Here is a 72,089-nt window from a genome sequence, read left to right as displayed (position 1 = left end):
AATTTTTTTTCAAAATCATTTAGTTTATATACAATGCTACAAAAATAACAATAAAACTAAATTATTGTACTTAAAATTTTTCTGTATAACATCTAAAATTAAAATAAATTCACTTTTTTGTCGGACAAAATAAAGTGTAAATTTTATATATCATTATTTAAATTTCTTGTATATCAAAATTTTTTATCTATTTTAGTTCTGATTTTAATATATGTATCTACTTAAGCCATTTTGGTAATTTTGTTCTCCATTATTATTCGCAATCGCCTTCCCTTCCCCTTGCTTTCCCCATATGATAATTTTCAAAAGAAATCCGTTTTTGGTCACTATTTCATCGGAATTTTTTGATCAATTGTGGTCCAAAATTAATCTATTGGATTTAGGGCGGTGCTCTGAGCAACTTATTTAAATTTTTCAGCGATTTTTCCTACAGTAATGTTATTTTTTAACTTTATCAAGTGCTTAAGCTTATTATCTTGCCGAAATATAAAGTTGCCCAAGTCCATTTCGAAGGCACTGATCTTAAGATTTGACTGTAATATGCTCACATAGTGTTCATTGGAGCTTTTTGAATAAATTTCACCTAGGTTCCCCACACCTAACGTTAAAAATTGGACACATACGAAGAGTCAACTGACCCATACCTTCAATCTTTCACCAACATATTTAAAAGCATGAACATTTTTTTCGATTTTAATATTTAATTTCGTATTTTTTAGCTCAAATTTGCGTAGTTGGTCAGATGAGTCCCAATTTCTACCGAAAATTTTAAAATGTCGACAATGAGTGTGATTTAAGCCCTTCAATATACAAAATTTTAAAAACAATACCCCAAGTTTTAAACATTATGGTGGAGGGTTATCGGTATCGTTACATTATTCAACTTTAAAAGCGGGAATCTTAGTGAAAATGGAGTAAGCAATAATAAATGAGCAATTCACGAGCGTATTTAATAAAAATTTTGAATTAAATGCCGTAAAAATGGGTTTTGGAGACTTAATGCCTCAAACGATTCATGACTTCAGACACACTACTAAAGTTAAAAACAATATTGTAAGAAAAAAAACACTGAAAATTTTGAATGACCTACTCAGAGCATCGCCCTTAATCTAATAGATCAATATTTGACCACAATTGATCAAAAAATTCCGCTGAAATAGCGAACAAAAACGGATTTCTTTTGAAAATAATAGTATGGGGCAAAGCAAGGGAAAGTGAAAGCGATTGCGAATAATAATGGTAAAAAAATACAAAAATGGCTTGAGTAGATCCAGATATTCAAGTCAGAACTAAAATAGATAAAAAATTTTGATATACATAAAATTAAAATAATGATATATAGAAAATTTACACTTTATTTTGTCCGACAAAAAAGTGAATTTACTTTAATTTTAAATGTTATACAGAAAAATTTTAGGTGGAATAAATTTGTTTTATTGTTATTTTTGTAGCATTGTATATAAACTAAATGAATTTAAAAAAAAATCATATTTAATAATCATTTAACAGATTTTTCGATTAAATAATGTAGCATGAGCACTTTTGCACTTTATTTTGTCCGATAGTGTAAATAACACTGTCATTTTTCGCCATGATCGGAAATAGAAAGTAGCCTATTGCCACACATACAGGAATGTGCTGTGAAAATTTGAAGAAAATCGGTTTAGCCGTTTAGTAGTCTATAACGTTCAAACATATAAACCCACAAACAAAAAAAAAAAACAAACACACATTCATTTTTATATATGTATATAGATAATTCCCAATAACACATTTTATAAGGATCGGCTCAATTTCTGCCTTAGCCCCCATACATCCGGACCTTCCGATTTCGGCCGTTTATCTTTAAACTACGTCTAATATACTACTATCTATCCAAAAGTAGGCACAATGTGGTGATGTTTGTAACACTCAAAAATATTTGTCCTTATTAAGCTATGTCCGTCTTTGTGACCGTATAAACCTTGTGTGCACGCAACAGATCGCAATTTTGAATATAATTTGTTAAAATGGGTCACATACTATTTTCTGGATCCACTGACGATGGCTGTTGAAAATGATTGAAATCGGTCTTTTATTTCTCCTATTCAGCATACAATCGAACATGAACAGACATTATTTGGAACCTATATAAGATTAACAGAAATGCTTTATTATTGAAATTAATCACATTTAATATTCGCAATTGGTGTAGGGTATCATATGGTCGGCCACGCCCGACTATAATTTCTTACTTGTTTTCTTTGTGTACAATAAACAAACAATTGATTCCGTACTGAATGTGCTGTCAGTATCGCTCTTTGCTTAAACAAATAAAATTTGACGAAACTTAACGAAACTCTCTTAAGTGCATTATAGTTTGTCACATACGTTTTATATGTGTTCGCAAAGTTGCTTAAGCTAACTTCAGTTTATGTAAGCATATTATAGTTAGGCCTTAATTTGTGTTTTTATTTTTCTTACCCCGATATTTTCGAGAAATATTTCAAGGAAACAAAAAGTAAAGGCCTTGACTCAGTACTTCTCTGGAAGTGGAAGTATCTGGAACGCGATATAATAACCGGATATTTAGTAGTTATCCGAAATGAGCAAATGACACCCACTTTTTGGAAAATGGGAAGAGCGGACATATGTACCGAAAACGGGTTATAAAGCGACCAATAACCAAACTGGTCGTTTTGGCCAGTGAATCTTTTTAAAAATATTTGTTAACCTTTATTGTTTCCTAGCATTATGGATCGCGTTATGATCTTGTCCGAAGCTGCTCTCCTTGAGGAGTATGATGTGACAATGAAGGTCGACAATGAAGGTCGACACAGCAGCATCCAAATATCCTGTAAGGAAATAATACTGTATACAAATAATTTTAATCCAAAGATTTTTAAATGATTAGGAATATTTTCAAAAATCTTTAGTTTTATTTAGGAATAATCGAAGAATTAATTACTTCTGAAACTAATTTAGCTCAAATTGATCATATGTATGCATTTGTGTTCATGTTCTGATACTAGTTAAAAATAACATTTAAAAAATTACTTATAAATGCACTATGACAACCAGTGCCTGTGTTCTGTAACTTTCGAATCGATTCTAATATTTCAATGTTTTTTATCTCGACTCGAAAGTTACAGAACACGGGCATTAAAACACCGATACAAACAGTTCCGGGCTCGGTTGAAGTCCATTTTGGGGGACTGCAATCGGCAGACCCTAGTTTAAGTGTCTCTGGCAAAGTCGCGCTCTTCATTGGTCGGGAAATTGCCTCACAAATTTTGAGAGGCAGAATATATTCGAATCCGGGACTTCCAATGGCTCAATACACCATTTTTGGTTGGGTTATTTCTGGCCAAGACTCTCTTTAAGAGGCCCAGTTTATGGTCTGATTTAAAACCATTCTCCCTTGTTCTATGGAAACCTTTTTACTAGCTGGTCTGGTTTTTGTTCCTATGACCAATTTATTTTTTTGAAAAAAATTTAATAACAACACAAGTTTACTAATTACTATTTTTTGTTTGCTCATGGAATGAAACATATATGCTGAGGAACTGAACACTTATTTTGCCACTGTCCTGGAATACAGAATCTCAGGTTTAAATAGTTGGGAACCTTCTTATTATTGCCACTGTCCTAGAATACAGAATCTCAGATTTAAATAGTTGGGAACCTTCTTAACCTAAACCTAATGTTCATACATATACAATTATTTTTTCAATTATGTATTGTAGAAATATTTATACAATGATCATCAGGGAAGCCAAAACATACAAATGCATGTTTTTATGCATATTTTACCCATAAGGGTATAATTTGATTTTAATAGCATATGATGAGCATACATAAATACGGAATATCCGTTGAGTCCAAAGAATTAGTAATTTTTGAATAAAACCAAATAAAACAAATCGAGCATAAATATATACATCTAATAATAAAATTATTTTTTATTACATAATGGTATTTATGTAAGTAATAACAAAAAAGGGGAAAATAATATTATATATAGTAAATGTGTTAAGAAAGTACTGTTTAGGAACAGTTTTAAAGGAATATGAGACTACAAATATTCTAACCGTTATCTATATGATTATTATTAATTGTTTTTTTTTTTTTTCTTTTATTTCAAAAGTTAAGTTTTATATGATTATACATTTTGAATTGTGTAAGTTATATGTTTTATGTTTAATGTAAATAAGTGGACGTACACATTGATATTCCTCGTGCCGAAGAATAATTTAAAAAATACAATAGAACAAATAATATTTTAACAAATCTCGTTTTGAAAATATTCAAATATTCTCGCATTTCATAATTATAGTTTGTATTTAGGTGTTTGAAAATATAAATATAAACAAAGTCAATAAATAAGCAAATACATGTTCACGTTTTGAAAACTGCTAGTTTAAATCTGCATGTACGTATATTATGTGTATTAAATAGTAATCTGCTCGTTTTGCACATTATATTTGCGGATCGCGCCATTAATGTTGAGATGTTAGCTAGTTTTATTTTAATACAGTCCATCCAATGCGTATTGTTATTTATCAATATTCAGATTAGTATCGACGATTGTTGAATTGAGAATTTACAGCGGTATTAACGGCGGAAGATGCAGCTTGCTGAACGTGTTGATTGCGCATAAATTCGGTTGCAAATTCTGCCTGAGCTTTTGCCATACTAGCTCCAGAACTACGATATATCGAATGTATCTGAAAAATATATCCAAAAATTAAATAATAATGTATAGATAACATTTTTTAAGCAAATCATTTGTAGAAAATTTTAAAATAATCGGGTTTAGAATAATCGGTAATAAATAGGCAAAGGAATTTAAGCACTTGTCAGTAGTTGTATATTTTAACAATAAAAATTTATCAAAGTTATATCAGTGGTTCGCGTTTATTTATTTTTTTTTTAATTTAAGCTAATATTATTTTCTCAATCATATCAACCTTTGAGAGAAAAATCACTTTACGCGTCCTCGTCCAATATATATTTAAGTATTTAAATCTCACCTTTGTTATCATCATTATGTTAGCAGCTGCCGTAATAGCGAAACAGAATGCAATACAAAGCAACAGCAAGCCTACGATGATGCCTGCGGCCGATGTATCAAACTCGGATATGGCAACTATGAAACCACAATAACCAGTACCAGGAAATCCTATTGCTTGGAAAACCGAGAAAATTGTTTGAAAGAAGTAAACAAAAAAGAATACCATAAAATTAAAACTTGAATCATTGCGAAAAGCTTTGTAGGCTGGTCTGAACCTGTAAAAATGAAACAAATAGATAATTAATTAATATTATTAGTTTTAATTACATATTAAATTCGTATAAAAGTTTCTCACGCACCAGCAAATATACGAAGCAGGCGTAAATAGCAATGTATAAAAAATCGCAAGGCCAAAATTCGTAAACTCTTTACTATGCAATAAAATTATTAGTCCACCAATGATATTGACGCACATAGTTAGTGTATAAACTGCAAAATTATGACATTGATTTTTTTTTACTTATTTAAAATACTAATAAAAAATATTAAAATTACAATCGTAACTTACACATCCATGTATAATATAAATGTTTAACAAGTCTCTGAAACTCAGGAGGTATTTCCAAGTTAAAATCTTGATAAAAACAAGGCTTTACGCAAAAATTATCTGGTAATGGTGGCCAATTGTTTAGCTGGGGTATATTTCCCTGCAATTGCTGTTCACGTCTGTCCAATTCAGCTGCTTTGCGATCAAGTTCCTCTTGGCGTCTCTAAAATTGGACAAAAATTATTCTAAATTCACCCTGATGTTCATATTAATACCGATTATAAAATTCAACATAATAAATCTAATAAAAGACAAAAACAAAAGCATCGATTCATAAGTATAAATAAAGTATATATGATAGGTTTCGTGTTATATGATTTGATGGTGGGTATATACGATTCGGCATAGCCGAATATAAAAATCTTACTTGTTCTTTAAAAATATTCAGCAATAAATAAAAACATCAACAATTTAAAGGTAAACGCAAAATTTCTAGTATCAAACGAAATATTTTTTAATTAAACCCTTTTTCTAATTTTACGATAATTTTCAATACAAAAATCATAAAGAAACAAAAAAAAAAAACCTTCAAATTTGAAAAGTAGGATTAAAACTTGCTTAAAGTTTTAATAAATTTATTAACTATCGATCGGAACGAAATTCTGTGACTAAAATAATTCGTACGTATTACTAAAAATTTTGTGCCAAACTACGAAGCATTTAGTACTGAAAATAATAACTTTTAGGAGATATACATTTATCAAAACCAATATATTTCCCTTTTAACAGCCTATTATTTTGTACATCGTATAATAGTATTTATTTGAAAAAAGCTTGTCTGATAGAATCTCTGATCTCGCAAATGTTTGGGGTCTTCTGATAACTGATTTCAACTTACATAGGGACAGATAGACGGACATTTGAAAACGAACAACTAAAAAATGGGTCCGATTACGCAGACCGACTTCGATACTTATAAAGATTTACAATTAGGGAAAAATAGAAAGTTCATGTTCATAATTTTATTTTTTTATGTTGAAAGAAACAAACAATCAATATTTAAAAATTTGTATGAAAAACATTAAAAAACTGAGTTTCCATTTTAAAAATTTGTGCATGAATCTATGGTTTGGCTAAAACATTGAATGTAACAACGCATCTACTACCAAACAAAGATTTAGAAGCGTTTGCAATATGGAAGTGCTATTTAAATAAATAATACAACTTTTTAACTTAAAATACGATTTTATATGACTTCACTTTACAAGTTTTAGTGTTTTTATTGAGAGTATTTATTTGTATAGGTACGAAACTATTCCTTAACATTTTGCGATTTATTGTAATCAGAGATGGGGGTAGTGCACTAAATTATTAGTTAAATCAATATTTAACTAGCACTAAATATTATTTCAAAAAATATATTTTTCACTAATTTTTAGGAGCTTAGTGGTAGTGAAGCTTATATTTTTAGCACTAATATTTTTTAGTGATAATGTTATTTTTTTAACTATAACTCAATTGAGTGGTAGTGTAGAAAAAAGCACTACACTCAAATAGTTAAAAATTTGAACAGTCACTAACAAAAGGCTTCACAAATTTTCTTTGCACTATTTTTTTATGAAAATGAAAGAATTTGTAAGACAATAAATGATTAAATTTTTTAAAAGATACATCTATTAAAATGGAAAATACAGATTTTGTTAGCGATGGCACTATGACAGACCCTACATAAGCAGTTACCCCAACAAAATCTCATGCTTTAAAAATAAACACCTAAATTCCAAAACTTTTGCCTTCTTCTGCTCAAGTATAACGATTTTTTTCTTTAGCGGAGTGGTAAACTCTCCTCGGAGAATTAAATTAATTGGTTAATTTTGTACCTCGATTGCCACGTCATCTGCTTTGCCAGTTGCCAAAATGATGTTGTTGCTGGATGTTTTTTAGGCAATAGCTTGGAACCTTTGTAAATAATGAACGTTTTACTCATTAATAATATTCGTGGTTGACTTAAACCATTTCTAGACTGTCCTATTAACTTAAACTTTCAAATGAGTGAAACATTTCTCTGTTGAATTAAAATAGTGCAGGAATATTTTTTGAACTAATAATTTAGTGTAGAAAAAATTATTTCACTAGGCGGTAAAAACAAATATTTTAACTATTTTTAAAATATTTTTAGTTAAAAATTTTAAATATCACTATCACTATTATTGAATGAGGCTTATATTTTTCAATTCATCACTAAACATAAATAAAAGTAGTGAATAATTTTGAACTACCACTAATAATTAGTGATAGTTAAAAATTAGTGCACTACCCCCATCTCTGATTGTAATAAATAAACAAATTGTTTAATAGTGAAACCTATCTTTTGTTATGATAGCTAACAATGGCGTATATAAAAATGGATAAATTGAACTTTTTACCTTTAATATTTAAATGTTTTCGTAGATAGGGCATATTGTTTTTTTGTTAATAAAATCGATAATTATGGTCGGAAGAGTCCAATTTTTGGTTTGGACATTTGTTTTGATCCAATACATTAGAATCAATAATGAAATCGATTTTGAATTTTTGGTTAGTTAGAACCGTTTGCGTTTCAGGTGACGATATGTACATCGATTTTAAAACTAATTTCGATGTTCATATCAACTTAATATGTAAAATATTTCCGAAATTCGCATACAATAAAATCAATTACAAAGCTATTAGACAGCAAACAAGAATTAAATGTTTTGTACTGCAAGCGTACAAATATTTGTCAATAATATTGAAATACATTATTTGTTTTCCACAATGATAATAACATACATTCATATGTATGTTATTATCATCTTCAAACATCAAACAAAAAGCCTTATAATATTAGATTGTTGAAACAAATTTCGATTTAGAGATCACATTACCTTCAATTCCTCTGTGGTTATTTGCACACTGGTACTAGGTGTGGCTGTGGTTGCAACGCGCTGTTGAGTAGGCGGAATGTTTTGTGATAGAGGCTGAACCACTGCTGCATTGTTTGTTGAATTTATTTGAAGCTGTGGTTTACTTTGTTCTTGCTCAAACGGATTATAATCCTCTAAAGAATTCTGTACATTTGTCGTTGTACGCGTCGCTTGTTGAATGGCTGGATCCTAGACAAAATATAATATAGGAAACAAAAATTATATATTATTCTTTATACTCAACACAATACAATATGTCTCCAAATTAAGATAAGGAATGTGAGTCAATATGAAAAAATACATTATTTCTTTTACTAATTTTCTCTTTTTGTTTTCTATTTGAAACGTTAGCTAAATAATATGGTAATTACATTTCTTACCGCAAACGGATTATCTACAGTTGGTTCGCCAAATGGATTGTCATCAAAACCCGACATATTTGTTTAATCAATAAATTATGAATCAATAGATTTTATATGTATTTATTTTCACAGAAGTATTATAGTTTTTTTTTTTTTTCTTTTTGATAATTTTGTAAAAGCTGTGTCACTATTATTGAAAAGTAATGATAACTTAGCGATTATTTCCCTTTATTGGAAAAAAGTGTTTTAACGTTTTTTCCCACATCATCGACTGCACTGTCAAGTTGGTGCTTATAGCACTGTTTTTAGTGCTTTTAAACATTTTGATTTGAAAAATTATTGAGCCAATACACAGCAACTTTTAGAATTAGCATAAAATTTCTTTCTTCACAAGTTCAAAATTTGCCTTGTCAATACTGGGACTCAGTATATTATAAAATGATTGCATCAGAGAGCCATCAGTAAAATATGATATTTTTAAAATGGAGTTTAAGAGTCAAGCGAGGTAGTCGAAATATGTATTTTCATAAAAAAATTGTTTTAAAACATTTAATAAATAATTATTTGGTTATGAACAGAGTCTTAAAAATACTTTTTTATTGTAACATGGCAATACTCAAGTAAAATACGCGTTTTTATATTAAGTTTAGTGCTTTTTTAAGTTAAAAAGTTGACAATAATGTAGCATTGCTGGGTTGCCATATTTGGTTCTAAAGTTGAAATCGACATTGTAATTCATGGAAAGTCGACTTTTTGACTAGCGATTTTTAAAATTTCGACTTTTTCTGATTTTCAGACAAATTAACTGTTTTATATATAATATATAGACTGATTTTATTATTATGAATGTTAGTAACAATAATATAATTATTGTCGTCGTAGAAGACAACGATTATATGGATGTTCCAATTAAGTCCGTCAGTAACAAAATAAAATAAATAAGTAAAAAATAGTTTTTTATAGATTTTTTCGACTTATATATGCAAAATCGATTGTTCTTGTCGAAGATAGTCGACTTTTCGAAGAGAGAAAGTACAAACATGCGTCATTTCGATTTTACACTGTGTCTATATTTGACAAATATTTATCACAGCACCTAACAAAACGTCGGCAGAACAAATGCCAATTTTGTTGCTATCAATGCATAGGGGAAACAAATTGCTGCTTTTGTCACGACAAACCACAGATAATTTTACTGAAATAGTGCTTTATTTTATAAAAATTAAATGTACATTTTGCAACTAAACACTAATTTAACTAAAACTTATTTAAAAACTAAGTTTAATTGCACAAAAACAAAATTCTATAAACATTTTATAATTAAATGACGCTTGTTAGCAAGATAAAGTTATCTAAGCAATTGTTTTGACAACTTTGTCTTAACAATGCTAGAACGCTAATATTATCATAAGCTGATAAGTTTTTATCTGGACAACAATTTGACGTTTAGCATAATAAAAATATATCTAATATAGACGGAGGTAATACCGTTACCAATGAGCAAATCTAGTGGAAGCATGGTAGAAAAATATTAGAAGGTAGTTTCGATTTGATATTTTTTACGAGAATGGAGATTTTTGAAGTTAATTTTATTTGTAAATATTTAAAGAAAGCATTGCCACATTTAGGAAAAGTGTAAAATATTTCAAGAAATTTTTAAACAAACATGTGTAATTTAAAATTCTAATTTTTCTAAAGCCACTAATTATGCATTTCCAAAGCAACTTCAAACAAGTACTATATGTACATATGTACTTGAATTGAAGACCAAAACTAAACAATTTGTTGTTTCTTTTTCTATAATACTTTTTAATCATTTTAAGTACAAGCATCAATTAAGCCGAATCATACACATATAGCCACAATCAAAACATGTGTTATAATTAAGAGAAGAAGGTACATATATTATCCGGGGATTATCTAAATTTCGTTCATATAATAGACCAATCACATTAATTTTGAGTAGGCTTGCCAGATTTGAAATCAACGAAAAACGTACATTTAAAAAAGCAGTACAATTAAATAAAAAAAAGTACAATTGTTTATTTTCAAAAAAATTAAATTAAATTGTTCTAAAAACGCTATATTGACATTGGTTGCTATGATTTTTCACAAAAAAATTTATATAAAACTAATTTATGACAATAAAATTAATCCAATTACAAATCATTTTTTTAATATTAGTGTGCTATTAATTTATATATTTTCTTTAAAAAATTGTTTCTGTAAAATTCCGTAAATTTTAAAGAAAAAATTTCCAGTAAAATATAAAAATTCTTTATCTCTAACTGTTACAAAAACGTTACAACTTTTACTCTGTTATTTAAATTTGTCATTCTTCAAACATCCTCAGATACCTAATTTTCGAAAAATTAGCCACCCTGCTACGAAAAATAAGAATGGCAGTATAGTTTTTTAAAAATCGTTCCACAGCGGAACTGGATAAAGCTATCGAATAGGTACCTACACGACGGAGCATTATGCATTACATTTTAACATTCAAACATGTCCTTCACATTTGCAGTCTTTTTTTATGCCGAAAATTCATTAAAAAATTTCATTACAGTGATATCTTAATCAAAATTTGACAACTTTAAAGTATTTTGAATAAACGCTCTATTTTATGCATGACAAATGCATCGAAACCTCTTATAGTTGAATTTGCCTTTCTGAGCTTAGTAAATCCACTTTCAAACTATGTATCTCTGAAGTCCTTAAATAGCGATTCTATAGAATATTTGTATATGGTCATGATTACATCTATAAAATTATGGTTATATTCAAAAAAGAAGTATAAAAAGAAGTACAAATACTAAAAAGAAGTACATTTGCGTACTTCTTTAGGGGTTATGCAGTTAACAGTACAATTACTAAAAAGAAGTACGCGTACTGCTGAAAACAGTAGGTCTGGCAAGCCTAATTTTGAGATTCATAAATATCAGTGTTCTGGGAGGACATTAGTATGGGGACTGAATAAGCTGCATCAACAGAGAATATGATTATACATCTAATGTATAAAAAAAGAATGAATCTTTTAAGTAAAAGAACACATCCACCAACAAAAATTACATTACTTGAAGAAGAAACTCGATCTGCAATTCATATTCCCATTATTTCAGTTCTGTATTATAGCCATGATCAAGGCACGTGTAGCCAGTTTACCCTGCCCATGATATTATAGATTTGAATGGCTTTGGGAAGCTTTCCCTTTGAGCAGCCCCGAACAAAAATGCTTCTAGCTCTCGCAACAATTAATTTGAATGGCTGCGATAAACCTCCATCAGCAGCTTTTCAGCCTTTTTTCACAATTTGATAATGTATATTTTCTTTGAAAATTATTTGTTTTTTAACAAAATATATGTATACAATTTGTTAATTTTGTTGGAAATATTTTTTTTATATATTTTTATTTGAAATATAAGAAAAGTCGTACAAATTATTACAGATATGGTAGCATTATTTTAAACATAAACTTCAAATCTCCTTTATTGTCAGATGGTTAGTCAGGGTGACATTAAGACAAATTGAAACTACCTTCTAATATTTTTCTATCATGAGTGGAAGTATATATAGACCTGGTCGACACTAGCAAAAAGTTCTTAGATTATATAGTAATTAATTGCTTACACAGCATTATTCATAAAGTGGATAGTGTAACAATTGGACAGAACATTGAACGCAAGAAATACATGCAAACAAAGCCACGATCAGTAAAATATTTAAAGTATTGACTGTTTTATCGACTTTGTAATATGATATTATTTTTAATTGCTTTTTCAATATTCTGTCGGCATAAGCTATACATGTTTTATGCTACACCTCCCTTTTACGGAAGAATGTTAATACCCTTTTTAAATGTATGGACATTCTTTAACAAATTATTACTATAATCTTAATAATTAATTTTATTACAAATATGGGAATAAACATCTTATTTATTACTTAAACACATGCGCATATGTTACTAAGGATAATGTTAATTATATTATTTGTTGAAAATCTTAAGTCTATTCTTATGAACTATTTGCTCTTTTTTATTTTTCTTATCTACTATAGTTACATTATTTCTTAAGTCTATGTTTTTAATTTCGTAAGGTCCTTTATATTGTGGATCTAATTTGTGACCTACTTCATTTTTAACTAAAACTAAATCTCCCACTTTTAATTTATAATCTAACAATGTCTTATCATAATTTAATTTCTGTTTTAACTTATACCTATCAATTATTTCTCGTGCTCTCTTATGTGCTATTTCTAACCTATATCTAACTTCCTTAGCATAATCTTCTACATTATATAAAGGTGATATTGTATGAACCTTATCAAATTGTTGAAACCCATTAGGAATCTTACCGAAAACTAACACATAAGGGCAATAGTCATGCACCGTAGATGGCGTGGTATTGAAACAGTAAGTGAAATACCTGAGCCATTCATCCCAATCGCTTTTGTCAACGGATATGTATGATCTTACATATTCGTTGAAGGTTCTATGACTTCTTTCTATAGTTCCTAGCGTCTGGTGATGATGAGCAGTCGATGTAATATTTTCTATCTTCAAAAGGTTGCATAATTCATTAAGCACCGAATTTTTGCATTCTGTACCCATGTCCGTAATGAACGTCTTCATCGGTCCATAAGTAAGAATAAAATGTTCAAATATGGCTTTCGCAACTGATTTTGCGCTTTTATCTTGAATAGGTACCGTTACAAGATATTTTGTCATGTCGCATATTATTGTGACAGCATATGAATTTCCGTTATATGATTTTGGTAGTGGACCTATAGTGTCCACTATTACCGTATCAAATGTTTTAGCTGGTGTATTTGTCAAAGTCAATGGCATTTTTGTGTGTTTTGTAATTTTAGCCGACTGGCATTTTTGGCACACTTTAACATATTTCGTAATATCACGAGTCATGTTCTTCCAGAAATAATATCTTTTTATATTATTAAGAGTTCTTGAAACACCAGAATGTCCGCCCTCCGCTGGATCATCATGATATTGTTTCATTATCTCTGTTATTAACTTAGCATTTGTTACGTGGATAACCTTATTAAGTAGCGCTACTTTCAATACTTTTAATAATTTATTGCCCATTTCCTTAAATTCATTAATAGATACAAATTCGAAAATTTTCTCACTAGGTGCCACTTGTAATTTATTAATTTTTAGTTTACCGGCCACTTCTTCGTCCTAAATCAAACTTCCCATTGATAAACAATTCATTTATTTTCATACATGCAAGTTTCGATTTACCACGTTTAATATAAAATGTATGTGGGTCAATTTTTAGCCTGCAAAATTTTCTGACGTCAGAATTCATAATTGGGTTAAATACATTGGGCTTCTCATGTTTATTTTCTAAATGCTTTTTGTTTAATATAACTGGAGATTTTTCAAGTGACTCTTTTGCCATTGATCGTGTTGTTATTTTGTATACGTTGTTATTTTTATTGTTCATTTCTTTCAAATCATTTATGGTTATACGTGATAATGCGTCAGCAACATAATTATCTTTTCCCCTAAGATATTCAACTGTAAAATCATATTCCTCTAAATCAAGTCTCATTCTTGTTAATTTTGAACTTGGATTTTTCATAGAAAATAAATAAGATAATGGTCTGTGATCAGTGCGGATTAAGAAATGTTTTCCATATATGTACGGTCTAAAATGCATAATAGCCCAGTGTATAGCTGTTAACTCCTGTTCTATAGTTGATTTATTGCTTTCGCCCTTTGTAAATACTTTTGAAGCATATGCGACTGGAAGGTGCTTTCCATTGTGTTCTTGTGTTAGAACGGCACCACAAGCTTGTTTGCTTGCGTCCGTTGTTATACAAAATTCTTTTGAAAAATCTGGATACTGAAGCAATGTTGGACTCCTTAATGCCTTTTTTAGATGTTTAAAAGTCAAATCACAAGCCTCAGTCCATTTGAACTCAACCGTTTCAAATGTCTTGAATAGTTGCAAAAGGCTACAAATCGTCTTGCCTCGTCAGCGTTTTTTGGTGTTGGATAGTTTTCAACTGCGCTATATTTGCTATCGTCTGGGAGTATTCCTTTATCCGTACATTTATGTCCCAGATATGTTACCTCTTTCCTGAAGAACGTACATTTCTCAGGATGCAACTTGAGATTATATTTCCTACATAACTCAAACACATTTGTTAAATTCGAAAGCATGTGCTTTTCGGAACAACCTAGTACTACTAGATCGTCCATATACAAGAAAGCTTGGTCAGGCTTTAGACCGCTGAAAGCAATTGTCATCATTCTTTGGAATGAATTTGGGGCTATTTTTAAACCATAAGGTAATCTAGTAAATCTGTATGATCCATTACTAGTTGAAAAAGACGTAAGATCTCTAGAATCTCTTTCTCGACCTATTTGATGAAAACCTGACATTAAATCCAAACAGGAAAAATATTTTGCTCTGCCAAGTTGATCCAAAATATCATCAATTCTTGGTAATGGGTATTTATCCGCTACGAGTTTTTTATTTATTTGCCTATAATCGACCACTAGTCTCCATCTCTTTTTATCGGAATTAGGAAGAGATTTCTTTGGAACCAATAGTATTGGACTATTATATTCAGAATGAGATGGTTCAATAATTTTATTATCTATAAGTTTTTTAACTTGTCTATCTATCTCTTCTTGTGTACATGTGGTATACGATAATTTTTTATATATATCGGAGTTGTGTCTTTTACTCTCAACTTTTGTTCATAAAAATTGTTTATTCTTATAGTTTCCGTTTCTAATCCAAAAATATCACTATAATCAGAACAAAGATTAGTTAATGTTTTTTCAAATTGTTTTGGAAATTGTTTCCTTAAAAATTTTCATTATTTCTGATCTTCTTTGTCCATTGTTTATATTAGATTGCTTTAATACTACAGGGTAATTATTGGTATTTAAAATCCTAATAAAGGCTTTGTCAGTTTTAACCAATGTGTTAGCTATAAATACACCTTCTTGGGGCTCCTGATTTGGAACCAATATTTCTTGTTCAGCATGAGTGAATTTCACTTGACGAACGACCTCTGCTCTGGCTGGCAAAGTAATATCGCTGTGAGCAGATATAATTGGTACTTCTATCTGCTGTGGAATGTTTTCAGGCCTTAAAATAAAAGAATCATGATCTTGGCTAAATTCAAGAATGCAGTTATATTTTTTAATGAAATCCATTCCTATAATACCGTCACATGGTATCGGGAATTCATCTTTCACTACGTGAAAGTGATGAGGAATCAAAAACTGCTTGTATCTTAGATCAAAAAATATAGTACCAAGGGATCTAATTTTGCCTTCACCTATTCCACTTAATGTTGTTATATGTTTAGTATTTAATTTTTTAAAGGCATACTGGTGTTTTAGCAAAGATATGTCTGCACCTGTGTCTACTAGCAATGTTATTAATTCTTTAGTTTGATTAATCTGTAGTTTTATGAAAATGCTTAAGTTGAGGTTAAGATTGTACACTTTTTTATTTACTGTTCTGATCCTAGGGGAGCGTTCTGGTTTTCCGAATCGCTTTCAGATAGATTGGCTGCTCTCACAAAATTGTCGCGGTTGTTACCTCGCTGCAATCTATTTCTGTTTCTGTTATTATAATTGTTATTATCATTTCTAAATCCATTTATGTTCGGATTTCTAAAGCCGTTATTTTGTTACTTATTACTTATTGTTACTTCCATTGTAATTTCTTTTCCTATCATAATTACTCTGTCTTTGTCCATAATATAGTATGGCGTTTTGTTGACCTGTTGCCTCGGTACAACTGTTTACAAACTTACTAACAGCTTCGTTCATACTGTTAAATTGACCTGCTTCCATGATAATTTTTACTTTATCAATTGTGCAGTTTTTAGTAAGTGCCTTTACGGCAACCTGCGTCGAATATTTGCTTGCTAATTCGCAAGACAAGCCATCCGATATATACGCGTTTTCTAATGATTTTGTAAGATTTTCTATCTCTGTACAATATGCATTTGCTGTTTTATTATTTTTTCTTATTTTTGCTTATTTTTGCTGGTAATACTTCCACCGATTCTCCCTTAACAGTACTTCATGGTCGCTTCATTGCCAATTAAATTTCTAGCAGTTCCTTTTAGTTCAGTTTTTATAAGAGACACTGCTGTGGATTCGTGGCTTCCCTTTATTGAGTCGACCAAAGCCAGTGAATCCAGAAAAGATCGTAAGTTTTCAGATTTTCCATCAAAATCTGTAATTAGCCTTGAGGCTGAATTCAAAAATTCCACTACTGTTTGCGGCATTGTTTTATCTGTTTTTGATTCTTGCTGTGAAAAACTAGGTTTTATAAATACCTCTTCATGCAAATTTTCTGGTAAGTCAATTTTTATATCTTTTCTAATTGCAACTTTAAAAACTCTTTCTTTTAAATCGAGAAAAAATCCTTCTGCTGCAGTTTGATGTGCTTTAGTTAGTCTGTTATAATTTACGTTAAGTATTACTCTTATATCCTCAAAACAACGTAGCAAAGTTTGCATATGTTGGTGAATTGTTTCTTCAAGAGTTGGTCTGTCAATATTCAAACATTTGTAAGATCGGTCAAATTCATCTCTAATTATTCTAACCCTTTTTACTATATCCGACCACTCCATCTATACTCTATTCAAATCGTTAGCTCGGATTGTATATTTCTTCTTTAATCTTTTATTACGTAAGGCGTAAAGACGCAACAATGTATTTAAACCTATTAAAACAGTTGTTATTATTAAACAACATTCAATTAATTCAAGATTTGTATTTCCCTGTACTACCTCTACTTCATTGACCACATTGGCCGAAGGGTTTTCTATTTTGGATTGGTGTTTTCCCATTACAAAGGACCTTAAAAAATTTCAATTGAGCTTGAAAACTTAAATATTCTATATATTATTTTTATTATTCATTATTCTTAAAATTATTTATATGTATAAAGTAAAAAATATTTGTCAAATGGCGGTTAACGCCTACTGACCTAAATGTGCAACTGAATGCACAATATTGAATATTATTATTATTTATTTTTTTAATGTTTTGTTTTTAATAGAAGATCGATTCTATCGATCTTTTCCCACATGGCCGACGCCTGGTTCCAAGGAGGTGGTCGGATTAGGACTGCCCTTTCTCTTCTTAACCTTGTCTTAAAACCACCCCTTCGTTTTGGTTTCGTTGTTGGTGGTATCTTTGTTAGGTTTTCTGCTGGTTTCTAGTGTTATGGCTCTTGGGCCTGGTGTACCCATTCTGTACCTTGGCCGTACAGACTTCTGACGGAGACTTAGCTGTCCGCCAGGAACCACAATTTTTTATTTGGGTGCCCTTTTATTTTCTGGCACTCCAAAATAATTGCCTTTAGGTGCTTTAAAACAGCACTCCCAAGGTCTTTTTATTCTTTTTGGGTGCTTATTATTTTTAGCACTCCAAAAAGGCCGGCAGGATCGCCATATAGAACTATGCTAATTAAAAGATGTTTACGTTAAATCTTAGTTCTTCGCAAGAGCTAAATTAAATTGTGTTTGTTTGCCAATTTTAAATTGTGTTAAACGAAGTGTGTCTTTATTGAAAAAGTTCTTAGATTATATAGTAATTAATTGCTTACACAGCATTATTCATAAAGTGGAGAGTGTAACAATTGGACAGAACATTGAACGCAAGAAATACATGCAAACAAAGCCATGATCAGTAAAATATTTAAAGTATCGACTTTGTAATATGATATTATTTTTAATTTCTTTTTCAATATTCTGTCGGCATAAGCGATACATGTTTTATGCTACAGAACAACTTATAAATTTTTAATTAGTGACATTTAATAGATAAATGTAAGCATTTACAGCCATGATTAATCATTTGTGATGTTTAGAAAATTATCTGAATTTGTTCAAAAATTCGAACATCAAAACGAGTAAGCTCTGTGGAAACACCTTAAAAGGGTTTACGCAAATCTACTTTAAATGTTTTTAAAAGTAGCTTTAGACTATGAGACAAAGAATATAAAGAAATTGGGGCTTGTCAGTTGGTACGTAAAGGAGTTGTCATTCGGTACCTAACTCTAAGTATGTATTGGTAGAATTTTTGTATTAGTATTGGAGCTCCAACCACTTTCACTACACTTTCCAAACATACATACTTGCATAAAATCGTACATAAAAATTTTAGGAAAAATAAATAACATTTAAATTTCTACATTCGCAGATTTTTTTTAATTTATTTTGCCCACATCTAATCAGTAAACATTTAATAAATATATTTTTCGGACTTAAAATCTATTTTTTTGCAAAAAAATAACTTTATTTTAAATAATTTTTTTCATTTTCAATACCAAAATATACAACTTTGTTTTGTCAATTTTAATTTCAACACACAAAAATTAATTGTGAAAAAAATTAAAAAAAAAAAAAATTTTTAGTTTGTGAAAAATAAAAATATTTCGGATTGTTAAATGCGATAAAATTGTGTAAAAAATTAAAAAATAGTTATGTGTTTCCTTCGCCAAGGGTAACTATCTTGTCGTGATGCAAGGGCTTAAGTACACATCGTGACTAGAGCTTACTGTGACTAATGCATAGACTACTCATAGACTGGAATCAGCTGATTTTAGCAATATGGAGGAGGCAAACAAAAAAAAATTTACGAAAAATCAACAAAAGAAAATGTAAAATGAACCACGGTAGATTTAAAAGAGGGACAAATATATAAAGATATATTTCCATCTCTCTTCACCTTACACTTAATTTTTTTCAAATATAAAAAACAAATTGCATTACAGTCAAACCCATTTATAACTTTTTCTTGCTCTTTACGAACTCATCTTAATTACCGGAATTTTGATAACTATTTTGATACAAAAACATATTTTATAAAGAATTCTTGGTTAAAACGAATTACTATTTAGTCCCATGAATAATATTTTATACATTTATCCTTTTTTATATCGAACTTCAAAAAATATGCGTTGAAATCAAATAAACGGGTTTTACTGTACATGCAAGTCAAAAAATTTGTTTGTGGTGTTGATAGTGTATTGAAAAATGTTTTATAATGAAAGAACATTAAGGAATAATTAAAAAACAAATCCAGTACACTTTTAATTAGAATCTAAGCAAATATTTAATAAAATAATTGTTTTCTTTTTAATCTTATTTTTTTGCAATTCTTCTTCACATACAATTTCTTCGATGTTTACATTTTTTGCTATTTTTTTTTTTCAAACGAGCGATGAAAACAATCATACAGCTCATCTCACACACTCATCGATTTTTTAATACATTTTATTTTTTCTTTTGCTCTAAAATTTTACCTAATGGCGGAACTCAAAAATGGTAAAAAAAATGTAAACAAAACCATACGGTTCGAATTTACTTTTTTGACAGCTGTCAATGGTTTCTTATCTGGTTATCTGTGGACTAATGCTTCGGTATCCAGCCACAGGAAGTTATGGTTTCAAAGAAGTGTATAACTAAAGGTTACTCATCTTGTCAAGATAGTGAGTGTGGTATGTGTCTGTCAATCCTACTTCCTTCTATCATGACATAGATGATACGCTATGTTATTCGATTTGGCTCTTTGAGCAGTAAGGGCTTTACCGTTAGACATAGCGTTATATAGGCACTTTTAAGGTCAAGGTGAGTGGTAGCAGTGCCGAGGGCCTGGATGGCTAGCCAGTGCATAAAGAGGCTAGTTGCTAACAGCTCCCCTCAGCGTCATGGTAAAGCGCTGTTGTAACGTAGTTGCCTAGTCCACGTACGCCGTCACTGCGTGGATCGTCCGTCTGTACGTGCATACTCGTGGGATTCAAAATAGAAGAACCAAAGATAGAAACAAAAAAGGATGAGAGTAGGGACACGACGGAAGGGGTGGTCGACCTGTTAGGGAGAGACAATCCGGACGTCACGGTCAACGAGGATAATGGGGAGTTGGACAGTACATGGGAGGACGGTGACGTTACCCTTACTGACCTCCATGCCAGAATTGTTGAGCATGAAGGACAGGTACTGACCGACTTAGACGTGGAGGGTCTTCTGGAGGTGTCAAGTGACTCCTTTGGTGAAACTAGTGCCACACAGAAGCTGGGGAATTTATCTCTGTCTGACGAAGAGCTTGCTGACAGTCAGACTGTTAAGATAACATCCCCTGCTAAAGAGGCCAAGAGGATCCAAAGGGGACATTTGGGAGAAGACCGTCCACAGGTCGTTCGGCAAGTAGCCGTGGAGGAGAAGCCAAGTGCCCCTCCACGAGATATTAATTATACAGGCCGAACGAAGGAGGAGAAGGCTAGGAACGGGACTTTGAGGTCTCTCGCCTTTCTGTCTAAGAAGGCAAAGGCTGATTCTTCAAAGTTCTCGTCAAGGGAGAGGCTCCTGCTCAGAAGGCACCGACAAAGCGTCGCTAAATTCGAGAGAATATACGGCCCCGTTGGTGACGTTCTGGGTTGGTCCACTCCCTGGAGACAACAGGTGGATGCTGCAATCAACCCGACTAACACTCAAAAGAGTGATGGGTCGATAGCAACATCAACCTGCAGTCTGCCGAAAGGCAAAGAGGGTGGTATCCCGGAAACCAATGCGCTCATGTCTTCGGAGCGAGCTGCGGAAGTCAAAGGTCTACCACCCAAAAACCCTAGCAAGGTGGACACGACACCAGGTAAGGTAAAGAGGACCGGTAAACTTCCGGCCCGCTCTCCTACTGACCTCCGCAAGAACGTCAGTAAGGGAAAGGGCTCCGGTAGTTACCGACCCTCCAAACCAGTGGTGTCAAAGTCACCTAGCACAAAGATGAGGTCTGGTCCATCCCCGGCTGGCGCTCCTAAAGGTCCCCGTAAGGAGACAATTAAGAGAGCCAGATTTGGTGATGATCAACCCTCTTCATCCAGTAAGAAGGTGAAGAAGTCAACCAGCCTAGATGTATGCCTTCAAGTGGCAGTCATTGATCGGAATGATCCAGATGGGAGGATCAGTACCGATTTCTGGCAATCAATTGAAGGTAGGCTGATTGATGAGATCGCCATCTTTGAGGGTGAGTCGGAGGATGTATCCTTCAATGGTGCAGACTGGGTTAAGGGCGTGAAGGTTGTCAATTGCGGAAACAAGAACTCCTTGGAATTCTTAAAATCGGCAATTGGCAAATGTAGCGACATTAACCCAGCAGCAAAGCTTGAGGTGATACAAGCTTCCGAACTGCCACTACGGTCAATAGTAACAGTGTGGATTCCACCACCCGTAAGAACGGTGCAAACCATACTGGCAGTATTGGCCAAACAGAATGGTAGACTTCTTACAGACCAATGGAGACATGTGAACTCACTGGTTTGTAAGGAGAATACTGGCAAGGACTTTCGATTCGCAGTGGATCGTAAGTCCTTAGAAGTCCTGGATGAGATGGGGGGGGTTGCTAAATTTGGTCTTGGCACTGTCAGGTTCCGGTACCCAAAACATGACAGAACCAAAGAAGTTGCTAGTGGTGCAGATAAACCTGCATCACTGTGAAGCAGCTTCAGCCGATTTAGTAACCTTCCTCATCGATTCACAGACGGACGTGGCCCTTATCCAAGAACCTTGGATTAACAACAATAAGGTTCTTGGTTTAAGGGTCAAAGGTTACACCTTATTTGTCCCGTCTTCCGAGGACAAGGTAAGGACTTGTATCCTGGCAAAGAATGAATTAGGTTTTCTCATTTCTCATTCTTTTAGGAGCGGTGACATAACCGTAATAAACAGAGAAGCCAAAGGTAGGCGTACGCTCACACTGGCTTCGGTGTATATGCCGTACGAGGCGACTGACCCACCCGGCTCTGAGGTGCGTGAGCTGACGGCATATGCGAAAAGAAAAAGTGCGATCCTTGTAATGGGCTGTGATGCTAATGCTCATCATTGCCAATGGGGCAGCAAGGATATCAACAAAAGAGGTGAGTTAATATTTGACTTTATAACTGATAATAATCTCATCATCTGTAACAAGGGCGATACGCCGACGTTCAGGAACAAGGATAGGGAGGCAGTTATAGATTTAACTTTAATTAACCGTTTAGAAGATCTCGTTAGGGATTGGAAGGTTGCAACGGACTTTTCATTCTCGGACCACAGTCGCATTACCTTCACACTGGATTTTGTCTTGGCTAGGAGTCCACCTTTTAAGGATCCTAGGAAAACAAATTGGGGAACCTTTAATGATAGGGTAGAGTCTGTATTGGCACAACGGGACTTGTGCGATTTGTTGCCAACTGATTTAGAGGGGGTTGTGAACGAGTTCACAGACCTACTTAAGGGAAGCTATGAGCTATCTTGTCCGGTTACTTTCCCGGGCAAAAGAGAGCAACCTAAGTGGTGGACCAAGGAACTTAGACTTCAAAGGTCGACTGTTAGGAAATTGTTCAATAGGGCCAAGCTTAGAGGTCGAGCAATTGACTGGAACAACTATAAAATGTGTTTCAATAAGTATAAGGCTGATCTCAAAAGGGCTAAAAGGATTTCATGGTCCCAGTACTGTGAATCCATAGACAATGTCAACGAGTTATCAAGATTCCGACGGATATTATCTAAGGACCCAAGGGTCATAGGGTATATCCAAAGGAGTGATAACTCATGGACTGAGTCCAGCTCTGAGACCCTAGCTCTGCTAATGGAAACACATTTTCCGGGTTATCTTGCAACTGAAGATGTGGTTGACGACCAACGGGACTTCGAGTCTGTGGCGCCAAGTAGCACCTACAGTTGCATAGAGGAGATAGTCACTAGGGAAAAGCTAGTATGGGCGGTTAATTCATTCGACCCCTTCAAGTCACCGGGGCCGGATGGTATATTTCCAGCTCTACTAAAGAACTTGCCTCAGGACGCTATATCTCTTCTGATGAAGATTTTTAAGAGATGCCTTGGTAGTAGGTATTTACCAAAGAGGTGGAGGGAGGTTAGGGTTATTTTCATACCCAAGGCCGGTAAGGTAAGCCACTCAAAGCCAAAGGATTTTAGACCTATCAGCCTGTCTTCTTTTCTTTTGAAGACACTTGAGAGACTGATAGATCTACATCTAAGGAACAATATTGATACTCGCCTCATTAGTGGCGCTCAACATGCCTACCTTAAGGGTAAATCTGTTGAGAGTGCACTGCATGAGGTGGTAAGTTGTGTTGAGCACGGCTTGAAGAATAGGTATTATACTCTGGCTGCGTTTTTGGACATTGAGGGAGCCTTCAATAATATAAGGATTGAGGCTATTAGAGATTCGCTTATAGGGCTCGGAGTTCAGGACTTCCTGGTGAGTTGGATAGTCTGTATGCTTAGCAGTAGAATTATTAACTCGACCCTAGGGGATCATTGCATTAGGAGAAGGGTTACCAGGGGGACACCACAGGGAGGTGTTTTATCTCCTCTTCTGTGGCTACTAGCGGTTAACGGTATCCTAAGGCTATTTGAATCTAAGGGTAGGAAGATAGTTGCCTATGCGGACGACGTGGTGATACTGGTCAAAGGAAAATTTCTATCCACGATCAGTGACATCATGGAGAATGCATTAGGTGAACTCTCGCTATGGGCGAAGGATAAGGGACTGGGTGTTAATCCTTGTAAAACGGAACTGGTACTATTTACCAGGAGGTATAAGGTAGACAATTTCAGATTGCCAAAGTTAGATGGCGTCGAATTAGGTTTATCTAGAGGAGCTAAGTATTTAGGGATCTTCCTTGATAGCAAGCTGTCATGGAAGCAAAATACTCAGGAAAGAATGAAAAAGGGTCTCAATGCCTACTACACATGCAAGAATTCCATAGGGAAGAATTGGGGTCTGCAACCAGATATGGTAAATTGGATTTACACATCAGTTGTCAGGCCTATTCTAACTTATGGTTGCATTGTCTGGTGGGAGACATTGAGAAAGGACAGTTACAGGAAGTTGCTCAATAAAGCTCAAAGATGTGCCTCCATTGGCATTACTGGTGCCATTAGAAGTACTCCGCAAGCGGCCTTGGACATCATTCAGAACCTGTCACCTACAGAACATTTTGTAGCGGGTGTGGCGGCTAGGAATCTACTAAGACTCTACGAGTCTTCGTTAGTGAAACCCTCGCGCGACAATCATACAAAAATTTTGTACGAAGTAGGTCTGCTTGATCAGGGTAATTCCCTTCACGGAATTAGGGATTATGATATTACGACTCTAGACTTCGGGGAAACACCTTTGATAGAATTTTCAACTAGGGATGATTGGCTTGTATCCGATAGACTGTTTGGAGGGTGTGCAGTTTTCACTGACGGGTCCAAGATGGATACCGGCACGGGTGCCGGTGTCTATATCGCTGATATCAACATAAAACGGTCATTCAGACTCCCTGACGAATGTAGTGTCTTCCAAGCAGAGATCCTAGCGATCTGGAAAGCGACGGAACTGATTCGGAATCATATCGATCCGGGGTCAGTTGTGACAATTTATGTTGATAGTCAAGCTGCTCTTAGAGCATTGGATTGTCACACGGTACACTCGCACCTAGTTGTAGATTGCAGAAATGCCCTTAGGGACATTATGAGACTGTTTGTCATTAGATTGTGTTGGGTGCCAGGGCACTGTAATGTGCATGGTAATGAGGTTGCGGACGAACTAGCTAGATTAGGTTCGAACCTTGATATAGATGATAGGGAAAGGATGGTTAAACCACCCATTTGTCACTATAATAGGTTGATATTCGAAAGAATACGTGATATCATTAACCAGTCCTGGAATAGTAGATTGGATTGCAAAATATCAAAGGCCCTGTGGCCAAAACTTGATATGGGTGCTACCAAAATACTTATAGGACTGGACAGACGCAGTCTAAGGGTTCTGATAGGGATTCTAACTGGACACTGCTCAGTTAGAACCTTTGTTAGTAAGTGGGACAGTAGTGTACCGGACTATTGCAGGTTATGCGAGGATGAGGAGGAAGTAGAGACGACTGGGCTTTATAGGGGGACATGGATTTTCTTTTTTATATACATATAATTATTTACTTATCTGTTATTTAATTATCTATAAATATGACCTCTTTACCATTTTCTTTCATTCTTGTGTTGTGGTAGCGTTTTTGGCTTCTCTGTTTTTGAATCTCCACTCTCTACCTATTTTCTTTTCTATTTTCTTTCATTCTTGTGTTGTGGTAGTGTTTTGGCTTCTCTGTTTTGAATCTTCACTTCTTGAAGGGAATCACAATGGACCTTATGGTCTCCAAGTGGATATACACCGTTTTTACGGTGTATAACCCTTCTTAACCTAACCTAACCTATGTGTTTGTGAAAAAACGTCGTTCAAGTCCTATTATCCCGGTATTTTCGCGAAAAAGTTTTGAAGTATTGTGAGAGAATTGAGTTCTCACAAGTGTGTTGAATTTACACAGAACTCGTCTGTGAAGAGAAGGAAATGTTATTGTTGTAAAACAATGTCATAGTCCAACTTCTTATTATTCTTTGCTATGAGACTTAATGTATGAAAAATCAAATGAAATTCCATTCGTATTTTAATAAGGACATTACAAATATTATGACACTATTGGTATTACACAATAACAAAGCAGAATGGAAATATCTGTTCCTTTTTCTATGTGTCTACATAAAAATACATTCGCGTCACAAACTGCAATGTGTAAGTTCTCACTAAACAATTTTTGCCGAATTCGCACCGACAGTCTGCACAAGTTGCCGCCAGAATTCGTTACGAAAATCGTATGAAAGGTTGCTCGGAATTCGGAACTCTTTGTCTGAGGAAATTCGGAAAAATGTGCAGAGGTACGAAATCTGATGTAAATTCCGGGGGAAATTCTGAAGGAATTTTCGACAAATCTGATTGAAGTCTGACAAATGTCTGATATTCTTTCGACATTTCGTACAAAAGTCTGATCAAATATAAGAAAGTCTGATAGATGACAGATAAATGTCTGATAAAATGTTAGACAGTTCGACCAAAAGTCTGATCAAGTATAAGAAAGTCTGATAAATGTCGGATAAATATAAGAAAATGGCCTGGCTATTCTGATAAACGTCTGTTGAAAACTATTTTCATATATATTATTTATTATGGTTTAATTTTATTAATTTTAATAGTTTATAATCTTCCGTTATTCATGACTTCTTAAGGGTACATAAATAAATAGTAGAAACTATACTCTATGACTATAACTATTGGGAAGACAAATTTTGCGAATAAAACGTGCTTTTTGTGATAAGTAATTGGTCGTGCTAAAAATTGTTGAATCTGATTTGGAACGTATGCCGGAGCAAAAGATTTTCTTATTTTATCAAGGGAGGAGACAACAAAGACATTTAATCACAATTGACCCAGAAAACTTATTTAAAAACTTAGTTTTCTTCACTTTTTAAAATTTTTTAAAACTTTTGCGAGATCACAAAATCGATAGATTTACAGTGGCGAGCAAATCTGGTTACATATTTAGCAAATAAAACTTAAAAATGCAATAAAACCCATAAAATAAAAGAAAAATAATGAAGTTTTTTATTCAAAATATTCAGTAAAACAATATAAAAATAAAACAAAATTAAATTCATGTTAATTAAATATTAATCTAAAGATTAAAACATATTTATGAATAAAGTCAAAGTATCTAATTTTGCACTCATTAAAATTTAATAAGAAATTTTTAAATTTCTTGTATTCACCCTGTTTTACACAAGATGATCATAAATTTTTCGACAGATTTTTTGGTGTTTTTACCTGTTTGGATGTCAATAAACGCTCCATGGTTTTGACATTTTTCTCCGAAAGCAAGCACGATCGATTTTTCTTAACTTCTGGTGTGCTTATATTTTTTCTTTTTCGCACTTGTAGCACTCTTCGGTGGCAAATTCCTAACTTTTTGGCAATTTGACAAGCACAGTTTTCCAATAAACTTGATATTTTTGTTATTAAAACATGAAAATTAAAATCTTTGCAAAAAATTACAATAGTATCTAACTACAAAACGAAATACACAAAGTTCAACCCCAGTTTCAAAATTCATTTTTAATTTTTAGTTTTTTCCTTTCTTGTGTGAGCATTTAAACTAATGAGATTAATGGAAACATGTAATTAGTGTTTATAAAAAAAACCGACTTTTGGAAAACCCAGTTTTAACCCGGTACTAAAACATTTAACATAATTGTGAGCTCCAAAGCCCTTTGTGGGAGGGCGTTTTGGGTTTGTTTGTACTGTTGTATGATGGCTAGGTGAAATAATGGACCGAATTCAATCATTTTCTACAGACTTCCTCATTGGATCCTGAGAAGAATATGTGTTAATTTTAAACTAATTATCTTGAAAATTGCGAGCTGTAGCGTATACACAAGGAATATATGGCCACAAAGACGGACATAGCTTTATCGAATCAGGATTTATGTTTATATAAAAGTCATTTGTACCGCATTTCATTGTGATACTAGTGTTTATAAGTGAATTGTGAACATTCATTTTCTGTGATGCGGGCTAGGGTCAAATGAGGCCCGATCATTACGAAAATCGGCTGTATCATTTAGAGTTATGTAAAACTAAGTTTTGCCAATTTTTGTTGAAATACTAGAATCAGTGTTGCCATAACGGCATTTAAAGTGCAATTCTAGCACTTTTTTTCGTCGGCTGCACTTATTTTTTAGAAAAAAGTGCTAGATGCTTTTTAGCACTTTTTCGTCTTTTGCTAGAAGTTTTTAGCATTAAAAGTGCATTTTTGGCATTTTTTCTTCTATTTTGCACTTTTTTATAATTAAAGAACCTTAAAGTTTAATTTCTCTAGAGAACTGCAAAAATTTAGTTTTGAAATTTTAAGAAATTCTCACGAAAACTTTTTGTATATGTTTATTGTAATTTATAATTTGCACTATAAATTAAACTAAGTGAATTATTTTAAATATTATTATGCAATAATCGTCACAAATATTTGAAAAAATAAGCTAAAAGAGCGTTGTTTTGTTAACAATGTAGTGACTACATGCTAAAACGGCTAATATCTTCCAAAAACATTTTTTTGAAAAAAAATCATTAAAATTTAAAATATACAATAAAATAAAAATGTATGAACATATAAAAACAGGTAAAAGTTCAGGAATGCCGAATATTACATACGCACCAACACAAGATGTTTTACCAAGATTTGCTCATTTATTAGATTTATGCTCAAATTTTATATCGTGTATCGATTTTATTTTCGGAATAGGATCTTAATGGTTTGGATCATGGACCGAGCTCTAAGAAGGATGTTTTAAAACAAATCATATTTTCGAATGTATCATAATACTAAAATGTTTTAATAATTTATTGAGAATAAATTTATTTTCTGAAAGGATTTATATAGAGGAGAAATTACAAACTTGCGTATTTGAATATAACCCTCATAATTCATTTGTCACATTAACATTTATATTGTTTCCTAAAAGCTCTTAGAAGTATGAGTAATAAACCTGAGATTTAAGATTATTTCAACTGAATTTTCTATATTTTTGCAATAAGAATACCTTTGCTAAAGTGTTGTGGATATGACCCATAAAATTGTTTATATAAAAAATAACTAAAACCATGATAGAAAAATATTAGAAGGTAGTTTCAATTTGTCTTAATGTCACCCTGACTAACCATCTGACAATAAAGGAGATTTGAAGTTTATGTTTAAAATAATGCTACCATATCTGTAATAATTTGTACGAATTTTCTTATAATTCAAATAAAAATATATAAAAAAAATATTTCCAACAAAATTAACAAATTGTATACATATATTTTGTTAAAAAACAAATAATTTTCAAAGAAAATATACATTATCAAATTGTGAAAAAAGGCTGAAAAGCTGCTGATGGAGGTTTATCGCAGCCATTCAAATTAATTGTTGTGAGAGCTAGAAGCATTTTTGTTCGGGGCTGCTCAAAGGGAAAGCTTCCCAAAGCCATTCAAATCTATAATATCATGGGCAGGGTAAACTGGCTACACGTACCTTGATCATGGCTATAATACAGAACTGAAATAATGGGAATATGAATTGCAGATCGAGTTTCTTCTTCAAGTAATGTAATTTTTGTTGGTGGATGTGTTCTTTTACTTAAAAGATTGATTCTTTTTTTATACATTAGATGTATAATCATATTCTCTGTTGATGCAGCTTATTCAGTCCCCATACTAATGTCCTCCCAGAACACTGATATTTATGAATCTCAAAATTAATGTGATTGGTCTATTATATGAACGAAATTTAGATAATCCCCGGATAATATACATATGTACCTTCTTCTCTTAGTTATAACACATGTTTTGATTGTGGCTATATGTATGTGTATGATTCGACTTAATTGATGCCTGTTGTACTTAAAATGATTAAAAAGTATTATAGAAAAAGAAACAACAAATTGTTTAGTTTTGGTCTTCAATTCAAGTACATATGTACATATTGTACTTGTTTAAAGTTGCTTTGGAAATGCATAATTAGTGGCTTTAGAAAAATTAGAATTTTAAATTACACATGTTTGTTTAAAAATTTCTTGAAATATTTTACACTTTTCCTAAATGTGGCAATGCTTTCTTTAAATATTTACAAATAAAATTAACTTCAAAAATCTCCATTCTCGTAAAAAATATCAAATCGAAACTACCTTCTAATATTTTTCTACCATGACTAAAACTATAAATATAAAATTTTTTCTTCCGAATTTAACACTCTTTTTATCATTTTTTTAATGAATAATTAAAAGATTTGACGTCCTAGATTTTTTAAATACATACTTTTTCTGGTCTTAGACGTCCTAAACAAAGAAAACCATATAGGTTTTATATCCTAAACAAAATCGTTGTTATCTAGTGTTATTAGTTATTTAATATACATATACATATATATGTATATGTATATACTTATTCTTAGGGGCATTAAACAAATTTTCGAACAGGTTTTGTACCTTACCCTTTCCGATTTTGATAAAACTTGGTACACACATTCTTTGTATCAATACGAAGTTTAAAGTTCTTCAAAATTTCAAAATTCATTACGGTTTAGATTTTATCAAGGTTCAAAGTTCAAATTTTTTTCAACAAGCATTAAATTTTATAAAATATTTATCGTTTTAGTTCCTAATTTGTTGACTCAAACGGTAAGTTTCTTAATTGTGTTAGTGAAAAAACTCACGTGTATATATGTGGTGTGAGTTTTTTTTACTAACACAATCGAAAATTTACAGTTTGAGTCAACAAATTTGATGTGTGGCCATGTCGCTTAAGGATGATGACATCAAACAACGTCCTTTAAAATATAAAAATTTCAGAATGGGACAATGAGGGGATCTCAAGTAAATCAACTTTTAGTAAAATAATCCACATCATTTCCATACAAATTTAAAAAATTTTAATTTTTTGTTCATAAACAATTTAATTTTTGTTTCAAATTCTTAAACTTTTTTGTGTTCATCATCAAATAAAACATTAAATTTTTAAATATCTTGAATATTATCAAGCTACAAGATATAGGCTTTCATTGGGAACTAAAACGATTAAAATCGGATAAACAGTTCAGAAAATATACGATGTAAAATTTAATGCTTGTTGAAAAAAATTAAAAAAAATATGAAATTTAAACATCGATAAAATCTGGACCGTAACGAATTTGAAAATTTTGGAGAACTTTAAATTCCGTATTTACATGAAGAATGTGTGTACCGAATTTCAACGAAATCAGGGAAGGGTCATGTTCAAAATCCTACTTTTTTGTTCGATTTTTTTTAAATTACCCCTTACCGATTTTGTAAAGGGATATTTATATAGGCAAGGTCAAACTATGGACCAATTTGAAATAGTCTTTTGCATTTTCGTTGAATTATTTCAAAAATTGCGACCTGTACATTATACCTGGACAGCCACCCGCACAGACGGGTAAACATGGCTTAATGGATTTTTAAAAGCTTGATTTGAATTTAGCACTTTTTTCAACGAATTTGCACTTTTTTGACCGTCATTTTGCACTTTATTCTGGGGGAGTTCTCGCAACACTGACTAGAATATTTAATATAATTATGGGCTCAAAAGCCCTATTCGGGTGGTTCGGTTGTATGGGGGCTAGGTGAAATAATGGACCGATTTCAACCATTTTTAGTAATGTTTCCCCTTGGGCTAAATGAGGCGTACGCGCCAAATTTCATCAAATTATCCTAAGAATTGCGACCTGTAGCGTGCGCACAAGGTTTACATGGACAGACATACAGACAGACGGACGGACATAGCTTAATCGACTCAGGAAGTTATTCTGAGCCGATTGGTATACTTTAAGGAGGGTGTAGGATCAATATTTTTGAGTGTTACAAATATTTTTTAGAATTATCTATCCAAAATTTTTAAAAATGCGAATTGCAATAAAAAATAAAAAAAAAAACACAATTTTGTACTAAAAATTAAATTTTTTTTAAACCGGTTAACCGAGACTTAAAAACCGGATAGCCCGGTTAACCAAAAACCAATGTTTTAAAAAACCCGGTTTGCGAAAAACCGAAATATGCTAACGGTTTTTGGTTAACCGGTTTATAAATATTACATGTAATGCTAAAGGTGCCAATCGGCCACTAGCAATGACATCCCATGTTGAAAATTCACTAGTGGTAGTTCTTAGTGGCTGTTGATATCGCCGTTGTCGAACTAGTTCGTCGTACTGCAGAGAAATATCAACCATCTCCTTCTCTCACACACAAAATCAAAAGTTTCCCAAAAAAGTCTTCCTGTGTGAACCGCCACTAACCGACTTATACATTACAGTATTGCCGTGGTAAACAATGTTTGCATATGACTTATTATCGGAATCTGATCTTGACACTTTATCATCGCGATACCCTATATAATTGGCGGCCAAACATGCTCCTGCGGGCATTGTGTTATTCTCACTCATACACATGCAATACGAATGTTCTCAGCAACAAAACAAACTATACACAAAACAAAAACAATTTAATTTAGTTGCCGTTACAAATAAATGTTTGTATAAATGCTTTTGATAGATAGATTTATTATGTAAATAATTATTTACAATTATATTTGTATTCATTTATTCAAGCAATTAATCGCCAAAATTTTATCGATTAACGGTTAATCATTTGAACACTTATAGACGGACATACATACATACCCAGCAAAAAATAATTGATGTCATACTTTACAAACTACATCTTAATCACATCTTAAAATGCGATTACATATTTTTCACTTTTATAAACCAAATATTTCCTTACAAATGAAACCCCAGTTAAAAGTGAGGAAAGAGATGTGGAAAAGTCATTACAAATAACATATTTAAAGTACATCAAGATTTGGTGAAAGAGTAGTGAAATTTACATAAGCGTGTCATTAAGAGAATGTGTTTAATTTTTGACATCCAAATATCGGATTTTTACTGCTTCTAAAAATAAGATCAGATGTAGTTCAAAGCTGCCAAAAATGAACAACATCCCTCCAATGACACGCTAATGTAAAATTCATAGGTTTTACACCCGAATTTGAAGCACTTCGGGTTACTAGTTGTGATGAAAATTCTACATCTTTTTCCACACTTTTTTTGCTGGGTATGTACATAAATACATCAACATATGCATTAATACATTCTTACATCAATATATGCATCAATACATCGTTTCTTCAATACATACATACATACATCGATGTATACATTCCTTCTGTTGTTAATTTTTAATACAAATAATATGAATAACACAAATAAGTACAAACATCAGTGCAAAGCACACATATTTTCATTTATGTTCTCTTTCATATTTTAGGCTACACATATGCATTTTAAAAATTATCTTTCTGGCCACCAATGCCCTATATCTACGATTAATTTTAAACCATTTAAATTTGTAAACATCGAGAAGATTTATTCAGTACTCATTTTTTATTTTCATGCAATATTAATAGACATAGTTTTATGTATATGTTTATGATTAAATCATAATATTTATTTGGCCGTAGGTTTTGTTTTAATGCTTTTTCAGATTATTTGACACTAAATAATGAATTTCGAAAATGTTTTCTTATAGGTATATGATCATTTATGTAATGTGTGCATATGTATGTAAGTATTTGTAAAACACGTGTAACAGTTTTGTTTATTGCCTCTTAAATTTAACCCATATTGATGAATATAAATTAAATTGTTATTGAATTAAAAACTTTAGTTTTATAAATATATTATTTAATATAAAACTGGCATAGCTCAAAATTCGGATTTTCTTATACTAAGTTCACACATTCATGTTTTTTGAAACGCTTCATATTTAAAAAATACTTCAAATTACTTCATTTTTTCATGTTCAAAAGAATCTCAATTCGAGATGTTTAATTATAAAACATGATGATGATGAATGATTTTTCCGTAATTTTTTTAATGAACACAGCTAGAACAAAAAGTAATGTTCAAAACAAAATCTTGAATTCAGTATAATTAAAGTGATATTCTTTATTTTAAAAAATATTTTTGTAGGCTGAAAAACATTTCAAATCGGTTGTTTTTAAACTCATTGTGTTAAAAACATGACTGAGTGTAATTAGTTTAAATAAGCCATTTTAATTTCTTTTTCAAAAATGTCTATACAATTTGTTTTCCAAATTCAATAATTTGAAAGACATTTGAAAGATTAAATTAATAATCAAATTTGCCCAACTAATGTTGCTTATTGTGAACCGGCACTTACTGTCAATGTACATAAATAATGGAAAAAATGGGTGACTAGCAGAAGTGGTTATGTTTTAAACACTTAAAATTCGTATATATGGGAACAGCTAGAGCCCTACAATTTTACACGAAAAACTATCAGTAATGGAATATCTAGTACAGTAGCAATTTATGTATATATGTAATAGCCCATTCAGACTAAACGAAATTAAGTAATTTGGGGATTCGATCGAAATCTACTCGAAATTAAGTAATTTCCCCTACATTTTGTTGATTTGAAATCAAGTAATTTTTCTTAATTTCATTGAAATTAACTTGAAATCCCAATGAACCACCCTGTGTTACAAAACAAAAAAATTATAAAAATTGGAAAACCAGATATAAACAATATAATTTAATAGAATTTGTGCAAAATTTGTAATAAAAGTGATCAACACATTATTTGAAACTTAAATAAGTGTAATTTTACGCAAAATTTGCAAGCCAAATCCGTCAAGTGTCAAAAACACCGGTCTGAACAAGAAAGATTTCATTTATAATTTCGAGCCCAAATTACTTAATTTCGACTCGGTCTGAATGGGCTATAAATTTATTTCAAAACGTAATAAAAATTAAAAATAAAATAGAAACATACTACTTTTTTGTTAAAACTTCTAAAATTACAGTTACTCTTCACTCTTTTGAAACTGTTCTCAAACAATATATTAGGAAAGTTTAAAAAAAGTCAAAGCTTTTTCTGGCAAGATTTAAGATGGAAGTTTGTTTTTATGTATTACAGTCTGCTTTTCTAAAATATTTTAGTTATCACACGAACATTATAAATCATTAGAAAGTTTTCGTTCAAAAACGTCTAAAAATTAATAAACTTTTTCTATCACAACAGAAAATTGTAGGCAATAATTTTAGGATTTCATTTCTGAAATTTTCAGTATTTTTCATGTAGTACCTAATAAGGTGTTCGGTATTAACCCTAAAATATAAACAAAAATAAAATAATTTTACAAAAAAAAAATAAAATTATGAAAAAATATATTTTGAAAAACAACATAAAAATGTATAGTTATACGATGTCACACGTTTGGCCAATGCGGTTTGAAACGTAAAACTCTCGAAGGTGGAGGAATAAAGGACGCCTTGATTCCCGTTAAACGATAATGACAACGACGCACGACAGTCTAAAATTACGAATGTGTACAATATTTTAATCAAATAAATTTTGTTTATTTTTACTAATTTTACACATTTTAAGAAATGTTTTGTATTGTTGTTGTTTGTTTTAAATATTATTTTTGTTTTGTTCTATGAATATAGTACACTGAAATAGTTGTTCCATAATACAATTTCACTTCCGAATAACTTCCATAAAAAGATCATAAAAATTATTTCTTAAGAATGACTTCAGAAGTAGTGACTTTGGAATCAAATAAGATGGACATCCTTCCTATGACAAGCCTGTGTTAAAATCATCACTTCTTCAGGTTTTTTTCAGTACATCCATGGAGTTAATTTTACTTCTTATTCACTTCTTTGGAAGTTCTTTTTTGCTGGGATTATAATCAATCCTCGAAAGTTGTATTTGAGTATACAGCTAATTTTGTTTGCTAGTTTAAGCGCCCAATATACATATGTAGGTGGTTTAAACTTGAGCAAGAAATGCAACTTGAGTTGCTGCAAAAAAAAAATAACGTTTTTATAAAAATAAACATTAAAATGTTTTAGTTCTTGATTAGTATAAATTATGGAGACTTCAAAATGTATATATTTTTTTATTTTTAATCAAGTTTTCGTTAATTTTCATATTACACTTACAATTGTCTTCTTTTTATAAAAAATGCATTTTGATAGCAAACAATGACGTTTTAAGTTGTTGTTGTAAAAGTTCGACTGTGGCCGATAGTTCTTTCCTGAGAAAAAAACTGTCGGTTGATACAGCTGTCGTTGGGTTGACAATCATTGGCCGAGTATGACTCGGGTCGTTCCGGAAAGAAGATCCAATTGTCGTGGGAACGGACGTTTGCTGTTGTTTTTTATGGCAATGCTGAGAAGTTTAAATTTTTACTCAAAAACATCAAAGGGGATTAACATTATACCATGTTCACACGACCAGTTGAATTACTTAATTCGGCCTCTGAATGACGATAGCTAATTAACACGTTTCTTCGACACATTCGTAATTCGTTTTGACAGTTTTTTTTTTCATTCATTATTTTGTATTTTTTTGGAATATTAGTGTGTATGTGTATGATACAAAAATACGTTTGTTACATTATTTTAACAAATTAAGTTATATATTTTCTATTTGCATTTTTTGTGATTTTATTTGTCTCCATCCAATGAAAACAAACAGCTGATTATGATAAATACGCGATAAAAATTAGAGATGACACTCATTCATTCGTAATTCAGTTTGAATTACGTAGGTACAGCTTGTGTAATTCGCAGCTGAAATTTTGTATGGCCAATCAATCATGTTATTCAGTATGTAATTGGGGGTTGAATGATGAATGATAGCGTGAATTACGAATAATTGCATCATGTGAACGGGGTATTAGAATAAATTTATTGTTAAATTGCCCAGCAAAAATAAAACGAAGTACTTCCAAAAGAATAACATTTATCACCACTTCAAAAGTAGCACTAATTGAAGTTTTGTACCTTCTGAGGAAGTGATGTTTAAAGACTTCCGAAGAAGCGGAAATAAGTTTATTTTTTCATTGTTGAAGATATATTTTTTGTTCTTACATTTTTATGAGATAAAATATGTTATATTTGGGCTTTTGTATTAAATGTTTCTATTACCCTAATTAATGTTAATATTATTTAAGTCAAATTAGTTGTATTCTATAATACTACAATTTCACTTCCGAATAACTTCCAAAAAAGAGAATTAAAATTACTTCTTGAGATTGACTTCAGAAGTAGTGAATTTGAAATAAAATAAAAAGGACATCCCTCCTATGACAAGTCTGTGTTAAAATCATCACTTCTTCAGGTCTTTTTTAGTACTTCCATGGAGTAAATTCTACTTATTTTCGTTTCTTTGGAATTTCTTTTTTTGCTGGGTAACTAATCTGATGATTTAAATTTTTTTCTTTCTTCACACGATCACACTTTACGTACGTAAAGTCTAATGAAATTCCATCCGTATGACAAAAAAGTTGTATGATTTATATTTTTTGTGTTTACACGATTAGTATAAATTAGTTAGTTTCATTCTTATACCCTACACCACTATAGTGAGGAGGGTATTATGCGTTTGTGCTGATGTTTGTAATACCCAATAATATTGGTCCTGCACCTTAAAGTATCACTTTCTGAGTCGATTGTCCGTTATGTCCGTCCGCACTCTACAGGTCGAAGTTTTTAAGATTTGATGAAATTTGGATTTGAATTTTAACCAAATCGTCCCATTATTTCGTCCCTATACAACCGTACCCTCCGAATAGGCCTTTTGAGCTAAAAATATGTTAAATTTTCTTGTATCACTTCAAAAATTTGCAAAACTTAGTTTTATATAAGTCTTAATGTTACTGCTGATTTTCGTAATGATCAGGCCTCATTTGTCCCTATCCCCCATACTAAGACCCCTTCAGAAAATGACTTGATGGTCAAAATTCACTCATAAACGCAAATATCACAGGCTGATATCAGCCGTTTAAAATTTCCGATTTCTATTTTTGTCATTCCGTTTGTAATTTCTACAATATAATTTTCCGACCCTATAAAGTATATATATATATTCTGGATCCTTATACATAGCGGAGTCGATTAAGCCATTTCTGTCTGCCTTAGGGATCTCAGTTTTCAATAATTCTAACTGACATGTTTCTTATTTAAAAGAGATGTTTTCTATTTAAAATCAGCAAAATCGGTTCATAAATAACGGAGATATGAGCAAAAATCTGAGACAACCTCTGAAAATTTCGTCGAAATTTTTTTATTTTGTACATGCAGACGCATGAAAACAACAACAACGTTCAGATTGTGCTTGTTTGTGTGTACGTTGTGTTTGCTTCTTTATAATAAACAGCAAACCGCTGAAACAACAACAACGTTTAGTATTTGTTGTTTTGAATTTATTTCTTTGTCACAGAGATGGGAAAGCATTTCTGAACGAAATGGAAATTTTTGGGAATAAATGAAGAAAAATCTTAAATTTAACACTATGGTGAAGGGTATATAATATTCGGCACAGCCGAATGTAGCACTCTTACTTGATTTTTTTAATTCTGTTAAACAAATTTTAAAATTTTTGGGAGATCTCATAGGGATTTATGGACAACAGATAAAATAATAAAACTGTAAAAATACATCAGTACCTCTTTTAGGGCCAATCTGTTTTTGAGTACTCAGTTAGTTTATTTTGTTTGCTAGTTTAAGCACCCAATGGAGGTAGTTTAAACTTGAGCAAGAAATGCAAAAGTGTAAACAGCTAATGCAAAAAAATCATATTTTTTTTATAAAAATAAACTTAAAATGTTTGATTTATTGATAAGTATAAATACATTTTTTGATTTAAATTTTCATTAATTTTTCTATTAAATTTACAATTATCTTCTTCTTTTTTATGAAACATGCATTGTTTTGATAACAAACAGTGACGTTTTCTGTTGTTTTGTATGGCAACACTGCGAAGATTAATCTTGTACACAAAAACCTCAAAGGGGATTAACATCAGATTAAATTTGTTTTTAGATTAACTAATCTGATTATTAATTGACATTTGATTGCCAACTCAAAAACCCGCTCTTAGAGTTTAGCTGTTTCTGCGAATTGAACTTGGCGGATATCGGGAAAATCACATTTTTTGTAATATTTTGGAGAATTTGTCCTAATTCTTTAATGATGTCAATTTTAAATAAAGTATGTCCAGAGTATAAGTGTAATCCAGATAATAAAATATAATATTTTCATATCTATTCTCCATAAATTCCTACGAGATTTCTCAAATATTTTAATATTAATTGATAACTTTATGTATACAGGCGAGAAAGTGTGACGTTTAAACTAATATATACATATGAACATAATTTCAAAATTATAACCTGATATAAGTTAAAGATTTTGTTTGCTTTTTGGAAAATGTTTTACATTTTTAAATCCAAATTATTCAATCAATATGGGTAAACTTATAAAATATTTTCGAGATTATAAAAATTGTTTCAGTTATACATATTTTTGTTTTGTTTTCGGATTTGTTTTTGTATTCTTTTACTTAACTTAAATACTGTATTCAAATATAGATGTATTTTTATATTTTATTTGCAATTCAGTCAAAATTCTGTAATTACTACTAGTATTATTCATATTACGTTTAATTTTACATATCTTATATTATAGCACCGAGTACAAATACTTTGTGAGCAGCAATAATTTTATTATTAACATAATCCAATACTAAGAGACAATCGGTTAATTGTTTGTTTTGTTTGTTATGCACTGTAATTCTAACTATCGTGTATAATATGGTAACTACTCCTATATTTAAAATAAGATGATAACATTTAAAACAATAATGTTGAACAAGTCTACAAGGAGCCTTCTCCGGAAATCTAATTAAAAAAGAGAAAAATGTAATTATTAATAAACAACTTTGATTGTTAATCCATACCTGAGAATTGGAACTATCACTTTCAACTTGTTCTGAATAACAATGCTTATAATTAAGATAGTCTAAAAGTCTTCTTGGCAATGGCAATGTTTGTATTAAGTCCTTTCTTACCACAGCTTTTAATATAACAAATCTTAAAGGAAAATACATTTGAATTTTTTGTACTTTATAAATACAATTTATAAATAAAACATTACCTGCACATATGTTGTAAACTTTGCACATGTTTAAATCTAGATACCGGATTTGTCAATTGCACACGCATTGGTCCATGTTCTGGCCTTCGATGTAAAAAGAATAAATATCTGAAAAAATATATATTTAATATATTTGTTGTATGTTGTTTCATATTGGTTATCCTTTACCTGCCACTACGAGAGTGTTCTACAGCTTTTTCAATAAATTCGGTTATTGTTTGAGATTTGAATTTTGCATATGATCCAAAAGAAAATGTGCCTTATATCATAAAATAAGCATATTAAATTAATAAATTGTATCACTGACAAAATTAAATTTGATAATACAAACCTTGATCTTGTTCAATTCGAACATGCCGGACGCAGTTGTTTAGTTTAAAACTAAGAGAAAATATGTAATGATCATCGGAGCTGTCGCGTACTATAAAACTCCCATCTGGCTCATTTGATAAAACTTTTTCCGCTGCTTCACTGGATAGTGGACCCCAGTACCAGCCATACTTGAAAAGATAATAATATTGAAATTTTCAATTTTATTAAAAAATCGAAACTGTCCTGAAAGAAAATATGTTTTAAGATCCTTTATGTGAGAAATAATAAAAAAAATGGAAATTTAAATGAGATGCGTTTGTTAGTACATTTGATTCCACAAATATGTAAATATATGCTTTCTAAATCTTGGGTTTAGCTCAGTTCAGATTGCTCTTAAATATTTTCTGAATAGGCAGATAAGAACCAGTTAAAGTATCTATGAATGTATGTATATTCAAAGTTTTTTCTCAATTTTTACATTCTCCTCATATCAACAAAAAAATCTCCTAGAAGTTTTAGTGCATTTTTAGTATATCGTACTTTTAAGCCTTCCTTTTGGTCACACCATGAACAAATGTGTTCAATAGAGCTAAAATAGTTTATTTTAATTGTAATATGAGCTTCCATTGCTTGTGCGTTAAATTTAAATGATCTATTGCAAATTTCAAATAAAGAGACTGGCGCTGATGTCAAAATATTAATAATATTTATCTTTAAAAAAAATTCTCATGTTAACTGCAGAACGCTATATGGACTCTTCTTATTTGTCTACTCAGGAAGTATTTAGGAGTGAACCAGGAGACACATTGTTTATTTAAGATAACGACCTAACATGATAGCCACAGTCTAAAGAATTTGAATTGAGCCTCTAACAATTAACAGCATAACAAACATAATAATGGGATTTCCATAATCTGGAAAAACTTTAGATAGCGATGATTGAAGATTAGGTTAATATTTAAAAATTTTTTATGCAAAATTTTTCTTGTAAAAATAATCGTTTATTTCGATGTAATAATTGCATTCACTTAGTCAATAGTGAGTTTTATACTTACATCTTTAACTTTCTCAATGCTTGATGTAAAATGAAATGATCGATTTTCGGTTTTTTTCTGTTCTTTGTTATTGGATTTGTCATCAGATATTTCACGAGTTTCTTCTATAGGTTCTAAAAAAAATAAGAAAAATTAAAATATTTCGGAAATTTCTTATTTTTAGTAAAAATCGATTTATTTTTTCGCCCAAATTCTCATAATCAGAAAAATTTATGTTATTATTGAATCCTGAAATATATAAAGTATCGCCTAAATCTATGGTTACTTGTTCCACCATTTTGTTAAAAAAAAGGCACATATGTTATGACAGATTCTTAAGAACTAGAATATTAGGGCAGTAAAAAAAAAGATTGTAACGAGGAATATATTAACAAATGTATAAACTGTATTAGAAGTAATAAACGGCTAAATCTGGGACTTGATGAGAACCATGCAACAATAAGTAGAGAATGTCCAGTATATCAAAATAAACTAAACTTAAATAAGAGAAGAATGGGACTAATAGATTAACAACCAAAGATAATAAAAGGAATGTATACAAATATTCAAGGCCTAACCAATAATTTCGACCAGCTGGAGGTAATAGCAAATACGGAGAACTTTGATTTTATAATACTAACGGAAACGCATCTAACGGACAAAATACATGAAAGTGAAATACAAATAGAAGGATATCAACAATATGCTACGCTATCAAACTCTACACGAACAGGGGGATTAATCATATATTTTAATAAAGATTGGCAAGTTAAACTACTACAAGAAAAGGTTTGCGATTCAAAATACTGGATAAGTGCGTATAATATTAAATATTATAGAAGTAGAATTCTACGAAGCATTTGAAGAAACAATAGAAGAACTAAACGAAAAAAATACAGATATAATTGTCGCTGGAGTTTTTAATATTGATTGGACTAAAGAAAGTACATATAAGAACACATTGGAACATATAATCAACGATAATGGCCTAAAACAAATAGTAACGGAATACACAAGAATTACAAATAGATCAAAAACATTAATTGATTATATCATAACAAATATAATAAATATAGAAACAAATAATAGTCAAATAAACAAAATATCTGATCACGAAATAATTGAAATTAAAATTAAAGAGGAGAAAACTGAACACATAACCGGTAGAGAATTAGAGATTTTTATATATAACAAACGCAGATTTCGAAATGAAATAGCTGGAAAAATAATATTTGATAAAAGACATGAACTTAATGTAAATGTGAATCATTTTGATGAAACTGTAGAAAAGGCAATTAAAAAGCTATCAATAAATAAGAAAGTGAATGAGCAAAAAATAAATAATAAATGGTTTGGTAAACAAATTAATAAAGCTAGAGACCAGAAACAAATGTGAAAAACATTAAAAACTTAGTTCTAAAGGAAAACCAATCTGTGATAAAAACTGTGATATTTAATAATATAGAATATAAGAATAACTGTGATATAGCTTACCAATTTAATAATTATTTTGTAAACAGTATAAATGAAATCAAAGATAATATAGAATATGTGCAATATGAAAATCAAATAGATGAGATAAATACAAGATTTAAATTCCGTGCAATATCTATTACAGAAATTAAAAACATATGTAAAACCTTAAAAAATAAACCTGATTATAATAAAGTAAATAGTCGTATGATACTGGACAATTGGAATATAATCGGAAATATCATGCTAAATATAGTAAATACATCAATGGCAACTGGAGTTTTCCCTGAAAATTGGAAAACCTCAATGGTAACACCAATAGAAAAGATAGCAAAAACTAGTAAATGTGAAGAATTTCGTCCCATTAATACTTTAAAATTATGTGAAAAAGTTCTTGAGAAAATTGTTAAAATGCAACTTGAAGACTATTTAGAATCAAATGACAGTCTGGATTTCGAAAAAAGTATTCATGGAAAAACATTGACAAAAATAAAAAAAATTATGGCAATTTTTCTTGATTTTAAAAGGGCTTTTGAAACCATAGATAGAGACATCCTACTACAAAAAATGCACAGATATGGTATACAAAATGAAGAATTAAGTTGGGTTAAGTCATATCTAACGAATAGAAAACAAATAACGAAAGTGAATAATAGTATTTCAAAAGAAATTAACAATGAATATGGAGTACCACAAGGATCGATTTTAGGAGCTCTCTTATTTATTATATACATAAATGATATGCCTAAGATACTTCGTAAATGTGAAATAGTGCAATACGCGGATGATACATTAATTTTTAGTGAGGTTGAATCAGATGAACAGTGTCAAAATGATTTAATGATATGATAAATATTAATAAATGGTTGAAAATGAATAAACTTAAACTCAATGAATATAAAACAAAAATAATGGAAATAAACATGAACACTAACTCAACCTTTACAATAAATGATAAAATAATTGAAAAGGTGGATAAAATAAAATATTTAGGTTTTATAATAGATAAAAACATGAACTTAAAAGAACATTTAGAATATATATGCCATAAAATTGGAAAAAAGATTGGTTTCTTTAGAAGAATACGCAACAAAATATCTACAATAACAGCGATAAATATATATAATACAATGATAAAACCACATTTCGAATTTGGTTCAACTATCTTATATACATGCTGCACAAATACACAATTGGAAAGACTGCAAAAACTTCAAAATAAAGCAATGAGATCGATATTTAAATGTAATAGATTCACATCAACACAATTAATGCTTGATACACTGAAATGGTTATAAGACAGAGACTTCAACTAAATACGTTAACGTTTATACACAAGATGAAAACAGGAAACGCCCCAGAATACTTGACAGAGCAACTTAAGTACGTCAATGAAATACAACCTTACAGTCTACGTAATGCAATGGACTTCCGAATAAACAAAGCAACAAATAATGCCATGAAGAGATGCCTATTCTACAAAGGACTACAATTGTTTAATATGTTACCAATTAATGTAAAAAATTAAAGAAATCTTAATGTTTTTAAAAGAAATATTGTATCCTTTGTAAAAAATAATGTATATCAGAGTATTTAATTCTAATTGTAACATCATTATTATAGATATAAGATAAAGTATTTAAAACACTACTAAATAAACGAATAATAATAATAATAATAATAATAATAATGTAAAAAATAAGGATTTGGCGTGGAATTTTAGATAGATAAATGCAAATATTAGAAGTCACCATAAATATCGTGTGCGCTAAAATCAGTTTTTTTGCGAATATCTAAATTATTTTGCGTCGTTATGGCGTCTTCTGAAAACTGATTTCAATAAACACACAGACAGACAGAAGGACAGAAAATTATATTATATAAATAACAAACGGAATGACAAACTTATATATACCCTTCTCACGAAGGTGAAGGGTATAAAAATTAGTTCAATAGCTTACCTTTTTTTGGTAGAGGTGGAAGAGCTCTTGATTGGAATTTTTTACGTTTATCATCTGTTGATTTAGAAGAGATGTGGGTTCCCTTTTCGCTATTTGTATTATTCTCATCGCCCTCGTTGGCAACATTTCTACTACTACAACGATTATGATTTTTTCGAAAACGGAAAATGCTACAAAATTTTTGTTTTAAATTTAATGTGAATTGCGACTTCTTTTCACTAGGCGCTATAATGTTTGCCTTAATAATTGATTGTGTATTGTGCATTGATTGATCCTTGTCCTGATAATGGTAAGCTTTAGTTATGGGAGATTGATTCTGATTTTGGTTTTGATTATTGTGATTATTTATAGCAGTCAAACTGTTGTTATTATTAATACTATGAATTGCCTCAGTGTCTGAAGCGAAATGTTTCTGAGAAACAATATTGTTTTTGTTGAAATGTGAAGAGACATTTTTATCAGTTCTATTTTGGGCCAGAGTAGAATTACTACTACGCGAACGTGCAGTCGACCCGCTCCAAATAGTTTCGTTGGACGATTTAGCAGCGGCATGATGATTTACATTTTTAATGTGTCGAATTGCCGTTCCACCGCCTCCGCTACTGCAACCGCCTGCGTCTGCAGTTGGTTTTGTGTCCGAGTACAATGTGTGATAAAACTGTTTGACTTCGTCTAATGTCATATGCAATGGTTCGCTGATATTAGTGTCGTCCTGAATACTAGATGTAGAGATAAATGTCGAGGTATACCTTGATGCTGTGCTAGTTGATATGTGACTTGGCGCCTGATCACTGCATTCTCCATTGTTGTCCATGCAATTTGAAGTAGATCGTTTTTTTCTTTTGTTCCTATTTTTACGATTTGATTTCGTCTGGTGATGACACTTGACAATATTATGTTTATTACAACTGTTCTGTAGCACCATTTCTTTGGTTTCATGAACAACGCAGTCGGATGTGTTGTGTCTGTGATTGTGTTTGAATCGTTCTTTTTCAGACCTAATCATATCAACGGGCAAAGCATAAATATCAGAGTCGATTGGAACATTATAAAAATCGGAAATCTCTCTAGTTAAAAGAGCATCATGTGACATTGCCTGCGTAATAAATATGGAATCGTCGGGTTTATTCGCCGAAGATACACTCAAAGAATTGTGAGAGCTTGAAAGACGGCTATTCAAAGAGTTTCGTGAGTTGGGTCGGTTACTACTCATACCTTGAATGAAAATGGATAAGTCAGACAAAGTAAGTGTTTTAATTAAGCATAATATACTTACCACCATGGTAGATATGATTGTGGCAATGATGTGAGTTACTTAATGGACTATACATGACTTTTCGTTGTAGACTATTATCGTATTGTTGATATGTATTTCGCTTAATTCCATAATAGAGATCATAATCATGTATTTCGGAAAGACCTGGTATATTAAAACGCTGAGCCGCAGTTGTTATATTATCCTGTTCCGATGGGATGGCTTTGAAATACCGCGTATGATCCTGAAAGTAGGGGCACAATGTTTGTTTTATTTTGACTATAGATACTGGAGGCGGGGGCGGTGGAAGTGATTGTGATGGCGAATCTGATTCCAAAACGTCAACGCTATTGCCAAGTGATGAGCTTAGTATATTATTCGGTTCGTCATAAATGTTATCTGTATGTGAATTAAGAATTGAGTCACTTGAGTACAAGTGCTTATTAACGGCATATAATTCCTTCGATATTTTATCATCTTCTAAAGTATAATTATCCTTATCGACGTTCCCATCATCATCACAATTGCTAGTATTACCTAATGTTGCAATGCTTATATTTGTGGTTTCGCCACTACCATGATCCTTTAAATGTTCAAAAGACGACTGCGATGATGTCCAACGCCTTAAGCTACCAACTCGATTTTTTGTCATAGACCGCACAAGTGTTGTTTGCGGAGAATCTTGAAATTCTGGAGGTGGATCTATTGGAGCTAGAGGCCCCTTTTTTAAAGTATTGAAATTTTCAGCGCTCATGCCCCCTTCAGAGCAATTATCCAGTGAATCGAATTGCGACACTTCACCATCACTCTCAACAATCTAAAAAGTAAAGAAATTAATTAAACAAATTCTCATATCACAAAAACTGCTGAAACACCATACTTCTATATCAAATTTACACAATCCCAATCGATATGAATCACCACTAGATATTGAACTATTTGTAGTTAGTGGTACACCAGAGTCATCGCTCAACGAAGCAGCTGCATTTAATTCAATACTATTGGCACTTGCCAAGTCATGATGATGTGGCGGGAAAATACTAAAACTATCACTACTACAGATGCTAGCTATCACCGAAGCAGTTGCTGAAGAATTGCAACAAGAATCCTTGATTTTCGTCGAAGAATCCATATTAATGATGAACTATCTTCAGCCTATAATAATTTAAAAAACATCAAATGATTACTAAGGATCTTATATATGAGGAAAATAAGAATTTTATTTCAAAAGAATGTTTCTAAACATGTTTTCCTCGATTTTCATTCATTACACCGTACAACAAATTGGGAAAATTTGTTGCACACATGAGCAAGACCATATACGTTCGAAACTACATACTTGATATAGTTATACTACATTTTCGGTTTTTTATTTTCTGATCGTTTCTTCCTTTAAAAGGACTTTAAAGTTTGAAAGGAAGAGTAAGTATAATTATATTTAGCTAAAATTTGGTTCGGTGTAGTGGGTCAATATGGGTATCCACAGGAACAACAGTATTTTTACGAATAGTTTTAAAATGATAGAATAAAAAAACAAAAAAAAAAATGTCCTTTAAAATTTTAATCCTTTAATATCCATATTTTTTATAGTCAGTTTTATTAGAAAAAAATATGACAAAATTACTATTATCTTTATTAGTTTTTTGTAAACAAATTTTAAATTTAAGTTATATTCAAATTAAAAAATACGTTTGTTGAAAATATTTTGTAAATTTATTATTGTGGTATCTCTTGCTTAATGGAGTTCTTATCTCAATGTCTGTTAATTTTTGGAAATAACGTTAAATTGACAGTCTTCAGGCAGAATATCTACCATTTAAACGATAACCGGCGGTTGAGATAACAGGCCTTAAAATATATAAAACTTTTTTTTTTTTTGTGTGATTATGACGGTTTAGTGATTAAAAAATGCATGTTCCGAACTCTAAAATCCACTTCAGGATAATATGATAAGCGCAATATTATTATAAATATAAATTATAATAGTAAAATATTGCTCAAACTTCCATAATTGACTTATAAACATTAATATCACGATAAAAAGCTACATAAAAAACGTTTATATATGTAGACATAAATCTCTCCTCTTAGTTTTATAATATCCCTATTAAAGGCCTGTACAAGACAACAATAATGCGACAATTTGTTAAAAAATTTCGTGTGCTTATGATGGCGCATACGATATTTTTTAACAAATTATCGCATTATTGTTGTCTGGTGCAGGCCTTTAATCTATATTTGACTTTTTTTTCAATATGTTGCAATTGAAATAAAATTCAACATAAATATTTTTTTGCTAAAGTAAATCACATTTTAAATAAACTCACAACTGGTGTAGGGTATCATATGGTCGGCCCAGTCCGGTTATACTTTCCTACTTGTTTAAATATTTATGTATTTATGTATATCGTGGTTTACTAATTGCACATGATATACCTTCGCCCTTTTGTATTTTTAATGAAAACTATATAATAAACTACTTTGAAAACATTATTGGGAGGTCAAAAATATTTTTAAAAGATATATAGAATTTAGAATAACTATAGAGTTCGGAATAATTGTGTAAAATTAAAAAGGAAAATATACTTCCCCAGAAGGTAGTTTTAACATGAAAGGATAAAAAATGCAAGATATCCATAATCGATTTTTATCCTTTCATATTCTTCAAAGTTTCCACTTTTTTAACTTTTTATCATAGAGATAAAGAAACTCGGTTCCACAATATCAAATTTCTCATTTTTCTACATAATATTTTAACAAAAAAAAGGCTGTGAAATTTTCAGAGGGGAAAATTTTATTAATTTATTTATTGAGATATTTAAAAAAATTATAAAAATTAAAAAAATTTAGCTATGAAGACCAAATTTCAGACTTTTGTACTCCATTCTAATGTCTTTATTATGAATATTTTTTGTTGAACAATTTTGTATAAAATTTCAAGGATAATAAAGGATAAACTTTTATAAGGATATTTTTTACATCTTTTTATTCTTAAAAAATAAAACAAAATACGAGATATAAATACTGCAACTGTCCTCTTTAGTTTGATACCCATATTGTTATTATAGGGTGGCTAAAAATATTTTATAAAATTTTTTGAAAATTGTATGTACCTCAAATTTTAAAGTCCTTTAAAAAGGGCAAACGATCAGAAAATGAAAAACTGAGTACGCAGTTATACCACATAAATTATGTGCTTTCGTATGTATGTGGTTTGGTTCGTGTGTGAAAAATGGTGTTGGACGGTGTTATATAAGATAATAATAATATACAAATTTGAAATAAATCACAAATTTGATTTTGTATTAAAGACAATGAAACAATCGCACTGAATGACTCAAACCATAGAGTAGACACACAAACTTTTCAATTGAAATAGTTTTTTGCTTTTTTTTTGTAAAGTTTTAAAAATGTTAGATAAAGCCCTCTGCGTATTAGTTGACGATATTTACAAAATATGCACATGTGTCATATACGATACAAAATTAATTAAACTTTTTATCAAAAAAACTTGTTTAAAATTCCAAAACTATTTCAGAAATTTGACTTTCGGAATCCTGTTAAGAACCTTTTAAACTGCCCTCCACATATACTGGTATAGGTTTGTATTGCCATATTTGTTAATTTAAACTTTTTTATTAAAAAATGTGATTTAAAATTTCGCAACTATTTTAGAAATTTCACTTTCGGAATACTGTTAAGGAACTTTTAGGCTTCATATACTGAACACTAATTTTTCCACTAATGAACACTAATTTACCTAGGATACTCCTCGACAAGTTTTCCGGCTGTCCCTCAAACTTTTCAGCATCAATTTCAAATTTAATTTTACATATTTTACTTTTTATTTTTGGTAGGATGACTATGTAAATCACATCCATATACGAAAATATGCAAAAACCCGCGATCACAATATTGTTTAATTTAAAGAGGGATAAAAAATCTACAATTTGATGTATAATAAGTTGTGGGCAGATAGATGAGGGCCAAATAACTAAAAGTCTACGTCAAAAATTATTTTTTAAGAAACTCTGTTTTGAAAAAGTAAAAAAATATTATTTAGGGATTTTTTAATGCGCTTAAATTTGTGCGGTTTTTGTCATTTATTCTGGTAGAAAATAAGTTAAAATTTAATGTTTGCAGGATTTTTGGAGACTTCTGCCACAATAGCACGAACAATTTTTTAATTAAACTTAAGTTTTCTTATATGACTTTGCAACCACAATATATGCAATATGAACATACCTCCACTTTCAACGGACACAAAAATCTTGCCAAAAATTGTAAGATTCATAATATATAGAGTGTTATCAATAAATTAGGTGCAATAAAGCTTAGAAATAACACTAACTTTTTTTGATTTTTGGTTTATGGGAAAAACCAGGTGGGACTCGAAACCACCACCTCCGGTCTACCAGACTAGAACGATAACCACTAACCTACCGGTCTACCAGACTAGAACGCTAACCATCAACCTACCGGAACCTTGCTTTTAAAAATAAAACAGCAAGAATGAAGCTGTATGTTTTTATTGTCTAGAAACATGTATTAAGCATGTATGACCCGGAGTAAATGATAACATTAAAAGGGTATTGTTTGTTATTCATTATTATACTATTTGAATTTTCTATAATATTGAACATAGAAACATAAAATTAATCATGTAGGGCCCGGAGTAAATAATAACCACGGCAAGGATTTCTATGCAAATGCATGTTTGTAGTCAGTAACTCAAAATAACTTTTATATATTTTTCTTTTCGAATCAAAGAATTTGCTACAAAATGGCATCGATTTATTGTTGCATATTTTTGCATATTTTGTTATAAACGCATAAATTGCATATTTTGCTTTAAGTTGCTTATATTTTGCATATTTCTGAAGTTTTTATTGCATATTTTTTAATTTTTCTAGCAAAAATGTGTTTGGATTTCTTTGATTACATATATTTACAATAAATTTGATATTTACTTAAGAACAACTATGAAAATGTGAAACTATGAAATAAAATTTTGCATAGTTCTATTTTTTTAAATCTACATTATAGTGGAGCGTTTGTGCTGATCACTTTTAACGTCCAAAATATTGGTCCTATACCCACCTTAAAATATCGGCTCAGAATCACTTTCTGAGTCTGACCATCTGTGTGTCCATATAAAAAAATAACTTGACGATCTTATATACACATCTTTCTCACCCTAACCCCCTTACAAAATATCCTTCAAAAAATGACTTTAACGTCCATAATTCATTAAAAACGCACCCCACGATAAAACTCGAAATAAATATAAGTTATTCAAAAATACATCCTATCACTAATAAATTAGGACCGGACAATTTTCGACACCATCCCACATGTGAACGCTCTTTCGGATAATAAGTTCTTCATAAAAAAATGTATTAAATATAACGGAATTAAAGAAAAATTCTACATAAATGCGCTAATTTTTAAATAAAATCATATGATATTTTATTTAAATTTCACAAGAAAATATTTTTAGTGTATGAAAATCCTTGTCTTGATGATAACATATAAAATGGAACATTTTTGTACTTTTTCGATCTTCAATTGGTACTATTGTAATCCTTTTTATTATTAACTCTAAAACCATAGAATGAAACACGCAGCGTCCTGATTGAATTTAAATCTATAAAAAGGGACATAGTTAACTTGCTAACCATGTTCCAATTTAATAAAACAAATCATGAAAATTGCAGTCTGTACCTTGCGACCAAGGTTTACAATCAGCAAGCCGGATGGACATGGTTTATTCATCTCAAAAAGTGATTCTGGGTCGATCACTATAAAGGGTACCTTCGGAATTAAGACAGTAACAATAGTTAAAGCCATTGAAAACAGTTCCCGTAACTGAGTAGCCTTAAATGTTGCAATAAATAGGTATAAATATTTCAAATAAAGTTCGAAAATTTGTACTATTACACTTTCTAATTTTTTTAAAATCATGACTATTCACAAAATATTATTTATAATGAGGCCTGTCACAGAATTCCATTCCGTATTTTTCCTTCTTCAGAAAAACAAAACGAAAAACTATTTCGGATTGAAACCACTTGATATGAGTTAAAAATCATCTTAATACTTGTCCCAATCTAAGAAGACTTCAAACCAACCATATCTGCAAAACAATGGTCTCAATATTCTCAAAGAAACTTCAAACGATTGCATTAAAGCAATTTTTAACTAAATTTTGGAATTAAATAATACTTTAATAGCTGAAATACCTTTTGCTAAATTATATAAGTTTAATATCATGTAATAAATAAATTTCAATACTGTTGAAATTATCTCAAAATCGCCAAATTTTCTAATTTCAAACATAAAAACTTTTAATATAAGTCGTAGTACGTAATTTTAGTGTATTCCGTTCGACGAATTTTCGCAACAAACTTCTATCGTGTTCTACAAATACCATCAAGGGGCAGCTCGTCAAAGGTTTAATTTTTCCTTTGCTTTGTTGTAAATATTCAGATTCAATTCAAAAATCTGTCAAGAATTTAGTCAAACTAATTGCGAAATATATTTCTTATTGTAGCAATTATAGTAGGTATTTCAGATTTTTAACGTATTTAGTATAAAAAGTATGTTTCCTCCCGGTTGATTTAAAGGTATGAAAGAATGCCGGTATCAAGCATACGCAGGACATACAAAATATCCTTTATTCCGGACGATTGCCTGTTAAGCAATATATTTTTCCACGGTATTTTATATAGGAACATATGTAGTATTAAAAAAATATTCATAAAATTGTATTTCTGCAAAGTCGTTTAAATTAATTATAATATGATGTCTAATAATAATACGAGATATTTACGATTTTAGTTATTTAGGGATGTAAATGAGTTTCATATACTATTTTTTTCAAATACAAGTGTTCGTGGATGTGTTTGTAATATATATGATGCAACTTTATACTTCTCGTAAAACGAAATGTTTGTAAATTCTTAAGGGTTAATTTTGTTCTTGTTTATTGTACTGACAGGATGTTCTACAACAATTCACGCCCATTATAATTTTACGCACTGTTGTCGGTAAAATTCGTATATGTATATATATAGACATATATATTATATGTATATAAATTCTCACAAAAGTTTTCCAATTGGAAAAATCATGATTTTTTTGTTAAAAATTTCGCGTTGTAATTAAATTTTCAATAGCAAACAAAGAATTATTTTATTATTTTCCGCAGCATACACTGACAAATTCTTTAAAGCAAGCCAGCCACATACATACATATGTATATACACAAATATTAGAGATTTGGTTTAAAAACAAAAATATTTCGTATTATATAAATAACTATTTTTATTTTTTATTATTACTTGTTTTTTATTAAAGTATTTTCCATCAAAATATAAATTTTACGCACAGATTTTAGTATTTTTTACATTTTTTCACTATAAAATATACAATCAATTTAGTAGCCATACAGAGCCCTGCGCCGACAAATATTAACGGCGGCGGCGACTGACACTTAATATGTCGGCGGCGGCTTAAAATCGACTGTAAGCCGGCTAAGTTTTCAACTACGTTTAGTTTTTAAATTTTCAACGATTTTAAATAAAAACGGAATCCGAGAGATCAGAAAGTGGGATTTTGGAAGCAAATATATTGTTTATAACAACAAAACAGATCAAGCTCAAAAGTTGTGTGAGCAATTATGCAGGGATGAATAAAAAATTCTTAAAAATTAAAAGCAAATCCTTTCTCCAAGTTTTACGAGGATCTGCCGATATTTAACCCTATCCTCCATATAAAATGTAAAAACAAAGGTATTTTATTTGTTTATTTACTAGCTATACCCAATGTGCTGTGCTACCCTAAAAGCAATATAAATAAGAAATCCAGTTAACGATTTTGATGATTCTAACTACAATGGTTTTCCAGATATACAATTTGTTACATATGGGAGATTCCACGCAATTTATTGCAATTTCTCTAAATGTTCTTCAGTAAAATTTGAAGATTCTAGCTCTAATAGTTTCTCAGATATACGAATTTTTCTATTTAATTCATATGGGAGCTCCAAGCCCCCCAGATGAAAGTCCGCCCTTTTTTCTCCAAAATGTTGTATTAAAGTTCTTCGTGCAAAATTTGAAGAATTTAGTTCTATTAGTTTCCCAGATAAACGAATTTTTGTATTTTATTCATATGGGAGGTTCCGCTCCCTCATTGGTAGTCCCCTAATTTATTACCCAAAATGTTTACATGGATGTTAAAGTTCTTCCAGAACAACATCATTTGAAGGGATCACAAAGAGATTGAAAAATATTCCAAAAGTTTCACTTTGAAAACATTATTAGAGTGTATGAAAACTCGCAACTCTAAAGGCAGACTATTCCTATTTTAGCGGTAATTTCTTTATGATTAAAATAAGTAAGGAGTAAGTGTTATAGTCGGCAAATCATTTGTCGCAAAAAAGCAAGTTTCGGAAGTGGTCATATACATATATATATGGACTTTGATCATTAGATTAATAAGAACGTCACCGTGATTTTCGGATTAGAGACTTAAATGTGGAATTGGGTCAATTATGGACAAAGTTCTCTATAATTTAAAGTATTTTTTTTTAATTCTACCATAAATCTATCATAATGATAACTTTTAGAATGATGTATTAGCTATAAACTGATTTTCTGTAAGAGGGTTATATTGGCGGACCGATCCTCAAAATTTTATTTTTCATAAATGTAAGTTTCGGTTCCTAAAAATGTTTTACTTTTCGCTTTTATAAACCAAACATATACTTACAAATTAAAACACAGTTAAAAATGAGAAAAGAGTTGTAGAAAAGTCACTACAAACAACATATTCGAAGTACTTCAAATTTTGATGAAAAACCAATGAAATTTACATAAGCGTTTCATTGAAAGAATGTGGTTTATTTTTGACATACAAATATCTGATTTTTACAGCTTCTAAAGATAAGATTAGATGTAGTTCAAAGTTGTCAAAAAAGAACAACATCCCTCCAATGACACGCTAATATAAAATTCATAGGTTTTTCACCTGAATTTGAAGCACTTCGGGTTACTAGTTGTGATGAAAATTCTACATCTTTTTCCACACTTTTTTTGCTGGGCATTTATGTGCGTTTAAGTCATTTTCTGAAGAAGATTTCATATACATATTTACATTACATATTTTCGTTCCAACAAAGTACGTAGAAAACGTTAAAATCATTCATTTAAGGCGGCAGGGTCAATTATGGCCTATAGAGATTTCGATTGATATCGTGCCCTTTTTGTAAAATGGACGTAAGCGAGATAAATTTTCGTTCAATTAGAATACTGCGTGTTTAATTTTATGTTTATATATTCAATATTTTAGAAAATTCAAAAAGTACCAGTTAAAGAACGAAAAATTACCAGAAATACTCCAGTTTAAATTTTCATTCACTCAAGTCCCTGATTGCTTACTTTTATGTTTTTAGGCTCATTATAATAGAAAATTCAAATAGTACCAGTCGAAAAACGAAAAAGTACCAAAAAGTCCCCTTTTATATGTTATCACTTAATCCGGGCTGTACATTCTTAATTTCATGTTTCTAGGTTCAATATTATAAAAAATTCAAAAAGTACCAGTCGAAGAACGAAAAAGTACTAAAAAGTCCCTTTTTATAGATTACTCCGGTCTCTACATATTTATTTTTATGTTTCTATGTTTAATTTTATGTAAAACTCAAAAAGTGCCAGTCGAAGTACGATAAAGTTCCCCTTTTATAGATTCTCATTTACTCTAGGCTCTAAGTGCTTAATTTCATGTTTCGAGGTTCAAATTTTGTAGCAAGCTCAAAAAGTACCAGTCAAAGAACGAAAAAGTACCAAAAAGTGCCATTTTATAGATTCTCATTTACTCCCGGCTCTACGTGCATAATTTCATGTTTCTATGTTCAATTTAATAGAAAACTCAAAAAGTACCCTTTGAAGAACGAAAAAGTACCAAAAAGTCCCCTTTTATAGGACCTCACTTAATCCGGGCTCTACATGCTTAATTTCACGTTTCTAGGTTCATTATTATATAAAAACTTAAAATGTACCTTTTGAAGAACCAGGTTCTCACTTAATCGGGGCTCTACATGGTTACATGTTTCTAGGTTTAATATTATAGAAAATTCAAAAAGTTCCTTTTGAAGAACGAAAAAGTACCAAAAAGTCCACTTTTATAGATTCTCACGTGCTTAATTTCATGTTTCTAAGTTCTAAGTCAAAAAGTACCAATCGAAGTACGATGAAGTACCAATAAGTCCCATTTTATAGATTCTCATTTACTCCGGACTCTACTTGCTTAATTTCATGTTTCTAGGTAAAATTTTATAGAAAACTCAAAAAGTACCTTTGTAGAACGAAAAAGTTTCGAAAAGTCCCTTAATTATTAATTTCATGTTTCGATTTCAATATCTTACAAAACTCAAAAAGTACCAGTTGGAGAATGAAAAAGTACCTCTAAAAATAAATTTAATCTTATGTTAATCACCTTTGATGTTTTTGAGTACAAGATTAAACTTACCATACAAAACAACAGAAAATGTCACTGTTTGTTATCAAAACAATGCATATTTTATAAAAAAGAAGAAGACAATTGCAAATTTAATATGAAAATTAATGAAAACTTAAATTAAAAACAAAAAAATGTATTTTGAAGTGTCCATAGTTTATACTAATCCATAAATAGAACATTTTAATGTTTATATTTATAAAAGTTTTATTAATTTTTTTGCATCAGCTGTTTACACATTTGCATTTCGTGCTTAAGATTAAACCACCTCCATTGGGCGCTTAAACTTGCAAACAAAATTAACTAATTGAGTACTCAAAAACATCTTTCGAGGATTAATTTTAATTTAATCGCTAATCATTCACCTAAAGATTGGCCCTTAGAATCTTAAAATTTTGAACGAATAACTTTAACATCCATGTCAATATTTTGGGTAATAAATTGGCGGACTACCCAGCGGCACCTCCCATATTAATTAAATACACCAATTCGTTTATCTGGGAATCTAAAAGAACTAAATTCTTAAAATTTTGCACGAAGAAATTCATCTGAACATTTTTAAGGAAAAATAGTGGACTTTCATCTGAATAAAATAGAAAAATTCGTATATCTGAGAAACTATTAGAGCTAGAATCTTTAAATTTTACTTGAAGAACTTTGACAGTCATCTCAACATTTAGAGTATAACGGGCGGACTTCTAATGGGGTACATAGTACCTCCCATATGAATTAAATACAAAATTTCGTTTAACTGAGATTCTTCAAATATTGCACAAATTACTTTAATATTCATCTGAACATTTTGGAGAAAAAATGGCGGACCTTCATCTGTGGAGCTTGAAGCCCCCACATGTATTAAATAGAAAAATTCGTATATCTAAGAATCTATTACAGCTAGAATCTTTAAATTTTACATGAAGAACTTTAAGATTCAAGTGAACATTTAGAGAATAACGGCCGGACTTTCAATGGGGGGCTTGACACCACATATATGAGTTAAAAACAAAATTTCGTATATCTTAAAAACTGTTAGATAATTCAAATTTTTCATAGATAGAAATTGGCGATGCATAGAAATTGGCAAACTTGCAATAATTTGCTTGGCAACTCTCATATGTAACACATTGTTAATCTGGAAAACTATTGTAGTTAGAATTTTCTAGAGGGTAAAACAAAAATTATTGTGTATCCCAAGGCATTAGAATAGAAAATATTTTTTAAGAATAAAAGTAAAAGATCATTAATGTATTATTTCAGAATTTAAATAAAATATATTTTCATCAAATGAAGAAAATATATTTAAGAAAAATTTCATTATTTAATAACTAAATAAATAATTTTTTGATTATGTATTTAATTTCGATAGGGGTATTAGCTAGTTTGTAACAATAAAATAGAGCAAGTACAAAAGTTGTGTGAGAAATTATGCAGGGATGGAGAAAAATTAAAAAAAAAATAAAAATTTAACTCTCTATAAAAGATACAAAAACAGTTTAAAGCTTATCGTCGTTCATTTAAAAAGTACTTTTTTCATAGAACATTGTTTTACGCACATAAAGAAAACAACCCGACGAAAAATAAAACAAACCGCAACAGCTGTTTTATCAAAGTAAACATTTTTTTGGTGTGGTGAGTTTTTTTTGTTTACAAATATGTGTTTGTGCACGTGGAAAAGACGCAAAAACTCGTTTTCAATATTTACATTTTCAATATGTGTTTATGCACGTGGAAAAGATTCAAAAAAATTGATTTTCATGATTTACTTTAAAAAAAATATTTTTGATCAATTAAAATATGTATATAAATGTGGAAAAAAACAAATCTGATAAAATATAAATATATTTGGGATTATATCGTTACAGAATGCCTTTTAATAAAAAACATTAAAAAAATAATATGTACTATGGTCATATATAGAAAATAATATATAAATGCTATCGGACGATCTTGTGCACGATAAAAACCTATATAGAACTTTAAGTTGAAAGTGTAGAAATCGGATGGCATACACTTTTTTCCGGATTTCATCGTTCTAGGGTGTGTACTACTACAACAAACTTTTTTTTATAAAAAATGTTACTATGGCCGTATATATAAAATGATATATAACTGCTATCGAACGATCTTGTGCATGATAAAAACCTATATAGAACTTTAAGTTGGAAGTGTAGAAATCGGATGGCATACATCTTTTTCCGGATTTCATCGTTCTAGGGTGTGTACTACAACAACAAACTTTTTTTTTACAAAAAATGTTATTATGGAAGTATATATAAATTGATATATAACTGCTATCGGACGATCTTGTGCACGATAAAGACCTATATAGAACTTTAAGTTGGAAGTGTAGAAATCGGACGACATACATTATTTTCCGGATTTCATCGTTCTAGGGTGTGTACTACAACAACAAACTTTTTTTTTACAAAAAATGTTATTATGGAAGTATATATAAATTGATATATAACTGCTATCGGACGATCTTGTGCACGATAAAGACCTACTACAACAACAAACTTTTTTTTTACAAAAATGTTATTATGGAAGCATATATAAATTGATATATAACTGCTATCGGACGATCTTGTGCACGATAAAAACCTATATAGAACTTTAAGTTGGAAGTGTAGAAATCGGATGACATACATTTTTTTCCGGATTTCATCGTTCTAGGGTGTGTACTACAACAACAAACTTTTTTTTACAAAAAATGTTACTATGGCCGTATATATAAAATGATATATAACTGCTATCGGACGATCTTGTGCACGATTAAAACCTATATAGAACTTTAAGTTGGAAGTGTAGAAATCGGACGACATACATTATTTTCCGGATTTCATCGTTCTAGGGTGTGTTCTACAACAACAAACTTTTTTTACAAAAAATGTTATTATGGAAGTATATATAAAATGATATATAACTGCTATCGGACGATCTTGTGCACGATAAAAACCTATATAGAACTTTAAGTTGGAAGTGTAGAAATCGGATGGCATACATTTTTTTCCGGATTTCATTGTTCTAGGGTGTGTACTACAACAACAAACTTTTTTTTACATAGTTTTATTATGGAAATATATAGAAAATTATATATAACTTTAAGTTGGAAGTGTAGAAATCGGATGGCATATATTTTTTTCCTGATTTCATCGTGCTAGGGTGTGTACTACAACAACAAACTTTTTTTTTACAAAAAATTTTATTATGGAAGTATATAGAAAATTATATATAACTGCTATCGGAATATCTTGTGCACGATAAAAACATATATAGAACTTTAAGTTGGAAGTGTAGAAATCGGATGGCATAATCTGTTTGAGGTTTTAGGTAGGGTCAACTGTGTACCGACCCTTACAAAATTCAACAGATAAATTTTGTTTCATATAAAAGTTGTTGTCGAATTTTATAGCTATTTTTTTAAGCCAGTTATGAGTGGTAGTAATTTCCCGAGGTGGACCTTATATCGGGGATAGGTTAAATTATGGACCGATCCCCTTAAATTTGACAAAACGATGTTGACTCCTTGTTTATGTGGAATTTCTTTGCTATATTGGTATTTTTATTACAGTTAATGTCTTTTTCTGAAGGGGAACTTATATGGGGGTAGGGTCAATTTTGAACCAACCCAGAAAGGTTTTGGATCATATAAATCTTGTAAAATAATTTCCTGATCCTCATAAAATTTGGCAAAAAGATTTTAGTTCCTATAAAACTTGTTTTTGTCGTTCTTCTTCGCTATACTGGAATATTGAAGCTCAATAATAAACTCCATCAACTAAAAATATTTTGGCAAATATTGGCTAAGATCCTAGTCTATACTTTTATGGATTTTAGACCAATATGTCGGTGTAAAAGTTCCTTGGCTCCCTGATGAGTTTATCGTATACCGATATTGTCCATTTTCAATAACAAACTCAATCTTAGACTGTAATTAGATCCCAGCATATACTGTTATGGATATTAGAACAATATTTCAATGTGTTACAAACGGTGTAAAATGTTCCTTGACTCCCTGATGGGTTGTGTCTTCCAAGTGGTGATTTAGCGATCTTGAAAGTGACGGAACTAATAGGGAATCACATTGTTCGCCGGTCTCTGGTAAGATTTTAGGTTGATAGTCATGCTGCACTTAAAGCATTAATATGTCATAGCTGTATTCTTGCATAGTCGTAGAATGAAGAAAAGATCTAAGTATTATTATGAGACCGTTTACAATAAGGCTGTGTTGGGTACCAGGACCCTGCAATATACACAAATGAGGTATCTGGCGAACTGATACGATGAGGCTCGAATCTTGTCCCATATGAACGGAACAAGAAGTTAAAGCCACCCCTTTTTCATTTTTTAGGTTGATCTCCGATGGATTCCGTGACTCTTTCAACCAGTCATGGAATATAGAATGAATTGCACATTATATATGGCCGTTTTAAAAATACTTGATTCTAATGAAACCGGGATTATTATTGGGGTAGATGGTGTACACCAAGAACACTTGCACTGGCTATAAAACATTATTAAAATACATAAATTTTTCTTAGCACAAAATAAATATGTCTAGTAATTTGTTTTTGTTTCATTTGTTTACGTTTTTACAGAAACTCACCACACAACAATCAAAAACAGCTGTTAGGGTTTGCTGTTTTATCAAAAGGTTGTTTTATTAACGGGTATCATTGTTTTTGGTTTATTAACTTATACATATGAATACATATTTTTGGAATAGAATTTTGATTTCGTTAATGGGGAGGAAAAAAGTACCAAAAGGGGTAAAAGCATATTTAAGCATGTAGAGCCCGGAGTAAATGAGAATCTATAAAAGGAGACTTATTGGTAAGTTATCGTACATCGACAGGTACTTTTTTGAGTTTTCTATTAAATTGAACCTAGAAACATGGAGCCTGGAGTAAATGAGAATCTATAAAAGGAGACTTATTGGTAAGTTATCGTACATCGACAGGTACTTTTTTGAGTTTTCTATTAAATTGAACCTAGAAACATGGAGCCTGGAGTAAATGAGAATCTATACTTTTTTTCTTCAAAAGGACCTTTTTGAATTTTCTATAATATTAAACCTAGAAACATGAAATTAAGCATGTAGAGCCCGGAGGAAGTGAGAACATATAAAAGGGAACTTTTTGGTACTTTTTCGTTCTTCAAAAGGTACTTTTTGTGTTTTTTATAATATTGATCCTAGAAACATGAACTCAAGCATGTGGAGCCCGGAGTAGGTGAGAACAAAAGGAACTTTTTGTGTTTTTTATAATATTGATCCTAGAAACATGAACTCAAGCATGTGGAGCCCGGAGTAGGTGAGAACATATAAAAGGGGACTTCTTGGTACTTTTTCGTTCTTCAAAAGGTACCTTTTGAATTTTCTATAATATTGAACCTAAAAACATGAATTAAGCATGAAATTATATGTGAGAACATATAAAAGGGAACTTTTTAGTACTTTTTCGTTCTTCAAAAGGTTCTTTTTGTGTTATTTATAATATTGTTTCTAGAAACATGAAGCCCGAATGTAATGAGAATCTAGAAAAGGGGAATTTTTAGTACTTTTCCGTTCACTAAAAGGTACTTTTTGAATTTTGTATAATAATGAACCTAGAAACATAAATAAGCATGTAGAGCCAGTAAATGATAACATATAAAGGGGACTTTTTGATACATTTTTGTTTTATATACTACTTATTTTATTGAACTTAGGAACATAAACGGGGAGTTTTCCCGTTTTTCCTACCGAGCGCGTCCCGGGTGGCGGATAGGGGGTGGTGATGGACCATCTGTTCTCCCACAGCTTTAGTTTGACTCAAGCTAAGGGAGGGCAGATTGTCCACCACCTGGGAATATTATATTCCCCGCGGACCAAAAAACTGAAAAAAACAACATGGAAATAAAAATAAAAAGATGAAAGTTACGGTGCAGGGCCTAAATAACCCAGTACCGGCGGCAAGTGTTGATCCACTCGCGAATTACATGTCGTCGTCATCCTGCAATCGTGAGCAAAATACAACTACGGAGGTGGGTACCTTAGCCTCTGTGGCGGACAATGCGTCGAGTGTACAGCAAGCCATTGGCAAAAACATAGGGGTGAAAGAGAAGGATGTACTCGGTAAGAGCTCTAAGCTACCTCAGCCGACTCTGAATCCTCAGATGATAATAACAACACCATTATAGCAAATCCCAAAAAGGATGAAGTAGAGCAAATGGTGAAACAGGTAAGTGATAGCATAGCTAAACTACCTATTACTAAGAAAAGAATATCTGGACTATCTAACTCGCTGGAAGACAGTTTAAATGGATGACAATGATTGAGGTTATCCAAATAAACCTCCATCGGAGCGAGACAGCTACCAACGCTCTGATGGCTAAAATATACATATAGTTTTAATCCAGGAACCTTGCACGATTCGCAACAAGGTTTCTGGATTAAATCACGTAAATTTCCAACTTTTCTACGCTGATACAGGGTCTCGACCGAGAACATGTATCTTATCTCACAAGAACTTATGTTTTCTCCTCTCAACAGGATTATCCACATCGTATGCAACAGTGCTGAAGCAAGGTCGTGGCAACATATACCTTGCATCTGTTTACCTGCCTTTCGATTCTCCGACACTACCACCAACGTCGGAGCTGATGAAACTGGTAGAAGAGGCACAAATGAAAAATAAGAAAATTGTAATAGGTTGTGATGCCAACTCCCACCATGTAGCTTGGGGTAGTACAAATATATTAGCTTAAATATATTATAGGTATAACTCTCCGATTATGAAAAAATTTATACCACATATAAAGCTTTCAATTCTATGACTTGTGATATATGTCTTTTGGTCAACAAATGTATAGTTTTGGAGTTATAGACCATCAAAGTTAAATTTATATATATTCGATATCTTCTCTAATTATTAACCGATCCTGACAATATATATATCGTTAGAAAGAGCTTTGAAATACCTTTTCAAAGATACATAATATGACCGCATTTATTAACCCTTTAAGAATAAATTCCACAAAAAGTATTTTTTATATAGAGTTTTTTGATGAAAGTGCCGTTATTTCATAAATCCATCGATATAATGGTACCGATAAATATCGAGAAAATTGTAGAAAAGATTTCAAGCTTTCTTTTGATGTATAGATATGTGCTAATATCTTAATAAATGGGGATGATATTTAAGTTTAAAAATAGTAAAGAGAGACTGTGACAAAAAAATTCTTAAATTATTTAAAAAAGTGAAAAATTATTTGAAAAAAATCGCGCGGGTTTTGTCAAAATTGGAGAGTTATACCCAATGTATATTAGTTCCACTGCGGCCGCCACCAAAGCCGATGAAGTTTCGGAATAAGTCTAAAACTAATTGGACAATATTCGGTTCCTTACCCCATGTCTATATTAGACAAATATTTATTATGCTAAACGTCAAATTGTTATTATAATAAAAAATTAGCAGGTACAGACGGCATTTATTAGCGTTATAACGCCGTTATGACAGTGTTGTCTAAACAATTGTTTAGACAACGTTGTCATGATAACAAACGTCATTTTATTGTAAAATTTGTTTAGAATTTTGTTTTTGTGCAATTAAAATTGATTTTTAACATTAGTTTTAGTGAAATTAGTGTTTATTTACAAAATTTGCGTTTAATTTTAATTGTTTTTATAAAATATAGCATTATTTCAATAAAATTATCTGTGAGTTGTCGTGATAAAATCATCGTTTTGTTACCCCTACGTATTAACATAAACAAAAAACTGACAATTTTTCTGTCGACGTTTTGTCAAGTGCCGTGATAAATATTTGTCTAATATAGACACGGGGTTACTAAAGAGCCGTTTATGTCAGGACACTTTTCAATGTCGAAATAAAGAAGACATATTTGCCAAAGTAGAAATGCTCACAAGTGCCTTGGTTGAATCGTTCGAGGACAGTTGCCCTCTGCGAGATTGAAGATCTGCCCAGGAGAAAACCTGGGTAACCGGGGAGATCCGGAACCTTGGTAAGACTCTTCGCAATTTAACCGGGCACGGCGTAAAAAGACCGCAGTATACTGGGATGAGTATCGTAGTAAACTTGGTGAATATAAGAAAATTGTTCGTAAAGCCAAACGAGACTCCTGGAAACTTTTCTGTGAACAGGTAGATAGCGTAAATGACGTATCGAAGATAAACTAGAACAGAACTAAAACTGAACTAGAACTGAAGAAGTTATTTAATTGATCTAAAACTTAGCTAGTGTGGAAACAGAATTTAACGTACTTATTTACATTACGTCCCACTGTTCATATTATAATAAATAGTTTGTTGAAAATTTTCCGCTAATAAAAATATTTACAGGGTCAATCAAGAGGGACAATAAAGAGTCTAGAATTAATGAGTGGGAGTTAACATGATAATTCAAAGCGTTATCAATAAAAAAAAAACAAGTAAGAGTGCTATATTCGGCTGTGCCGAATCTTATCCACAGTGTATTTAAAAAATATCAACTCTATAAAATTTTAATTTATTTCATTTTCCCGTTTATATCATTATTATAGCAATAGCAAAACGAACAACAACAACGCTAAACGAAATAAACACACAAAAAAACAAAATACCCAAGGCAGTAAACCAGGGATGGAAAATGAGATTTTGTTTCAGTATCAAAAAATATTTCAGAGGGTACTTTTTTGGATCTTAGAGTACTAAAATATTTTTTTTTGCTGAAAGTTGTTAATTTTTTAAATACACCTTCACATATTTAGACATTTTTAAATAATCAACAACAGAAGTAGAAAAGGTATTATATATACCGTAGGGTGATCGATTATTCGACATTTTCCAAAAACCGGTTTTCGAGTAGTTCGAATAGTTGACATTTGAAAAAAACCGGTTGATATTTTTCAAATTCAGAGAAAACGGATTTTTATTATACATAAAAACATCTAGTTTAATTTGAAAAAAAATTATGACCCGAACTGATTTTTTAAAATAAACATTATTTCTTTAATGTAAAAAATTGGGAAGAATCATAATCCTAGTTTATTCTAAAGTCCCTGTTTAGTAAATTTTCATAGGCATTCCAACACTGCTATAATATTTCAGCGACAATTTAATTATTGTAATTGGAATATAATCTTAAGATTGATAAAATTTTATCCAACAGTTATTCCAATCAAATTTACAAATAAATTTTTTTAATTAATTAGGAAAATCAAAAAAGTTTAACCAAAGGTGCTTTAGAAAAATATACTCTAGTTTCTTGACTCGAATATTTAAAAGTTTAGACAGGCTGTATTATTATTTATTTCAAAATTTAATTGAAGTAATGTTTGAATACAAAGCAAATAAAAGTATTCGAAACCGGCTTTTAAAAAGTTAAAAAACCGGGTTATTCGATATTCGAAAAATCAACATTTAGGAAAAATCGACACTGGTAAATAGTTAAACTGAAAATTTGATTGATAATAGAATGAAACCATAAAGTGTTATATAGCATTGTAAAGCTAATGAAATTATGCATATGCTGATGTACATATTAAGTATGTTAGATAAATATAGCTAACAGAATACCTGGGACAAAATAGAGTTTAAAATATTAAGATAAAATACAAAACATAAAGAATTTAAAAAAACAGAAAAAACCATTTCGGTGAAATTAAGGTGAGGTGAGGTTTATAATATACATAATAATTTCAATTAATTACATTATATATTTCTATGTAAAAGTATGAAAAACTTAAAATTTTTCCGAAAAATTACGACATTTGAAATCATTTTGGTGTTATATACATATGATACTAAATTTGGATATGGTTTATTTGTCAAAAATGTGAAAAAATAACATAAAAACCCTAAAAAGGACCTTTTTATCCTTTGATCCAGCTCACCAAATATTGACGTCAGGACAAAAATTTTGAGAAGTGGAATCTTAGAATAAACTAAATTTTCATTTTCGGTGGGAACATCAGCAATTTCCATTTTGAGGCCACCCTAATATACATATGTGTTTTTAAATTAAAATTCGATGTACATAGGTGTTCATTTGTTAAAAAATCAATAGTCATATCAAATTCTACACATGAGACCATACATAAGACCATCCATGACATGAAACAATAATTTGCTTTAAAGTCCAAATAATTTTCACAAAAAATTTCTCTTAGAATCTATGGTTGAATTCTTAATTTCAAAACATATCGTTTTATATTAGATAGAAATTGAGTCCTTCGAGCTTCTATCATTTGGAAATAATTAGTTTTAAAGTCAAATAGTTTTTCAAAATTGAAATTTTTGGTAATTTTCTCATATAATATTAACAATGGAATTTAATTAGATTAATATTCATATAATGTCAATCAAGATAAAAATTCGAAATGAGCTGCATTGGTTATTTGCAAAACATACTTCTAAAAAGTAGCTTTTAAAACTAGATTTCAAAACATTCTTAGAATTTCAAATTTGAACTTTTAAAGAGAGTATCAAATAAGGCTCGGGAGTATCACGGTACTTTTGAACATCAAATAGTATCAAAAAAAGTACCATCGTACCAAATTTGCCATCCCTGCAGTAAACCAACAGACATCCAAACATACGAAACTGAATGCACCAAGAAACAAAAACAATATACACAAGGCAATGAAACACACAGTCATCCAAACATATGAAACGAAATACTCAATGAATAAGCAGTGTTGTTGTTGTTGCGTATATCAAAGCATGAAAAAAATTGTCTTTTTATGAAATTTTCAGAGGTTGTCTCGGGTTTTTGCTCATATCTCCGGTATTTATGGACCGATTTTGCAGATTTTAAATAGCGATCTTCTCGAAAGCATGTCTGATAGAATTATTGAAGATTTGGATTCCGAAGATATCTGGGATCTTCAGAAAACTGATTTCAACAAACACACAGACGGACATAGCATAATCAACTTCGCTACCTATAAGGATCCAGAATATATATACTTTATGGGGTCGAAAAATTATATTATAGAAATTACAAACGGAATGACAAACTTATATATACCCTTCTCACGAAGGTGAAGGGTATAAAAATTCCTATCCAAAACTCATGTCCAACCGGAATCTATGGTCGATGATACGGACAGAAGGCTGGAGGATATGGAGGAGATAATGAAACTCCTAATGGATTCTCATTTCCCACCCGGTATATCGAATAACATAGATGAACCGATATTGGAAGAAGGGGAGGCTAACACGGAAATTGTAATTACATCTGATATGGTTAAAGGGGGCACTCAAGAGATTCGCTCCCTATAAAGCTGCAGGGCCGGATGGCATTTTCCCGGCACTCTTACAGATGGAGCCGGGACTGGTTTCCGTACATCTGTCTCAGATATTCACTGCACGCTTGAAATTCACATATACCCCCATTAAATGGCAGGATGCAAGGGTAATATTTATACCTAATCCAGGGAAACCTAGCTATTCGACACCTAAGTCTTATCGACCGATAAGTCTTACGTCCTTCCTACTTAAAACCTTGGATAGCAAACTATATACACTGGCGGTATGCATTGACATCGAAGGCGCCTTCAATAACGTTCACACTGATACTCTTATCCAACCCCTAGACCAATTTTATGTTGACCGGGTGCTGGGCTCAAGGCCGGAAATCTGTCTTTTCACAAGAAATACAAAAATTGAACCTTGCTTCCTGGGCAAGAAGGTACCAGTGACAGACAAAGTTAAGTACTTAGGTGTAATCCTCGACCGGAAATTAAAATGGAGACACAACATAGAGGATAGGATCAACAAGGCACATCGGTGCTGGGCGATATGTAGGAGAAATATAGGCATGAAATGGGGTCTTAGTCCTACTATGACAAATTGGCTTTATAAAAGTGTAATTAGACAAATTCTAGCTTATGCTTCAATAATCTGGTGGACTGCTTTAGACAAAAAGTGCAATATCAAACTACTACAGGGAGTTCAGCGTACATGCTGCTTGGGTATAAGTGGTGCCATGCGTACTACTTCAACCAAGGCTCTGGAAACGTTGCTAGATATTCCACCCATTGAAACATATATAAGATATGAGGCGGCGCTTACAGCCGAACGGCTCTTTACTTTAGGCGAACTGGCCAAAAACGGTTATAGGACACGTCATCAATGTATACTGGACACATTGGAAGGTTATACACATTCATCGGACGTGCCTGATCGCATACCAGACACTGAATATGTCGGAAACTTTGAAACGCTAATCCCAGATAGAATGTCTTGGTCAAGCGGAACATTAGAGCAAATACCAGTAGGAATCCGTTGCTACACGGATGGCTCTAAATTAGGGGACAAAGTGGGCCTGGGGTTCTATATTGAAGACCCAGAAACAGAAATATACCACCGTTTACCAAATCATACCACAAGCTTCCAGGAAGAAGTACGAGCAATAACGGAATGCGTAAATTGGATTAGAATAAATATGGCGCCCACAGCGCTTAATATATTTACCGATAGCCAGAAGGCAATTAGGGTTAGGATTGTAAGAAAGCTTTAACTGAATGCTCTCCCAGAAATAACATTCCTGACTAACACTGATTGGAAGATTCTTAGGAATTACGTTCAGGAAACTGAGTTTATGAACACTGAAAAAGAATTCATTCAGTTCCCTTTTTTTGATGATAAGGAGCGCACAACAGGCCCGATAGTGGCCTAGGTGTATTTCTTCGGATTTGATGTAGTATACATCCTCCTATCTACCTACCTACCTAGGAACATGAAATGAGTAAATGAGAACATATAAAATGGAACCTTTTGGTACTTTTTCGTTCTTCAACTGGTTCTTTTTGAGTTTTCTATTTTAATGATCCTAGACATATAAAACCAAGCAGCCAAGGACTTGATTGAATGAAAATTTAAAATGTAGTATTTTCTGGCACTTTCGTTCTTTAACTGGTACTTTTTGAATTTTCTATAATATTGACAGTGAGACCATTTTAGCATTTTTGCAGCTAGATTTAGCATTTTTTATTTTGATTTAGCTGTAAAATTTTAATTTAGCATTTGGCATTTTATTTAGCATTTTTATAAAATATTTTTAGCATTTTAGACAAGTTTTTGCAACCATAAATTGTATTACATATGGATTTTGTTCTATAAATGTTCCCAGATGACCAGAAAAGATTTATATTGGAAATAGGTTTAACCGGGAAAAATCTGAATTAAAATAAAGCAAAAAGATTCATGAAGATAAATAACTTATAAATTACGATTTCACATAAAAGTAGAATTTGTTATTTGAAGTTATCGAGGGACTATTTTAAAAACTATATTTTCGCCAATATAAGCGAATACATTAAAATGTTGTATTCTAAAATATTTTTCTGGATCCCAATACTTTGTTAAATTCGAGGTGCTAGAAATAATTCAAGAGATTTAATATATTTCTACAAATACGTTCAGTATTTTCAAATATATATGGGAAATTCTTTTTTTGTTTATGATTTTAAGAAATCAACTTTATGCATTAAATATTTCTTTCGTTTAGTATTTTGAAAATTAAGTGATGACGAATTTTAATTTACAAGACTTGAAAGAATACACATATAAAATTTTGTGGTCGAGAGTAGTTCCATGTTGGAGAAATAAACACTCAAAGTTAAAATTTCTCAAAAATGTGATTGAAATCAAGTAGTATTTTTTACAACTTTTTGATATTACGAGGGCTATGTATATACACTTGTTGAATGACTATAGTCTATATTTAAATTTTCCAGTTTATTTGAATAGAATATTTGCGGCTCTTCGGTTATGCAAAATGTATAAATGAGAAAAGGTAGACATTGTAATTACGCGTCGTTTGATGTATATCTCCAAAATGTGCTCTAGAAGGTACCACTGCGGGAGATGCTTAAATATTGGAAAAACAAACGTGAACGTTTCGAAAAAAGGGATTTTTCATAAAGCCGCGATAAAATATTAGCAGATTAGATTTTAGAGCGAATACAAAAAATTGCAAATCATTAATTTTTTTCTGAATTCTGAATTTTATCAGTAATCAATCTTTATATGGAAAGAATTGGTTTGCATCAAAAAAATTCAATCAAGGCCTTTCGTGGACTGAATACGCGGGGTTTCTTTCACCACAAAAATCGATAAAGCACACCCAAGCTGCTAATTTAAATTGGGGACATTATACATAAACCGGTAGCTGACAATGATGCTAATACGAAAGTCGATAAGCCGTTCGAAAAAACCGCGTTTTTGCATTAAAAAAGTGTAAAAAAGTTCATTCATGTAAATATATAAATTCTTTACAAAACTTAAATTAACCGAACAGATTTTCATTTTTGCGGTTTTTTTGATTAATAATTCATTTAAATTTAGAAATGAAAAAAGCTGTTAATGGTAGATAAGAAGGGATATGCTAACTACAATAAAAATTTCATCAAAATTTCTCTTTATCCGAAAACGTGGTGTTTCTTGAGTTACAATATAATTTGACGAAGCACACCTAAACCGCTAATTAAAATTGGTAATACTTAACATTCATCGGTAGCTGACAATGATACTTATACCGAAATCGATAAGCCGTTAGAAAAAAGTACGGTTTTGTATTAAATGGATTGAAAAAAGTTCAGTCATGTGTATGAAATTTATTTCCAAACTTTATATAGATTTTCATTTTAACGGCTTTTATATTATTTACTCATTTAAATTCAGAAATGGAAGCAGAAAATAATTATAAACAAGCAGTTATTGTCTAACCACAAAAATATTTCCATCAAAGTTTCTCGTGTGCAGAAAACGCAGCACACCCTTCCCGCTAATTAAAATTAATAAGGTCTATAGCAAAATCTACGAGCCGTTCGAAAAAATACAACCATTTGGATTTAATGCAATTTTAAAAAAATGCATTCGAATATATGCATAATAAATATGCATAAATAAATCTATCAAACATAAATGCAAAATTTTTTTAGTTAATGATTGTAAATTAATGTATTAATACATCATGTTAAATAGTCTATAAAAAATGTGTGCTTAGTTTTATAAAAAAATATTTTTTGAAGAGATTGAAAAAAACTCTTAAAAAGCAAATTTATCCACGAATATTTAAAATATTTGGGTTGAATTAATTTGTATTTGAGTCCTTCGTTGTGGGTTATATCCACGCTTATATTTTCGAGTTTCATGTAAAACTGTAATTTTGGAAATTTTTTTAAACTGTTAACTTTGGCGGCGTTTGCTAAAAATTATTCCCGAGAAGATAATTGTACTTCTAAGATGTTA

General features: G+C 31.1%; 2 protein-coding genes across 5 annotated transcripts; both read right to left on the bottom strand.

Annotated features, from left to right (window-relative positions):
* Nucleotides 1–3,921: 3,921 nt before the first annotated feature.
* LOC119601477 (secretory carrier-associated membrane protein 5) lies at nt 3,922–9,113 on the bottom strand. 2 transcript variants are annotated; one of them, XM_037952427.1, is made up of 6 exons: nt 8,857–9,113; nt 8,447–8,674; nt 5,562–5,763; nt 5,353–5,482; nt 5,013–5,268; nt 3,922–4,706 (listed from the first exon to the last, which is right to left on the bottom strand). In XM_037952427.1, exons 1-6 carry the CDS (start codon nt 8,920–8,922, stop codon nt 4,554–4,556), a joined length of 1,035 nt encoding a protein of 344 aa, XP_037808355.1. In that variant the 5' UTR covers nt 8,923–9,113; the 3' UTR covers nt 3,922–4,553. The 2 variants fall into 2 exon arrangements, with proteins under 2 accessions (XP_037808355.1, XP_037808356.1); XM_037952428.1 differs by having other exon boundaries at nt 8,866–9,113.
* Nucleotides 9,114–39,405: 30,292 nt separating this feature from the next.
* Nucleotides 39,406–53,839, bottom strand: LOC119601472 (GATA zinc finger domain-containing protein 14). 3 transcript variants are annotated; one of them, XM_037952419.1, is made up of 10 exons: nt 53,724–53,839; nt 47,214–47,488; nt 46,355–47,150; nt 45,079–46,293; nt 41,666–41,778; nt 40,630–40,798; nt 40,467–40,557; nt 40,299–40,406; nt 40,102–40,234; nt 39,406–40,042 (listed from the first exon to the last, which is right to left on the bottom strand). In XM_037952419.1, exons 2-10 carry the CDS (start codon nt 47,463–47,465, stop codon nt 40,019–40,021), a joined length of 2,901 nt encoding a protein of 966 aa, XP_037808347.1. In that variant the 5' UTR covers nt 47,466–47,488; nt 53,724–53,839; the 3' UTR covers nt 39,406–40,018. The 3 variants fall into 3 exon arrangements, 2 of the variants coding, with proteins under 2 accessions (XP_037808347.1, XP_037808346.1); XM_037952418.1 differs by having other exon boundaries at nt 53,677–53,813; XR_005231233.1 differs by lacking the exons at nt 39,406–40,042; nt 40,102–40,234 and having other exon boundaries at nt 40,630–40,853; nt 53,677–53,813.
* Between the last annotated feature and the right edge of the window lie 18,250 nt (nt 53,840–72,089).

The sequence above is a fragment of the Lucilia sericata genome, unplaced genomic scaffold, assembly GCF_015586225.1.
Source record: "Lucilia sericata isolate MDLA Ls3-8-SP2 unplaced genomic scaffold, ASM1558622v1 Contig000168F_arrow, whole genome shotgun sequence".
NCBI lineage: Eukaryota > Metazoa > Arthropoda > Insecta > Diptera > Calliphoridae > Lucilia > Lucilia sericata.
The sequence above is the reverse complement of the archived record's forward strand: the minus strand, read 5'-3'. Positions and strand labels throughout refer to the sequence as shown.

Coding starts and splice junctions, on each gene's coding strand:
- LOC119601477 (XM_037952427.1), bottom strand. CDS start 8,922: ATGTCGGGTTTTGATGACAATCCATTTGGCGAACCAACTGTAGATAAT. Junction 5,764..8,446: donor TAACCACAGAGGAATTGAAG/GTAATGTGATCT, acceptor GTCCAATTTTAG/AGACGCCAAGAGGAACTTGA. Junction 5,269..5,352: donor CCTGCTTCGTATATTTGCTG/GTGCGTGAGAAA, acceptor TCATTTTTACAG/GTTCAGACCAGCCTACAAAG.
- LOC119601472 (XM_037952419.1), bottom strand. CDS start 47,465: ATGGATTCTTCGACGAAAATCAAGGATTCTTGTTGCAATTCTTCAGCA. Junction 41,779..45,078: donor TCCACCTCTACCAAAAAAAG/GTAAGCTATTGA, acceptor TATTTTTTTTAG/AACCTATAGAAGAAACTCGT. Junction 40,799..41,665: donor GCATTGAGAAAGTTAAAGAT/GTAAGTATAAAA, acceptor TATCTTTTCAAG/TATGGCTGGTACTGGGGTCC.